The sequence below is a fragment of the Schistocerca gregaria genome, unplaced genomic scaffold (assembly GCF_023897955.1).
Source record: "Schistocerca gregaria isolate iqSchGreg1 unplaced genomic scaffold, iqSchGreg1.2 ptg000178l, whole genome shotgun sequence".
NCBI classification, from domain to species: Eukaryota; Metazoa; Arthropoda; class Insecta; order Orthoptera; family Acrididae; genus Schistocerca; species Schistocerca gregaria.
This window is the reverse complement of record NW_026061728.1, coordinates 6935446-7007534: the sequence shown is the minus strand read 5'-3', so window position 1 is coordinate 7007534 and position 72089 is coordinate 6935446.

Genomic DNA, 72089 nt, shown 5'->3' with positions numbered 1-72089 from the left:
GACTCTTAATCCCAGGGTCGTGGGTTCGAGCCATACGCTGGGCGTAACGGAATTTTGTTCCTCTGCAGATGTAAATTACCGTTTTTCTGATTAACGAGATGTAATGGAAATAGCAACTTTAAACTTTGCCTCCGTCTCTGTCAGTCGCAATGAAACTGTATTTGAAGGTGAAGGAGATTTTGTAGACATGTGTGAAAGACATGTTCTGAAATGCAAGTGTTGTTGTTTGGAGAGCATATCGGTTACGTGTCATATGTGTAGCCAAGCAGTAATGGGTCGCCATATCTGCAAATATTAGAAGCTAATATGAAGTGTTGTCAGCAGAAGTCTGATGATGCAGGCGACCGTAAGGCCGAAGTACGCAAGAGTACCGCTAGGCCGCGCCTCTTTAGCTCAGTGGTAGAGCACTGCTCTAATAAACCAGGTGTCGTAAGTTCCATCCTCACAGGAGAAAGATAAATTTTGGAAATCAGTTGCGCGTCGTGGCCGTATAGCAAACAGTATCTGTGATGACGAACAATTAGCGACAGGCGTTTTTTTAAGAATTACTCTCAGATGTGATTAAGGCGAATGGCGCAGATAAAGCATTTGCCAAAGCGGTACAGCATAAGGTGGGACGAGGCAGTCTGAATTACATTTTATAGATGTATTTCTCACATATCTCAGAGCCTCTCGCGGTCGTCGTCGTCGTCGTCGTCGTCGCCGCCGCTGATTCTGCAGAAGTAGCAAATGGCCATCGTAGCAAATGCGGCGAGGGACGCCCTGCCTTCGATTCCGAATGCACAAAGTGTGTGGTTTTGTTTCTCAGTCTATATTTGGTCGGTCTCGTAAGAGGTTGAATGTAACGAATGAGTGGGAAAGAGCAAGGGGTAGCGGATGTGTAGAACGAAAACACAAATCCTCAGGGGTGTGAGCGTTTCGGGATGAGTCGTATACATGTTATAGTTGGTCGTCATTGACCGTGTGGCCTAATGGATAAGGCGTCGGACTTCGGATCTTAAGATTACAGGTTCGAGTGCTGTCACGCTCTTGTTTTTCCAGTTCTGAAAAAGAAACATACCGTTTTCATGTAGCAATTGAGCAGTACGAAACCGTCTGAATGTTGCTGTTGACTATTTTTTGCTTGGAGATGCTCTTGAGCTTGAAACACACACAACAAGACCGGTGTTAACCAGCGAAATGGTCGGCAGAGTGCCGACACCACGAGTTTTGACTGGCACTTGCACATCTAAAACAACGTAGGAAAGTAACTCGTTCGGCTTTTGAGTCACATAAAGTATGTGTGTTAATTTTGACGCCACTAGCTCTGCATGTTGTCATGCAATTTCTTTACCTCTCAGAAATGATTATGGCATAAAAGTGAAGTACGTGACGAGTGTGACGTTAGGAAAACATTAGGCAGCATGGAGAGATTCTGTATGGGACCACCCAACCCAAACGAGAATTGTGTGACGTGCTACCCGGCAGGTATTCACCAAGGTAGCCGGCTAGCTCAGTCGGTAGAGCGTCAGACTCTTAATCCCAGGGTCGTGGGTTCGAGCCATACGCTGGGCGTAACGGAATTTTGTTCCGCTGCAGATGTAAATTACCGTTTTTCTGATTAACGAGATGTAATGGAAATAGCAACTTTAAACTTTGCCTCCGTCTCTGTCAGTCGCAATGAAACTGTATTTGAAGGTGAAGGAGATTTTGTAGACATGTGTGAAAGACATGTTCTGAAATGCAAGTGTTGTTGTTTGGAGAGCATATCGGTTACGTGTCATATGTGTAGCCAAGCAGTAATGGGTCGCCATATCTGCAAATATTAGAAGCTAATATGAAGTGTTGTCAGCAGAAGTCTGATGATGCAGGCGCCCGTAAGGCCGAAGTACGCAAGAGTACCGCTAGGCCGCGCCTCTTTAGCTCAGTGGTAGAGCACTGCTCTAATAAACCAGGTGTCGTAAGTTCCATCCTCACAGGAGAAAGATAAATTTTGGAAATCAGTTGCGCGTCGTGGCCGTATAGCAAACAGTATCTGTGATGACGAACAATTAGCGACAGGCGTTTTTTTAAGAATTACTCTCAGATGTGATTAAGGCGAATGGCGCAGATAAAGCATTTGCCAAAGCGGTACAGCATAAGGTGGGACGAGGCAGTCTGAATTACATTTTATAGATGTATTTCTCACATATCTCAGAGCCTCTCGCGGTCGTCGTCGTCGTCGCCGCCGCTGCTTCTGCAGAAGTAGCAAATGGCCATCGTAGCAAATGCGGCGAGGGACGCCCTGCCTTCGATTCCGAATGCACAAAGTGTGTGGTTTTGTTTCTCAGTCTATATTTGGTCGGTCTCGTAAGAGGTTGAATGTAACGAATGAGTGGGAAAGAGCAAGGGGTAGCGGATGTGTAGAACGAAAACACAAATCCTCAGGGGTGTGAGCGTTTCGGGATGAGTCGTATACATGTTATAGTTGGTCGTCATTGACCGTGTGGCCTAATGGATAAGGCGTCGGACTTCGGATCTTAAGATTACAGGTTCGAGTGCTGTCACGCTCTTGTTTTTCCAGTTCTGAAAAAGAAACATACCGTTTTCATGTAGCAATTGAGCAGTACGAAACCGTCTGAATGTTGCTGTTGACTATTTTTTGCTTGGAGATGCTCTTGAGCTTGAAACACACACAACAAGACCGGTGTTAACCAGCGAAATGGTCGGCAGAGTGCCGACACCACGAGTTTTGACTGGCACTTGCACATCTAAAACAACGTAGGAAAGTAACTCGTTCGGCTTTTGAGTCACATAAAGTATGTGTGTTAATTTTGACGCCACTAGCTCTGCATGTTGTCATGCAATTTCTTTACCTCTCAGAAATGATTATGGCATAAAAGTGAAGTACGTGACGAGTGTGACGTTAGGAAAACATTAGGCAGCATGGAGAGATTCTGTATGGGACCACCCAACCCAAACGAGAATTGTGTGACGTGCTACCCGGCAGGTATTCACCAAGGTAGCCGGCTAGCTCAGTCGGTAGAGCGTCAGACTCTTAATCCCAGGGTCGTGGGTTCGAGCCATACGCTGGGCGTAACGGAATTTTGTTCCGCTGCAGATGTAAATTACCGTTTTTCTGATTAACGAGATGTAATGGAAATAGCAACTTTAAACTTTGCCTCCGTCTCTGTCAGTCGCAATGAAACTGTATTTGAAGGTGAAGGAGATTTTGTAGACATGTGTGAAAGACATGTTCTGAAATGCAAGTGTTGTTGTTTGGAGAGCATATCGGTTACGTGTCATATGTGTAGCCAAGCAGTAATGGGTCGCCATATCTGCAAATATTAGAAGCTAATATGAAGTGTTGTCAGCAGAAGTCTGATGATGCAGGCGCCCGTAAGGCCGAAGTACGCAAGAGTACCGCTAGGCCGCGCCTCTTTAGCTCAGTGGTAGAGCACTGCTCTAATAAACCAGGTGTCGTAAGTTCCATCCTCACAGGAGAAAGATAAATTTTGGAAATCAGTTGCGCGTCGTGGCCGTATAGCAAACAGTATCTGTGATGACGAACAATTAGCGACAGGCGTTTTTTTAAGAATTACTCTCAGATGTGATTAAGGCGAATGGCGCAGATAAAGCATTTGCCAAAGCGGTACAGCATAAGGTGGGACGAGGCAGTCTGAATTACATTTTATAGATGTATTTCTCACATATCTCAGAGCCTCTCGCGGTCGTCGTCGTCGTCGCCGCCGCTGCTTCTGCAGAAGTAGCAAATGGCCATCGTAGCAAATGCGGCGAGGGACGCCCTGCCTTCGATTCCGAATGCACAAAGTGTGTGGTCTTGTTTCTCAGTCTATATTTGGTCGGTCTCGTAAGAGGTTGAATGTAACGAATGGGTGGGAAAGAGCAAGGGGTAGCGGATGTGTAGAACGAAAACACAAATCCTCAGGGGTGTGAGCGTTTCGGGATGAGTCGTATACATGTTATAGTTGGTCGTCATTGACCGTGTGGCCTAATGGATAAGGCGTCGGACTTCGGATCTGAAGATTACAGGTTCGAATGCTGTCACGCTCTTGTTTTTCCAGTTCTGAAAAAGAAACATACCGTTTTCATGTAGCAATTGAGCAGTACGAAACCGTCTGAATGTTGCTGTTGACCATTTTTTGCTTGGAGATGCTCTTGAGCTTGAAACACACACAACAAGACCGGTGTTAACTAGCGAAATGGTCGGCAGAGTGCCGACACCACGAGTTTTGACTGGCACTTGCACATCTAAAACAACGTAGGAAAGTAACTCGTTCGGCTTTTGAGTCACATAAAGTATGTGTGTTAATTTTGACGCCACTAGCTCTGCATGTTGTCATGCAATTTCTTTACCTCTCAGAAATGATTATGGCATAAAAGTGAAGTACGTGACGAGTGTGACGTTAGGAAAACATTAGGCAGCATGGAGAGACTCTGTATGGGACCACCCAACCCAAACGAGTATTGTGTGACGTGCTAACCGGCAGGTATTCACCGAGGTAGCCGGCTAGCTCAGTCGATAGAGCCTCAGACTCTTAATCCCAGGGTCGTGGGTTCGAGCCACACGCTGGGCGTAACGGAATTTTGTTCCGCTGCAGATGTAAATTACCGTTTTTCTGATTAACGAGATGTAATGGAAATAGCAACTTTAAACTTTGCCTCCGTCTCTGTCAGTCGCAATGAAACTGTATTTGAAGGTGAAGGAGATTTTGTAGACATGTGTGAAAGACATGTTCTGAAATGCAAGTGTTGTTGTTTGGAGAGCATATCGGTTACGTGTCAGATGTGTAGCCAAGCAGTAATGGGTCGCCATATCTGCAAATATTAGAAGCTAATATGAAGTGTTGTCAGCAGAAGTCTGATGATGCAGGTGACCGTAAGGCGGAAGTACGCAAGAGTACCGTTAGGCCGCGCCTCTTTAGCTCAGTGGTAGAGCACTGCTCTAATAAACCAGGTGTCGTAAGTTCCATCCTCACAGGAGAAAGATGAATTTTGGAAATCAGTAGCGCGTCGTGGCCGTATAGCAAACAGTATCTGTGATGACGAACAATTAGCGACAGGCGTTTTTTTAAGAATTACTCTCAGATGTGATTAAGGCGAATGGCGCAGATAAAGCATTTGCCAAAGCGGTACAGCATAAGGTGGGACGAGGCAGTCTGAATTACATTTTATAGATGTATTTCTCACATATCTCAGAGCCTCTCGCGGTCGTCGTCGTCGTCGTCGTCGTCGTCGTCGTCGTCGTCGCCGCCGCTGCTTCTGCAGAAGTAGCAAATGGCCATCGTAGCAAATAAGGCGAGGGACGCACTGCCTTCGATTCCGAATGCACAAAGTGTGTGGTCTTGTTTCTCAGTCTATATTTGGTCGGTCTCGTAAGAGGTTGAATGTAACGAATGGGTGGGAAAGAGCAAGGAGCAGCGGATGTGTAGAACGAAAACACAAATCCTCAGGGGTGTGAGCGTTTCGGGATGAGTCGTATACATGTTATAGTTGGTCGTCATTGACCGTGTGGCCTAATGGATAAGGCGTCGGACTTCGGATCTGAAGATTACATGTTCGAATGCTGTCACGCTCTTGTTTTTCCAGATCTGAAAAAGAAACATACCGTTTTCATGTAGCAATTGAGCAGTACGAAACCGTCTGAATGTTGCTGTTGACCATTTTTTGCTTGGAGATGCTCTTGAGCTTGAAACACACACAACAAGACCGGTGTTAACTAGCGAAATGGTCGGCAGAGTGCCGACACCACGAGTTTTGACTGGCACTTGCACATCTAAAACAACATAGGAAAGTAACTCGTTCGGCTTTTGAGTCACATAAAGTATGTGTGTTAATTTTGACGCCACTAGCTCTGCATGTTGTCATGCAATTTCTTTACCTCTCAGAAATGATTATGGCATAAAAGTGAAGTACGTGACGAGTGTGACGTTAGGAAAACATTAGGCAGCATGGAGAGATTCTGTATGGGACCACCCAACCCAAACGAGTATTGTGTGACGTGCTACCCGGCAGGTATTCACCGAGGTAGCCGGCTAGCTCAGTCGATAGAGCGTCAGACTCTTAATCCCAGGGTCGTGGGTTCGAGCCACACGCTGGGCGTAGCGGAATTTTGTTCCGCTGCAGATGTAAATTACTGTTTTTCTGATTAACGAGATGTAATGGAAATAGCAACTTTAAACTTTGCCTCCGTCTCTGTCAGTCGCAATGAAACTGTATTTGAAGGTGAAGGAGATTTTGTAGACATGTGTGAAAGACATGTTCTGAAATGCAAGTGTTGTTGTTTGGAGAGCATATCGGTTACGTGTCAGATGTGTAGCCAAGCAGTAATGGGTCGCCATATCTGCAAATATTAGAAGCTAATATGAAGTGTTGTCAGCAGAAGTCTGATGATGCAGGCGACCGTAAGGCCGAAGTACGCAAGAGTACCGCTAGGCCGCGCCTCTTTAGCTCAGTGGTAGAGCACTGCTCTAATAAACCAGGTGTCGTAAGTTCCATCCTCACAGGAGAAAGATGAATTTTGGAAATCAGTAGCGCGTCGTGGCCGTATAGCAAACAGTATCTGTGATGACGAACAATTAGCGACAGGCGTTTTTTTAAGAATTACTCTCAGATGTGATTAAGGCGAATGGCGCAGATAAAGCATTTGCCAAAGCGGTACAGCATAAGGTGGGACGAGGCAGTCTGAATTACATTTTATAGATGTATTTCTCACATATCTCAGAGCCTCTCGCGGTCGTCGTCGTCGTCGTCGTCGTCGTCGTCGTCGTCGTCGTCGCCGCCGCCGCTGCTTCTGCAGAAGTAGCAAATGGCCATCGTAGCAAATGCGGCGAGGGACGCCCTGCCTTCGATTCCGAATGCACAAAGTGTGTGGTCTTGTTTCTCAGTCTATATTTGGTCGGTCTCGTAAGAGGTTGAATGTAACGAATGGGTGGGAAAGAGCAAGGGGTAGCGGATGTGTAGAACGAAAACACAAATCCTCAGGGGTGTGAGCGTTTCGGGATGAGTCGTATACATGTTATAGTTGGTCGTCATTGACCGTGTGGCCTAATGGATAAGGCGTCGGACTTCGGATCTGAAGATTACAGGTTCGAATGCTGTCACGCTCTTGTTTTTCCAGTTCTGAAAAAGAAACATACCGTTTTCATGTAGCAATTGAGCAGTACGAAACCGTCTGAATGTTGCTGTTGACTATTTTTTGCTTGGAGATGCTCTTGAGCTTGAAACACACACAACAAGACCGTTGTTAACTAGCGAAATGGTCGGCAGAGTGCCGACACCACGAGTTTTGACTGGCACTTGCACATCTAAAACAACGTAGGAAAGTAACTCGTTCGGCTTTTGAGTCACATAAAGTATGTGTGTTAATTTTGACGCCACTAGCTCTGCATGTTGTCATGCAATTTCTTTACCTCTCAGAAATGATTATGGCATAAAAGTGAAGTACGTGACGAGTGTGACGTTAGGAAAACATTAGGCAGCATGGAGAGATTCTGTATGGGACCACCCAACCCAAACGAGTATTGTGTGACGTGCTACCCGGCAGGTATTCACCGAGGTAGCCGGCTAGCTCAGTCGATAGAGCGTCAGACTCTTAATCCCAGGGTCGTGGGTTCGAGCCACACGCTGGGCGTAACGGAATTTTGTTCCGCTGCAGATGTAAATTACCGTTTTTCTGATTAACGAGATGTAATGGAAATAGCAACTTTAAACTTTGCCTCCGTCTCTGTCAGTCGCAATGAAACTGTATTTGAAGGTGAAGGAGATTTTGTAGACATGTGTGAAAGACATGTTCTGAAATGCAAGTGTTGTTGTTTGGAGAGCATATCGGTTACGTGTCAGATGTGTAGCCAAGCAGTAATGGGTCGCCATATCTGCAAATATTAGAAGCTAATATGAAGTGTTGTCAGCAGAAGTCTGATGATGCAGGTGACCGTAAGGCGGAGCTACGCAAGAGTACCGATAGGCCGCGCCTCTTTAGCTCAGTGGTAGAGCACTGCTCTAATAAACCAGGTGTCGTAAGTTCCATCCTCACAGGAGAAAAATGAATTTTGGAAATCAGTAGCGCGTCGTGGCCGTATAGCAAATAGTATCTGTGATGACGAACAATTAGCGACAGGCGTTTTTTTAAGAATTACTCTCAGATGTGATTAAGGCGAATGGCGCAGATAAAGCATTTGCCAAAGCGGTACAGCATAAGGTGGGACGAGGCAGTCTGAATTACATTTTATAGATGTATTTCTCACATATCTCAGAGCCTCTCGCGGTCGTCGTCGTCGTCGTCGTCGTCGTCGTCGTCGTCGTCGCCGCCGCTGCTTCTGCAGAAGTAGCAAATGGCCATCGTAGCAAATAAGGCGAGGGACGCACTGCCTTCGATTCCGAATGCACAAAGTGTGTGGTCTTGTTTCTCAGTCTATATTTGGTCGGTCTCGTAAGAGGTTGAATGTAACGAATGGGTGGGAAAGAGCAAGGGGCAGCGGATGTGTAGAACGAAAACACAAATCCTCAGGGGTGTGAGCGTTTCGGGATGAGTCGTATACATGTTATAGTTGGTCGTCATTGACCGTGTGGCCTAATGGATAAGGCGTCGGACTTCGGATCTGAAGATTACATGTTCGAATGCTGTCACGCTCTTGTTTTTCCAGATCTGAAAAAGAAACATACCGTTTTCATGTAGCAATTGAGCAGTACGAAACCGTCTGAATGTTGCTGTTGACCATTTTTTGCTTGGAGATGCTCTTGAGCTTGAAACACACACAACAAGACCGTTGTTAACTAGCGAAATGGTCGGCAGAGTGCCGACACCACGAGTTTTGACTGGCACTTGCACATCTAAAACAACGTAGGAAAGTAACTCGTTCGGCTTTTGAGTCACATAAAGTATGTGTGTTAATTTTGACGCCACTAGCTCTGCATGTTGTCATGCAATTTCTTTACCTCTCAGAAATGATTATGGCATAAAAGTGAAGTACGTGACGAGTGTGACGTTAGGAAAACATTAGGCAGCATGGAGAGATTCTGTATGGGACCACCCAACCCAAACGAGTATTGTGTGACGTGCTACCCGGCAGGTATTCACCGAGGTAGCCGGCTAGCTCAGTCGATAGAGCGTCAGACTCTTAATCCCAGGGTCGTGGGTTCGAGCCACACGCTGGGCGTAACGGAATTTTGTTCCGCTGCAGATGTAAATTACCGTTTTTCTGATTAACGAGATGTAATGGAAATAGCAACTTTAAACTTTGCCTCCGTCTCTGTCAGTCGCAATGAAACTGTATTTGAAGGTGAAGGAGATTTTGTAGACATGTGTGAAAGACATGTTCTGAAATGCAAGTGTTGTTGTTTGGAGAGCATATCGGTTACGTGTCAGATGTTTAGCCAAGCAGTAATGGGTCGCCATATCTGCAAATATTAGAAGCTAATATGAAGTGTTGTCAGCAGAAGTCTGATGATGCAGGTGACCGTAAGGCGGAAGTACGCAAGAGTACCGATAGGCCGCGCCTCTTTAGCTCAGTGGTAGAGCACTGCTCTAATAAACCAGGTGTCGTAAGTTCCATCCTCACAGGAGAAAGATGAATTTTGGAAATCAGTAGCGCGTCGTGGCCGTATAGCAAATAGTATCTGTGATGACGAACAATTAGCGACAGGCGTTTTTTTAAGAATTACTCTCAGATGTGATTAAGGCGAATGGCGCAGATAAAGCATTTGCCAAAGCGGTACAGCATAAGGTGGGACGAGGCAGTCTGAATTACATTTTATAGATGTATTTCTCACATATCTCAGAGCCTCTCGCGGTCGTCGTCGTCGTCGTCGTCGTCGTCGTCGTCGTCGTCGTCGCCGCCGCTGCTTCTGCAGAAGTAGCAAATGGCCATCGTAGCAAATAAGGCGAGGGACGCACTGCCTTCGATTCCGAATGCACAAAGTGTGTGGTCTTGTTTCTCAGTCTATATTTGGTCGGTCTCGTAAGAGGTTGAATGTAACGAATGGGTGGGAAAGAGCAAGGGGCAGCGGATGTGTAGAACGAAAACACAAATCCTCAGGGGTGTGAGCGTTTCGGGATGAGTCGTATACATGTTATAGTTGGTCGTCATTGACCGTGTGGCCTAATGGATAAGGCGTCGGACTTCGGATCTGAAGATTACATGTTCGAATGCTGTCACGCTCTTGTTTTTCCAGATCTGAAAAAGAAACATACCGTTTTCATGTAGCAATTGAGCAGTACGAAACCGTCTGAATGTTGCTGTTGACCATTTTTTGCTTGGAGATGCTCTTGAGCTTGAAACACACACAACAAGACCGGTGTTAACTAGCGGAATGGTCGGCAGAGTGCCGACACCACGAGTTTTGACTGGCACTTGCACATCTAAAACAACATAGGAAAGTAACTCGTTCGGCTTTTGAGTCACATAAAGTATGTGTGTTAATTTTGACGCCACTAGCTCTGCATGTTGTCATGCAATTTCTTTACCTCTCAGAAATGATTATGGCATAAGAGTGAAGTACGTGACGAGTGTGACGTTAGGAAAACATTAGGGAGCATGGAGAGATTCTGTATGGGACCACCCAACCCAAACGAGTATTGTGTGACGTGCTACCCGGCAGGTATTCACCGAGGTAGCCGGCTAGCTCAGTCGATAGAGCGTCAGACTCTTAATCCCAGGGTCGTGGGTTCGAGCCACACGCTGGGCGTAACGGAATTTTGTTCCGCTGCAGATGTAAATTACCGTTTTTCTGATTAACGAGATGTAATGGAAATAGCAACTTTAAACTTTGCCTCCGTCTCTGTCAGTCGCAATGAAACTGTATTTGAAGGTGAAGGAGATTTTGTAGACATGTGTGAAAGACATGTTCTGAAATGCAAGTGTTGTTGTTTGGAGAGCATATCGGTTACGTGTCAGATGTGTAGCCAAGCAGTAATGGGTCGCCATATCTGCAAATATTAGAAGCTAATATGAAGTGTTGTCAGCAGAAGTCTGATGATGCAGGTGACCGTAAGGCCGAAGTACGCAAGAGTACCGCTAGGCCGCGCCTCTTTAGCTCAGTGGTAGAGCACTGCTCTAATAAACCAGGTGTCGTAAGTTCCATCCTCACAGGAGAAAGATAAATTTTGGAAATCAGTTGCGCGTCGTGGCCGTATAGCAAACAGTATCTGTGATGACGAACAATTAGCGACAGGCGTTTTTTTAAGAATTACTCTCAGATGTGATTAAGGCGAATGGCGCAGATAAAGCATTTGCCAAAGCGGTACAGCATAAGGTGGGACGAGGCAGTCTGAATTACATTTTATAGATGTATTTCTCACATATCTCAGAGCCTCTCGCGGTCGTCGTCGTCGTCGTCGTCGTCGTCGCCGCCGCTGCTTCTGCAGAAGTAGCAAATGGCCATCGTAGCAAATGCGGCGAGGGACGCACTGCCTTCGATTCCGAATGCACAAAGTGTGTGGTCTTGTTTCTCAGTCTATATTTGGTCGGTCTCGTAAGAGGTTGAATGTAACGAATGTGTGGGAAAGAGCAAGGGGCAGCGGATGTGTAGAACGAAAACACAAATCCTCAGGGGTGTGAGCGTTTCGGGATGAGTCGTATACATGTTATAGTTGGTCGTCATTGACCGTGTGGCCTAATGGATAAGGCGTCGGACTTCGGATCTGAAGATTACATGTTCGAATGCTGTCACGCTCTTGTTTTTCCAGATCTGAAAAAGAAACATACCGCTTTCATGTAGCAATTGAGCAGTACGAAACCGTCTGAATGTTGCTGTTGACCATTTTTTGCTTGGAGATGCTCTTGAGCTTGAAACACACACAACAAGACCGGTGTTAACTAGCGAAATGGTCGGCAGAGTGCCGACACCACGAGTTTTGACTGGCACTTGCACATCTAAAACAACGTAGGAAAGTAACTCGTTCGGCTTTTGAGTCACATAAAGTATGTGTGTTAATTTTGACGCCACTAGCTCTGCATGTTGTCATGCAATTTCTTTACCTCTCAGAAATGATTATGGCATAAAAGTGAAGTACGTGACGAGTGTGACGTTAGGAAAACATTAGGCAGCATGGAGAGATTCTGTATGGGACCACCCAACCCAAACGAGTATTGTGTGACGTGCTACGCGGCAGGTATTCAGCGAGGTAGCCGGCTAGCTCAGTCGGTAGAGGGTCAGACTCTTAATCCCAGGGTCGTGGGTTCGAGCCACACACTGTGCGTAACGGAATTTTGTTCCGCTGCAGATGTAAATTACCGTTTTTCTGAATAACGAGATGTAATGGAAATAGCAACTTTAAACTTTGCCTCCGTCTCTGTCAGTCGCAATGAAACTGTATTTGAAGGTGAAGGAGATTTTGTAGACATGTGTGAAAGACATGTTCTGAAATGCAAGTGTTGTTGTTTGGAGAGCATATCGGTTACGTGTCAGATGTGTAGCCAAGCAGTAATGGGTCGCCATATCTGCAAATATTAGAAGCTAATATGAAGTGTTGTCAGCAGAAGTCTGATGATGCAGGCGACCGTAAGGCCGAAGTACGCAAGAGTACCGCTAGGCCGCGCCTCTTTAGCTCAGTGGTAGAGCACTGCTCTAATAAACCAGGTGTCGTAAGTTCCATCCTCACAGGAGAAAGATGAATTTTGGAAATCAGTAGCGCGTCGTGGCCGTATAGCAAACAGTATCTGTGATGACGAACAATTAGCGACAGGCGTTTTTTTAAGAATTACTCTCAGATGTGATTAAGGCGAATGGCGCAGATAAAGCATTTGCCAAAGCGGTACAGCATAAGGTGGGACGAGGCAGTCTGAATTACATTTTATGGATGTATTTCTCACATATCTCAGAGCCTCTCGCGGTCGTCGTCGTCGTCGTCGTCGCCGCCGCCGCTGCTTCTGCAGAAGTAGCAAATGGCCATCGTAGCAAATGCGGCGAGGGACGCACTGCCTTCGATTCCGAATGCACAAAGTGTGTGGTCTTGTTTCTCAGTCTATATTTGGTCGGTCTCGTAAGAGGTTGAATGTAACGAATGGGTGGGAAAGAGCAAGGTGCAGCGGATGTGTAGAACGAAAACACAAATCCTCAGGGGTGTGAGCGTTTCGGGATGAGTCGTATACATGTTATAGTTGGTCGTCATTGACCGTGTGGCCTAATGAATAAGGCGTCGGACTTCGGATCTGAAGATTACATGTTCGAATGCTGTCACCCTCTTGTTTTTCCAGATCTGAAAAAGAAACATACCGTTTTCATGTAGCAATTGAGCAGTACGAAACCGTCTGAATGTTGCTGTTGACCATTTTTTGCTTGGAGATGCTCTTGAGCTTGAAACACACACAACAAAACCGGTGTTAACTAGCGAAATGGTCGGCAGAGTGCCGACACCACGAGTTTTGACTGGCACTTGCACATCTAAATCAACGTAGGAAAGTAACTCGTTCGGCTTTTGAGTCACATAAAGTATGTGTGTTAATTTTGACGCCACTAGCTCTGCATGTTGTCATGCAATTTCTTTACCTCTCAGAAATGATTATGACATAAAAGTGAAGTACGTGACGAGTGTGACGTTAGGAAAACATTAGGCAGCATGGAGAGATTCTGTATGGGACCACCCAACCCAAACGAGTATTGTGTGACGTGCTACCCGGCAGGTATTCACCGAGGTAGCCGGCTAGCTCAGTCGGTAGAGCGTCAGACTCTTAATCCCAGGGTCGTGGGTTCGAGCCACACGCTGGGCGTAACGGAATTTTGTTCCACTGCAGATGTAAATTACCGTTTTTCTGATTAACGAGATGTAATGGAAATAGCAACTTTAAACTTTGCCTCCGTCTCTGTCAGTCGCAATGAAACTGTATTTGAAGGTGAAGGAGATATTGTAGACATGTGTGAAAGACATGTTCTGAAATGCAAGTGTTGTTGTTTGGAGAGCATATCGGTTACGTGTCAGATGTGTAGCCAAGCAGTAATGGGTCGCCATATCTGCAAATATTAGAAGCTAATATGAAGTGTTGTCAGCAGAAGTCTGATGATGCAGGCGACCGTAAGGCCGAAGTACGCAAGAGTACCGCTAGGCCGCGCCTCTTTAGCTCAGTGGTAGAGCACTGCTCTAATAAACCAGGTGTCGTAAGTTCCATCCTCACAGGAGAAAGATGAATTTTGGAAATCAGTAGCGCGTCGTGGCCGTATAGCAAACAGTATCTGTGATGACGAACAATTAGCGACAGGCGTTTTTTTAAGAATTACTCTCAGATGTGATTAAGGCGAATGGCGCAGATAAAGCATTTGCCAAAGCGGTACAGCATAAGGTGGGACGAGGCAGTCTGAATTACATTTTATGGATGTATTTCTCACATATCTCAGAGCCTCTCGCGGTCGTCGTCGTCGTCGTCGTCGTCGTCGTCGTCGCCGCCGCCGCTGCTTCTGCAGAAGTAGCAAATGGCCATCGTAGCAAATGCGGCGAGGGACGCACTGCCTTCGATTCCGAATGCACAAAGTGTGTGGTCTTGTTTCTCAGTCTATATTTGGTCGGTCTCGTAAGAGGTTGAATGTAACGAATGGGTGGGAAAGAGCAAGGGGCAGCGGATGTGTAGAACGAAAACACAAATCCTCAGGGGTGTGAGCGTTTCGGGATGAGTCGTATACATGTTATAGTTGGTCGTCATTGACCGTGTGGCCTAATGGATAAGGCGTCGGACTTCGGATCTGAAGATTACATGTTCGAATGCTGTCACCCTCTTGTTTTTCCAGATCTGAAAAAGAAACATACCGTTTTCATGTAGCAATTGAGCAGTACGAAACCGTCTGAATGTTGCTGTTGACCATTTTTTGCTTGGAGATGCTCTTGAGCTTGAAACACACACAACAAGACCGGTGTTAACTAGCGAAATGGTCGGCAGAGTGCCGACACCACGAGTTTTGACTGGCACTTGCACATCTAAAACAACGTAGGAAAGTAACTCGTTCGGCTTTTGAGTCACATAAAGTATGTGTGTTAATTTTGACGCCACTAGCTCTGCATGTTGTCATGCAATTTCTTTACCTCTCAGAAATGATTATGACATAAAAGTGAAGTACGTGACGAGTGTGACGTTAGGAAAACATTAGGCAGCATGGAGAGATTCTGTATGGGACCACCCAACCCAAACGAGTATTGTGTGACGTGCTACCCGGCAGGTATTCACCGAGGTAGCCGGCTAGCTCAGTCGGTAGAGCGTCATACTCTTAATCCCAGGGTCGTGGGTTCGAGCCACACGCTGGGCGTAACGGAATTTTGTTCCACTGCAGATGTAAATTACCGTTTTTCTGATTAACGAGATGTAATGGAAATAGCAACTTTAAACTTTGCCTCCGTCTCTGTCAGTCGCAATGAAACTGTATTTGAAGGTGAAGGAGATATTGTAGACATGTGTGAAAGACATGTTCTGAAATGCAAGTGTTGTTGTTTGGAGAGCATATCGGTTACGTGTCAGATGTGTAGCCAAGCAGTAATGGGTCGCCATATCTGCAAATATTAGAAGCTAATATGAAGTGTTGTCAGCAGAAGACTGATGATGCAGGCGACCGTAAGGCCGAAGTACGCAAGAGTACCGCTAGGCCGCGCCTCTTTAGCTCAGTGGTAGAGCACTGCTCTAATAAACCAGGTGTCGTAAGTTCCATCCTCACAGGAGAAAGATGAATTTTGGAAATCAGTAGCGCGTCGTGGCCGTATAGCAAACAGTATCTGTGATGACGAACAATTAGCGACAGGCGTTTTTTTAAGAATTACTCTCAGATGTGATTAAGGCGAATGGCGCAGATAAAGCATTTGCCAAAGCGGTACAGCATAAGGTGGGACGAGGCAGTCTGAATTACATTTTATGGATGTATTTCTCACATATCTCAGAGCCTCTCGCGGTCGTCGTCGTCGTCGTCGTCGTCGTCGTCGTCGTCGTCGCCGCCGCCGCTGCTTCTGCAGAAGTAGCAAATGGCCATCGTAGCAAATGCGGCGAGGGACGCACTGCCTTCGATTCCGAATGCACAAAGTGTGTGGTCTTCTTTCTCAGTCTATATTTGGTCGGTCTCGTAAGAGGTTGAATGTAACGAATGGGTGGGAAAGAGCAAGGGGCAGCGGATGTGTAGAACGAAAACACAAATCCTCAGGGGTGTGAGCGTTTCGGGATGAGTCGTATACATGTTATAGTTGGTCGTCATTGACCGTGTGGCCTAATGGATAAGGCGTCGGACTTCGGATCTGAAGATTACATGTTCGAATGCTGTCACCCTCTTGCTTTTCCAGATCTGAAAAAGAAACATACCGTTTTCATGTAGCAATTGAGCAGTACGAAACCGTCTGAATGTTGCTGTTGACCATTTTTTGCTTGGAGATGCTCTTGAGCTTGAAACACACACAACAAGACCGGTGTTAACTAGCGAAATGGTCGGCAGAGTCCCGACACCACGAGTTTTGACTGGCACTTGCACATCTAAAACAACGTAGGAAAGTAACTCGTTCGGCTTTTGAGTCACATAAAGTATGTGTGTTAATTTTGACGCCACTAGCTCTGCATGTTGTCATGCAATTTCTTTACCTCTCAGAAATGATTATGACATGAAAGTGAAGTACGTGACGAGTGTGACGTTAGGAAAACATTAGGCAGCATGGAGAGATTCTGTATGGGACCACCCAACCCAAACGAGTATTGTGTGACGTGCTACCCGGCAGGTATTCACCGAGGTAGCCGGCTAGCTCAGTCGGTAGAGCGTCAGACTGTTAATCCCAGGTTCGTGGGTTCGAGCCACACGCTGGGCGTAACGGAATTTTGTTCCGCTGCAGATGTAAATTACCGTTTTTCTGATTAACGAGATGTAATGGAAATAGCAACTTTAAACTTTGCCTCCGTCTCTGTCAGTCGCAATGAAACTGTATTTGAAGGTGAAGGAGATTTTGTAGACATGTGTGAAAGACATGTTCTGAAATGCAAGTGTTGTTGTTTGGAGAGCATATCGGTTACGTGTCAGATGTGTAGCCAAGCAGTAATGGGTCGCCATATCTGCAAATATTAGAAGCTAATATGAAGTGTTGTCAGCAGAAGTCTGATGATGCAGGCGACCGTAAGGCCGAAGTACGCAAGAGTACCGCTAGGCCGCGCCTCTTTAGCTCAGTGGTAGAGCACTGCTCTAATAAACCAGGTGTCGTAAGTTCCATCCTCACAGGAGAAAGATGAATTTTGGAAATCAGTAGCGCGTCGTGGCCGTATAGCAAACAGTATCTGTGATGACGAACAATTAGCGACAGGCGTTTTTTTAAGAATTACTCTCAGATGTGATTAAGGCGAATGGCGCAGATAAAGCATTTGCCAAAGCGGTACAGCATAAGGTGGGACGAGGCAGTCTGAATTACATTTTATGGATGTATTTCTCACATATCTCAGAGCCTCTCGCGGTCGTCGTCGTCGTCGTCGTCGCCGCCGCCGCTGCTTCTGCAGAAGTAGCAAATGGCCATCGTAGCAAATGCGGCGAGGGACGCACTGCCTTCGATTCCGAATGCACAAAGTGTGTGGTCTTGTTTCTCAGTCTATATTTGGTCGGTCTCGTAAGAGGTTGAATGTAACGAATGGGTGGGAAAGAGCAAGGGGCAGCGGATGTGTAGAACGAAAACACAAATCCTCAGGGGTGTAAGCGTTTCGGGATGAGTCGTATACATGTTATAGTTGGTCGTCATTGACCGTGTGGCCTAATGGATAAGGCGTCGGACTTCGGATCTGAAGATTACAGGTTCGAATGCTGTCACGCTCTTGTTTTTCCAGTTCTGAAAAAGAAACATACCGTTTTCATTTAGCAATTGAGCAGTACGAAACCGTCTGAATGTTGCTGTTGACTATTTTTTGCTTGGAGATGCTCTTGAGCTTGAAACACACACAACAAGACCGGTGTTAACTAGCGGAATGTTCGGCAGAGTGCCGACACCACGAGTTTTGACTGGCACTTGCACATCTAAAACAACGTAGGAAAGTAACTCGTTCGGCTTTTGAGTCACATAAAGTATGTGTGTTAATTTTGACGCCACTAGCTCTGCATGTTGTCATGCAATTTCTTTACCTCTCAGAAATGATTATGGCATAAAAGTGAAGTACGTGACGAGTGTGACGTTAGGAAAACATTAGGCAGCATGGAGAGATTCTGTATGGGACCACCCAACCCAAACGAGTATTGTGTGACGTGCTACCCGGCAGGTATTCACCGAGATAGCCGGCTAGCTTAGTCGGTAGAGCGTCAGACTGTTAATCCCAGGGTCGTGGGTTCGAGCCACACGCTGGGCGTAACGGAAGTTTGTTTCGCTGCAGATGTAAATTACCGTTTTTCTGAATAACGAGATGTAATGGAAATAGCAACTTTAAACTTTGCCTCCGTCTCTGTCAGTCGCAATGAAACTGTATTTGAAGGTGAAGGAGATTTTGTAGACATGTGTGAAAGACATGTTCTAAAATGCAAGTGTTGTTGTTTGGAGAGCATATCGGTTACGTGTCAGATGTGTATCCAAGCAGTAATGAGTCGCCAAATCTGCAAATATTAGAAGCTAATATGAAGTGTTGTCAGCAGAAGTCTGATGATGCAGGCGACCGTAAGGCCGAAGTACGCAAGAGTACCGGTAGGCCGCGCCTCTTTAGCTCAGTGGTAGAGCACTGCTCTAATAAACCAGGTGTCGTAAGTTCCATCCTCACAGGAGAAAGATGAATTTTGGAAATCAGTTGCGCGTCGTGGCCGTATAGCAAACAGTATCTGTGATGACGAACAATTAGCGACAGGCGTTTTTTTAAGAATTACTCTCAGATGTGATTAAGGCGAATGGCGCAGATAAAGCATTTGCCAAAGCGGTACAGCATAAGGAGGGACGAGGCAGTCGGAATTACATTTTATAGATGTATTTCTCACATATCCCAGAGCCTCTCGCGGTCGTCTTCGTCGTCGTCGTCGTCGTCGTCGTCGTCGCCGCTGCTTCTGCAGAAGTAGCAAATGGCCATCGTAGCAAATGCGGCGAGGGACGCCCTGCCTTCGATTCCGAATGCACAAAGTGTGTGGTCTTGTTTCTCAGTCTATATTTGGTCGGTCTCGTAAGAGGTTGAATGTAACGAATGGGTGGGAAAGAGCAAGGGGCAGCGGATGTGTAGAACGAAAACACAAATCCTCAGGGGTGTGAGCGTTTCGGGATGAGTCGTATACATGTTATAGTTGGTCGTCATTGACCGTGTGGCCTAATGGATAAGGCGTCGGACTTCGGATCTGAAGATTACAGGTTCGAATGCTGTCACGCTCTTGTTTTTCCAGTTCTGAAAAAGATACATACCGTTTTCATGTAGCAATTGAGCAGTACGAAACCGTCTGAATGTTGCTGCTGACTATTTTTTGCTTGGAGATGCTCTTGAGCTTGAAACACACACAACAAGACCGGTGTTAACTAGCGGAATGGTCGGCAGAGTGCCGACACCACGAGTTTTGACTGGCACTTGCACATCTAAAACAACGTAGGAAAGTAACTCGTTCGGCTTTTGAGTCACATAAAGTATGTGTGTTAATTTTGACGCCACTAGCTCTGCATGTTGTCATGCAATTTCTTTACCTCTCAGAAATGATTATGGCATAAAAGTGAAGTACGTGACGAGTGTGACGTTAGGAAAACATTAGGCAGCATGGAGAGATTCTGTATGGGACCACCCAACCCAAACGAGTATTGTGTGACGTGCTAACCGGCAGGTATTCACCGAGGTAGCCGGCTAGCTCAGTCGGTAGAGCGTCAGACTGGTAATCCCAGGGTCGTGGGTTCGAGCCACACGCTGGGCGTAACGGAATTTTGTTCCGCTGCAGATGTAAATTACCGTTTTTCTGATTAACGAGATGTAATGGAAATAGCAACTTTAAACTTTGCCTCCGTCTCTGTCAGTCGCAATGAAACTGTATTTGAAGGTGAAGGAGATTTTGTAGACATGTGTGTAAGACATGTTCTAAAATGCAAGTGTTGTTGTTTGGAGAGCATATCGGTTACGTGTCAGATGTGTATCCAAGCAGTAATGAGTCGCCAAATCTGCAAATATTAGAAGCTAATATGAAGTGTTGTCAGCAGAAGTCTGATGATGCAGGCGACCGTAAGGCCGAAGTACGCAAGAGTACCGGTAGGCCGCGCCTCTTTAGCTCAGTGGTAGAGCACTGCTCTAATAAACCAGGTGTCGTAAGTTCCATCCTCACAGGAGAAAGATGAATTTTGGAAATCAGTTGCGCGTCGTGGCCGTATAGCAAACAGTATCTGTGATGACGAACAATTAGCGACAGGCGTTTTTTTAAGAATTACTCTCAGATGTGATTAAGGCGAATGGCGCAGATAAAGCATTTGCCAAAGCGGTACAGCATAAGGTGGGACGAGGCAGTCTGAATTACATTTTATGGATGTATTTCTCACATATCTCAGAGCCTCTCGCGGTCGTCGTCGTCGTCGTCGTCGTCGTCGTCGTCGTCGCCGCCGCCGCTGCTTCTGCAGAAGTAGCAAATGGCCATCGTAGCAAATGCGGCGAGGGACGCACTGCCTTCGATTCCGAATGCACAAAGTGTGTGGTCTTGTTTCTCAGTCTATATTTGGTCGGTCTCGTAAGAGGTTGAATGTAACGAATGGGTGGGAAAGAGCAAGGGGCAGCGGATGTGTAGAACGAAAACACAAATCCTCAGGGGTGTGAGCGTTTCGGGATGAGTCGTATACATGTTATAGTTGGTCGTCATTGACCGTGTGGCCTAATGGATAAGGCGTCGGACTTCGGATCTGAAGATTACATGTTCGAATGCTGTCACCCTCTTGCTTTTCCAGATCTGAAAAAGAAACATACCGTTTTCATGTAGCAATTGAGCAGTACGAAACCGTCTGAATGTTGCTGTTGACCATTTTTTGCTTGGAGATGCTCTTGAGCTTGAAACACACACAACAAGACCGGTGTTAACTAGCGAAATGGTCGGCAGAGTCCCGACACCACGAGTTTTGACTGGCACTTGCACATCTAAAACAACGTAGGAAAGTAACTCGTTCGGCTTTTGAGTCACATAAAGTATGTGTGTTAATTTTGACGCCACTAGCTCTGCATGTTGTCATGCAATTTCTTTACCTCTCAGAAATGATTATGACATGAAAGTGAAGTACGTGACGAGTGTGACGTTAGGAAAACATTAGGCAGCATGGAGAGATTCTGTATGGGACCACCCAACCCAAACGAGTATTGTGTGACGTGCTACCCGGCAGGTATTCACCGAGGTAGCCGGCTAGCTCAGTCGGTAGAGCGTCAGACTGTTAATCCCAGGTTCGTGGGTTCGAGCCACACGCTGGGCGTAACGGAATTTTGTTCCGCTGCAGATGTAAATTACCGTTTTTCTGATTAACGAGATGTAATGGAAATAGCAACTTTAAACTTTGCCTCCGTCTCTGTCAGTCGCAATGAAACTGTATTTGAAGGTGAAGGAGATTTTGTAGACATGTGTGAAAGACATGTTCTGAAATGCAAGTGTTGTTGTTTGGAGAGCATATCGGTTACGTGTCAGATGTGTAGCCAAGCAGTAATGGGTCGCCATATCTGCAAATATTAGAAGCTAATATGAAGTGTTGTCAGCAGAAGTCTGATGATGCAGGCGACCGTAAGGCCGAAGTACGCAAGAGTACCGCTAGGCCGCGCCTCTTTAGCTCAGTGGTAGAGCACTGCTCTAATAAACCAGGTGTCGTAAGTTCCATCCTCACAGGAGAAAGATGAATTTTGGAAATCAGTAGCGCGTCGTGGCCGTATAGCAAACAGTATCTGTGATGACGAACAATTAGCGACAGGCGTTTTTTTAAGAATTACTCTCAGATGTGATTAAGGCGAATGGCGCAGATAAAGCATTTGCCAAAGCGGTACAGCATAAGGTGGGACGAGGCAGTCTGAATTACATTTTATGGATGTATTTCTCACATATCTCAGAGCCTCTCGCGGTCGTCGTCGTCGTCGTCGCCGCCGCCGCTGCTTCTGCAGAAGTAGCAAATGGCCATCGTAGCAAATGCGGCGAGGGACGCACTGCCTTCGATTCCGAATGCACAAAGTGTGTGGTCTTGTTTCTCAGTCTATATTTGGTCGGTCTCGTAAGAGGTTGAATGTAACGAATGGGTGGGAAAGAGCAAGGGGCAGCGGATGTGTAGAACGAAAACACAAATCCTCAGGGGTGTAAGCGTTTCGGGATGAGTCGTATACATGTTATAGTTGGTCGTCATTGACCGTGTGGCCTAATGGATAAGGCGTCGGACTTCGGATCTGAAGATTACAGGTTCGAATGCTGTCACGCTCTTGTTTTTCCAGTTCTGAAAAAGAAACATACCGTTTTCATTTAGCAATTGAGCAGTACGAAACCGTCTGAATGTTGCTGTTGACTATTTTTTGCTTGGAGATGCTCTTGAGCTTGAAACACACACAAGAAGACCGGTGTTAACTAGCGGAATGTTCGGCAGAGTGCCGACACCACGAGTTTTGACTGGCACTTGCACATCTAAAACAACGTAGGAAAGTAACTCGTTCGGCTTTTGAGTCACATAAAGTATGTGTGTTAATTTTGACGCCACTAGCTCTGCATGTTGTCATGCAATTTCTTTACCTCTCAGAAATGATTATGGCATAAAAGTGAAGTACGTGACGAGTGTGACGTTAGGAAAACATTAGGCAGCATGGAGAGATTCTGTATGGGACCACCCAACCCAAACGAGTATTGTGTGACGTGCTACCCGGCAGGTATTCACCGAGATAGCCGGCTAGCTTAGTCGGTAGAGCGTCAGACTGTTAATCCCAGGGTCGTGGGTTCGAGCCACACGCTGGGCGTAACGGAAGTTTGTTTCGCTGCAGATGTAAATTACCGTTTTTCTGAATAACGAGATGTAATGGAAATAGCAACTTTAAACTTTGCCTCCGTCTCTGTCAGTCGCAATGAAACTGTATTTGAAGGTGAAGGAGATTTTGTAGACATGTGTGAAAGACATGTTCTAAAATGCAAGTGTTGTTGTTTGGAGAGCATATCGGTTACGTGTCAGATGTGTATCCAAGCAGTAATGAGTCGCCAAATCTGCAAATATTAGAAGCTAATATGAAGTGTTGTCAGCAGAAGTCTGATGATGCAGGCGACCGTAAGGCCGAAGTACGCAAGAGTACCGGTAGGCCGCGCCTCTTTAGCTCAGTGGTAGAGCACTGCTCTAATAAACCAGGTGTCGTAAGTTCCATCCTCACAGGAGAAAGATGAATTTTGGAAATCAGTTGCGCGTCGTGGCCGTATAGCAAACAGTATCTGTGATGACGAACAATTAGCGACAGGCGTTTTTTTAAGAATTACTCTCAGATGTGATTAAGGCGAATGGCGCAGATAAAGCATTTGCCAAAGCGGTACAGCATAAGGAGGGACGAGGCAGTCTGAATTACATTTTATAGATGTATTTCTCACATATCCCAGAGCCTCTCGCGGATGTCTTCGTCGTCGTCGTCGTCGTCGTCGTCGTCGCCGCTGCTTCTGCAGAAGTAGCAAATGGCCATCGTAGCAAATGCGGCGAGGGACGCCCTGCCTTCGATTCCGAATGCACAAAGTGTGTGGTCTTGTTTCTCAGTCTATATTTGGTCGGTCTCGTAAGAGGTTGAATGTAACGAATGGGTGGGAAAGAGCAAGGGGCAGCGGATGTGTAGAACGAAAACACAAATCCTCAGGGGTGTGAGCGTTTCGGGATGAGTCGTATACATGTTATAGTTGGTCGTCATTGACCGTGTGGCCTAATGGATAAGGCGTCGGACTTCGGATCTGAAGATTACAGGTTCGAATGCTGTCACGCTCTTGTTTTTCCAGTTCTGAAAAAGATACATACCGTTTTCATGTAGCAATTGAGCAGTACGAAACCGTCTGAATGTTGCTGCTGACTATTTTTTGCTTGGAGATGCTCTTGAGCTTGAAACACACACAACAAGACCGGTGTTAACTAGCGGAATGGTCGGCAGAGTGCCGACACCACGAGTTTTGACTGGCACTTGCACATCTAAAACAACGTAGGAAAGTAACTCGTTCGGCTTTTGAGTCACATAAAGTATGTGTGTTAATTTTGACGCCACTAGCTCTGCATGTTGTCATGCAATTTCTTTACCTCTCAGAAATGATTATGGCATAAAAGTGAAGTACGTGACGAGTGTGACGTTAGGAAAACATTAGGCAGCATGGAGAGATTCTGTATGGGACCACCCAACCCAAACGAGTATTGTGTGACGTGCTACCCGGCAGGTATTCACCGAGGTAGCCGGCTAGCTCAGTCGGTAGAGCGTCAGACTGGTAATCCCAGGGTCGTGGGTTCGAGCCACACGCTGGGCGTAACGGAATTTTGTTCCGCTGCAGATGTAAATTACCGTTTTTCTGATTAACGAGATGTAATGGAAATAGCAACTTTAAACTTTGCCTCCGTCTCTGTCAGTCGCAATGAAACTGTATTTGAAGGTGAAGGAGATTTTGTAGACATGTGTGTAAGACATGTTCTAAAATGCAAGTGTTGTTGTTTGGAGAGCATATCGGTTACGTGTCAGATGTGTATCCAAGCAGTAATGAGTCGCCAAATCTGCAAATATTAGAAGCTAATATGAAGTGTTGTCAGCAGAAGTCTGATGATGCAGGCGACCGTAAGGCCGAAGTACGCAAGAGTACCGGTAGGCCGCGCCTCTTTAGCTCAGTGGTAGAGCACTGCTCTAATAAACCAGGTGTCGTAAGTTCCATCCTCACAGGAGAAAGATGAATTTTGGAAATCAGTTGCGCGTCGTGGCCGTATAGCAAACAGTATCTGTGATGACGAACAATTAGCGACAGGCGTTTTTTTAAGAATTACTCTCAGATGTGATTAAGGCGAATGGCGCAGATAAAGCATTTGCCAAAGCGGTACAGCATAAGGTGGGACGAGGCAGTCTGAATTACATTTTATAGATGTATTTCTCACATATCTCAGAGCCTCTCGCGGTCGTCGTCGTCGTCGTCGTCGTCGTCGTCGTCGTCGTCCTCGTCGTCGTCGTCGCCGCCGCTGCTTCTGCAGAAGTAGCAAATGGCCATCGTAGCAAATGCGGCGAGGGACGCCCTGCCTTCGATTCCGAATGCACAAAGTGTGTGGTCTTGTTTCTCAGTCTATATTTGGTCGGTCTCGTAAGAGGTTGAATGTAACGAATGGGTGGGAAAGAGCAAGGGGCAGCGGATGTGTAGAACGAAAACACAAATCCTCAGGGGTGTGAGCGTTTCGGGATGAGTCGTATACATGTTATAGTTGGTCGTCATTGACCGTGTGGCCTAATGGATAAGGCGTCGGACTTCGGATCTGGAGATTACAGGTTCGAATGCTGTCACGCTCTTGTTTTTCCAGTTCTGAAAAAGAAACATACCGTTCTCATGTACCAATTGAGCAGTACGAAACCTTCTGAATGTTGCTGTTGACTATTTTTTGCTTGGAGATGCTCTTGAGCTTGAAACACACACAACAAGACCGGTGTTAACTAGCGGAATGGTCGGCAGAGTGCCGACACCACGAGTTTTGACTGGCACTTGCACATCTAAAACAACGTAGGAAAGTAACTCGTTCGGCTTTTGAGTCACATAAAGTATGTGTGTTAATTTTGACGCCACTAGCTCTGCATGTTGTCATGCAATTTCTTTACCTCTCAGAAATGATTATGGCATAAAAGTGAAGTACGTGACGAGTGTGACGTTAGGAAAACATTAGGCAGCATGGAGAGATTCTGTATGGGACCACCCAACCCAAACGAGTATTGTGTGACGTGCTACCCGGCAGGTATTCACCGAGGTAGCCGGCTAGCTCAGTCGGTAGAGCGTCAGACTGTTAATCCCAGGGTCGTGGGTTCGAGCCACACGCTGGGCGTAACGGAATTTTGTTCCGCTGCAGATGTAAATTACCGTTTTTCTGATTAACGAGATGTAATGGAAATAGCAACTTTAAACTTTGCCTCCGTCTCTGTCAGTCGCAATGAAACTGTATTTGAAGGTGAAGGAGATTTTGTAGACATGTGTGAAAGACATGTTCTAAAATGCAAGTGTTGTTGTTTGGAGAGCATATCGGTTACGTGTCAGATGTGTAGCCAAGCAGTAATGGGTCGCCAAATCTGCAAATATTAGAAGCTAATATGAAGTGTTGTGAGCAGAAGTCTGATGATGCAGGCGACCGTAAGGCCGAAGTACGCAAGAGTACCGCTAGGCCGCGCCTCTTTAGCTCAGTGGTAGATCACTGCTCTAATAAACCAGGTGTCGTAAGTTCCATCCTCACAGGAGAAAGATGAATTTTGGAAATCAGTAGCGCGTCGTGGCCGTATAGCAAACAGTATCTGTGACGACGAACAATTAGCGACAGGCGTTTTTTTAAGAATTACTCTCAGATGTGATTAAGGCGAATGGCGCAGATAAAGCATTTGCCAAAGCGGTACAGCATAAGGTGGGACGAGGCAGTCTGAATTACATTTTATGGATGTATTTCTCACATATCTCAGAGCCTCTCGCGGTCGTCGTCGTCGTCGTCGTCGTCGTCGCCGCCGCCGCCGCTGCTTCTGCAGAAGTAGCAAATGGCCATCGTAGCAAATGCGGCGAGGGACGCACTGCCTTCGATTCCGAATGCACAAAGTGTGTGGTCTTGTTTCTCAGTCTATATTTGGTCGGTCTCGTAAGAGGTTGAATGTAACGAATGGGTGGGAAAGAGCAAGGGGCAGCGGATGTGTAGAACGAAAACACAAATCCTCAGGGGTGTAAGCGTTTCGGGATGAGTCGTATACATGTTATAGTTGGTCGTCATTGACCGTGTGGCCTAATGGATAATGCGTCGGACTTCGGATCTGAAGATTACAGGTTCGAATGCTGTCACGCTCTTGTTTTTCCAGTTCTGAAAAAGAAACATACCGTTTTCATTTAGCAATTGAGCAGTACGAAACCGTCTGAATGTTGCTGTTGACTATTTTTTGCTTGGAGATGCTCTTGAGCTTGAAACACACACAAGAAGACCGGTGTTAACTAGCGGAATGTTCGGCAGAGTGCCGACACCACGAGTTTTGACTGGCACTTGCACATCTAAAACAACGTAGGAAAGTAACTCGTTCGGCTTTTGAGTCACATAAAGTATGTGTGTTAATTTTGACGCCACTAGCTCTGCATGTTGTCATGCAATTTCTTTACCTCTCAGAAATGATTATGGCATAAAAGTGAAGTACGTGACGAGTGTGACGTTAGGAAAACATTAGGCAGCATGGAGAGATTCTGTATGGGACCACCCAACCCAAACGAGTATTGTGTGACGTGCTACCCGGCAGGTATTCACCGAGATAGCCGGCTAGCTTAGTCGGTAGAGCGTCAGACTGTTAATCCCAGGGTCGTGGGTTCGAGCCACACGCTGGGCGTAACGGAAGTTTGTTTCGCTGCAGATGTAAATTACCGTTTTTCTGAATAACGAGATGTAATGGAAATAGCAACTTTAAACTTTGCCTCCGTCTCTGTCAGTCGCAATGAAACTGTATTTGAAGGTGAAGGAGATTTTGTAGACATGTGTGAAAGACATGTTCTAAAATGCAAGTGTTGTTGTTTGGAGAGCATATCGGTTACGTGTCAGATGTGTATCCAAGCAGTAATGAGTCGCCAAATCTGCAAATATTAGAAGCTAATATGAAGTGTTGTCAGCAGAAGTCTGATGATGCAGGCGACCGTAAGGCCGAAGTACGCAAGAGTACCGGTAGGCCGCGCCTCTTTAGCTCAGTGGTAGAGCACTGCTCTAATAAACCAGGTGTCGTAAGTTCCATCCTCACAGGAGAAAGATGAATTTTGGAAATCAGTTGCGCGTCGTGGCCGTATAGCAAACAGTATCTGTGATGACGAACAATTAGCGACAGGCGTTTTTTTAAGAATTACTCTCAGATGTGATTAAGGCGAATGGCGCAGATAAAGCATTTGCCAAAGCGGTACAGCATAAGGAGGGACGAGGCAGTCTGAATTACATTTTATAGATGTATTTCTCACATATCCCAGAGCCTCTCGCGGTCGTCTTCGTCGTCGTCGTCGTCGTCGTCGTCGTCGCCGCTGCTTCTGCAGAAGTAGCAAATGGCCATCGTAGCAAATGCGGCGAGGGACGCCCTGCCTTCGATTCCGAATGCACAAAGTGTGTGGTCTTGTTTCTCAGTCTATATTTGGTCGGTCTCGTAAGAGGTTGAATGTAACGAATGGGTGGGAAAGAGCAAGGGGCAGCGGATGTGTAGAACGAAAACACAAATCCTCAGGGGTGTGAGCGTTTCGGGATGAGTCGTATACATGTTATAGTTGGTCGTCATTGACCGTGTGGCCTAATGGATAAGGCGTCGGACTTCGGATCTGAAGATTACAGGTTCGAATGCTGTCACGCTCTTGTTTTTCCAGTTCTGAAAAAGATACATACCGTTTTCATGTAGCAATTGAGCAGTACGAAACCGTCTGAATGTTGCTGCTGACTATTTTTTGCTTGGAGATGCTCTTGAGCTTGAAACACACACAACAAGACCGGTGTTAACTAGCGGAATGGTCGGCAGAGTGCCGACACCACGAGTTTTGACTGGCACTTGCACATCTAAAACAACGTAGGAAAGTAACTCGTTCGGCTTTTGAGTCACATAAAGTATGTGTGTTAATTTTGACGCCACTAGCTCTGCATGTTGTCATGCAATTTCTTTACCTCTCAGAAATGATTATGGCATAAAAGTGAAGTACGTGACGAGTGTGACGTTAGGAAAACATTAGGCAGCATGGAGAGATTCTGTATGGGACCACCCAACCCAAACGAGTATTGTGTGACGTGCTACCCGGCAGGTATTCACCGAGGTAGCCGGCTAGCTCAGTCGGTAGAGCGTCAGACTGGTAATCCCAGGGTCGTGGGTTCGAGCCACACGCTGGGCGTAACGGAATTTTGTTCCGCTGCAGATGTAAATTACCGTTTTTCTGATTAACGAGATGTAATGGAAATAGCAACTTTAAACTTTGCCTCCGTCTCTGTCAGTCGCAATGAAACTGTATTTGAAGGTGAAGGAGATTTTGTAGACATGTGTGTAAGACATGTTCTAAAATGCAAGTGTTGTTGTTTGGAGAGCATATCGGTTACGTGTCAGATGTGTATCCAAGCAGTAATGAGTCGCCAAATCTGCAAATATTAGAAGCTAATATGAAGTGTTGTCAGCAGAAGTCTGATGATGCAGGCGACCGTAAGGCCGAAGTACGCAAGAGTACCGGTAGGCCGCGCCTCTTTAGCTCAGTGGTAGAGCACTGCTCTAATAAACCAGGTGTCGTAAGTTCCATCCTCACAGGAGAAAGATGAATTTTGGAAATCAGTTGCGCGTCGTGGCCGTATAGCAAACAGTATCTGTGATGACGAACAATTAGCGACAGGCGTTTTTTTAAGAATTACTCTCAGATGTGATTAAGGCGAATGGCGCAGATAAAGCATTTGCCAAAGCGGTACAGCATAAGGTGGGACGAGGCAGTCTGAATTACATTTTATAGATGTATTTCTCACATATCTCAGAGCCTCTCGCGGTCGTCGTCGTCGTCGTCGTCGTCGTCGTCGTCGTCGTCGTCGTCGCCGCCGCTGCTTCTGCAGAAGTAGCAAATGGCCATCGTAGCAAATGTGGCGAGGGACGCCCTGCCTTCGATTCCGAATGCACAAAGTGTGTGGTCTTATTTCTCAGTCTATATTTGGTCGGTCTCGTAAGAGGTTGAATGTAACGAATGGGTGGGAAAGAGCAAGGGGTAGCGGATGTGTAGAACGAAAACACAAATCCTCAGGGGTGTGAGCGTTTCGGGATGAGTCGTATACATGTTATAGTTGGTCGTCATTGACCGTGTAGCCTAATGGATAAGGCGTCGGACTTCGGATCTGAAGATTACAGGTTCGAATGCTGTCACGCTCTTGTTTTTCCAGTTCTGAAAAAGATACATACCGTTTTCATTTAGCAATTGAGCAGTACGAAACCGTCTGAATGTTGCTGCTGACTATTTTTTGCTTGGAGATGCTCTTGAGCTTGAAACACACACAACAAGACCGGTGTTAACTAGCGGAATGGTCGGCAGAGTGCCGACACCACGAGTTTTGACTGGCGCTTGCACATCTAAAACAACGTAGGAAAGTAACTCGTTCGGCTTTTGAGTCACATAAAGTATGTGTGTTAATTTTGACGCCACTAGCTCTGCATGTTGTCATGCAATTTCTTTACCTCTCAGAAATGATTATGGCATAAAAGTGAAGTACGTGACGAGTGTGACGTTAGGAAAACATTAGGCAGCATGGAGAGATTCTGTATGGGACCACCCAACCCAAACGAGTATTGTGTGACGTGCTACCCGGCAGGTATTCACCGAGGTAGCCGGCTAGCTCAGTCGGTAGAGCGTCAGACTGGTAATCCCAGGGTCGTGGGTTCGAGCCACACGCTGGGCGTAACGGAATTTTGTTCCGCTGCAGATGTAAATTACCGTTTTTCTGATTAACGAGATGTAATGGAAATAGCAACTTTAAACTTTGCCTCCGTCTCTGTCAGTCGCAATGAAACTGTATTTGAAGGTGAAGGAGATTTTGTAGACATGTGTGTAAGACATGTTCTAAAATGCAAGTGTTGTTGTTTGGAGAGCATATCGGTTACGTGTCAGATGTGTAGCCAAGCAGTAATGGGTCGCCAAATCTGCAAATATTAGAAGCTAATATGAAGTGTTGTCAGCAGAAGTCTGATGATGCAGGCGACCGTAAGGCCGAAGTACGCAAGAGTACCGCTAGGCCGCGCCTCTTTAGCTCAGTGGTAGAGCACTGCTCTAATAAACCAGGTGTCGTAAGTTCCATCCTCACAGGAGAAAGATGAATTTTGGAAATCAGTTGCGCGTCGTGGCCGTATAGCAAACAGTATCTGTGATGACGAACAATTAGCGACAGCCGTTTTTTTAAGAATTACTCTCAGATGTGATTAAGGCGAATGGCGCAGATAAAGCATTTGCCAAAGCGGTACAGCATAAGGTGGGACGAGGCAGTCTGAATTACATTTTATAGATGTATTTCTCACATATCTCAGAGCCTCTCGCGGTCGCTGTCGTCGTCGTCGTTGTCGTCGTCGTCGCCGCCGCCGCTGCTTCTGCAGAAGTAGCAAATGGCCATCGTAGCAAATGCGGCGAGGGACGCCCTGCCTTCGATTCCGAATGCACAAAGTGTGTGGTCTTGTTTCTCAGTCTATATTTGGTCGGTCTCGTAAGAGGTTGAATGTAACGAATGGGTGGGAAAGAGCAAGGGGCAGCGGATGTGTAGAACGAAAACACAAATCCTCAGGGGTGTGAGCGTTTCGGGATGAGTCGTATACATGTTATAGTTGGTCGTCATTGACCGTGTGGCCTAATGGATAAGGCGTCGGACTTCGGATCTGGAGATTACAGGTTCGAATGCTGTCACGCTCTTGTTTTTCCAGTTCTGAAAAAGAAACATACCGTTCTCATGTACCAATTGAGCAGTACGAAACCTTCTGAATGTTGCTGTTGACTATTTTTTGCTTGGAGATGCTCTTGAGCTTGAAACACACACAAGAAGACCGGTGTTAACTAGCGGAATGGTCGGCAGAGTGCCGACACCACGAGTTTTGACTGGCACTTGCACATCTAAAACAACGTAGGAAAGTAACTCGTTCGGCTTTTGAGTCACATAAAGTATGTGTGTTAATTTTGACGCCACTAGCTCTGCATGTTGTCATGCAATTTCTTTACCTCTCAGAAATGATTATGGCATAAAAGTGAAGTACGTGACGAGTGTGACGTTAGGAAAACATTAGGCAGCATGGAGAGATTCTGTATGGGACCACCCAACCCAAACGAGTATTGTGTGACGTGCTACCCGGCAGGTATTCACCGAGGTAGCCGGCTAGCTCAGTCGGTAGAGCGTCAGACTGTTAATCCCAGGGTCGTGGGTTCGAGCCACACGCTGGGCGTAACGGAATTTTGTTCCGCTGCAGATGTAAATTACCGTTTTTCTGATTAACGAGATGTAATGGAAATAGCAACTTTAAACTTTGCCTCCGTCTCTGTCAGTCGCAATGAAACTGTATTTGAAGGTGAAGGAGATTTTGTAGACATGTGTGAAAGACATGTTCTAAAATGCAAGTGTTGTTGTTTGGAGAGCATATCGGTTACGTGTCAGATGTGTAGCCAAGCAGTAATGGGTCGCCAAATCTGCAAATATTAGAAGCTAATATGAAGTGTTGTGAGCAGAAGTCTGATGATGCAGGCGACCGTAAGGCCGAAGTACGCAAGAGTACCGCTAGGCCGCGCCTCTTTAGCTCAGTGGTAGATCACTGCTCTAATAAACCAGGTGTCGTAAGTTCCATCCTCACAGGAGAAAGATGAATTTTGGAAATCAGTAGCGCGTCGTGGCCGTATAGCAAACAGTATCTGTGACGACGAACAATTAGCGACAGGCGTTTTTTTAAGAATTACTCTCAGATGTGATTAAGGCGAATGGCGCAGATAAAGCATTTGCCAAAGCGGTACAGCATAAGGTGGGACGAGGCAGTCTGAATTACATTATATAGATGTATTTCTCACATATCTCTGAGCCTCTCGCGGTCGTCGTCGTCGTCGTGGTCGTCGTCGTCGTCGTCGTCGTCATCGTCGTCGTCGCCGCCGCTGCTTCTGCAGAAGTAGCAAATGGCCATCGTAGCAAATGCGGCGAGGGACGCCCTGCCTTCGATTCCGAATGCACAAAGTGTGTGGTCGTGTTTCTCAGTCTATATTTGGTCGGTCTCGTAAGAGGTTGAATGTGACGAATGGGTGGGAAAGAGCAAGGGGCAGCGGATGTGTAGAACGAAAACACAAATCCTCAGGGGTGTGAGCGTTTCGGGATGAGTCGTATACATGTTATAGTTGGTCGTCATTGACCGTGTGGCCTAATGGATAAGGCGTCGGACTTCGGATCTGAAGATTACAGGTTCGAATGCTGTCACGCTCTTGTTTTTCCAGTTCTGAAAAAGAAACATACCGTTTTCATTTAGCAATTGAGCAGTACGAAACCGTCTGAATGTTGCTGTTGACTATTTTTTGCTTGGAGATGCTCTTGAGCTTGAAACACACACAAGAAGACCGGTGTTAACTAGCGGAATGGTCGGCAGAGTGCCGACACCACGAGTTTTGACTGGCACTTGCACATCTAAAACAACGTAGGAAAGTAACTCGTTCGGCTTTTGAGTCACATAAAGTATGTGTGTTAATTTTGACGCCACTAGCTCTGCATGTTGTCATGCAATTTCTTTACCTCTCAGAAATGATTATGGCATAAAAGTGAAGTACGTGACGAGTGTGACGTTAGGAAAACATTAGGCAGCATGGAGAGATTCTGTATGGGACCACCCAACCCAAACGAGTATTGTGTGACGTGCTACCCGGCAGGTATTCACCGAGGTAGCCGGCTAGCTCAGTCTTAGAGCGTCAGACTGTTGATCCCAGGGTCGTGGGTTCGAGCCACACGCTGGGCGTAACAGAATTTTGTTCCGCTGCAGATGTAAATTACCGTTTTTCTGATTAACGAGATGTAATGGAAATAGCAACTTTAAACTTTGCCTCCGTCTCTGTCAGTCGCAATGAAACTGTATTTGAAGGTGAAGGAGATTTTGTAGACATGTGTGAAAGACATGTTCTAAAATGCAAGTGTTGTTGTTTGGAGAGCATATCGGTTACGTGTCAGATGTGTAGCCAAGCAGTAATGGGTCGCCAAATCTGCAAATATTAGAAGCTAATATGAAGTGTTGTCAGCAGAAGTCTGATGATGCAGGCGACCGTAAGGCCGAAGTACGCAAGAGTACCGCTAGGCCCCGCCTCTTTAGCTCAGTGGTAGAGCACTGCTCTAATAAACCAGGTGTCGTAAGTTCCATCCTCACAGCAGAAGGATGAATTTTGGAAATCAGTAGCGCGTCGTGGCCGTATAGCAAACAGTATCTGTGACGACGAACAATTAGCGACAGGCGTTTTTTTAAGAATTACTCTCAGATGTGATTAAGGCGAATGGCGCAGATAAAGCATTTGCCAAAGCGGTACAGCATAAGGTGGGACGAGGCAGTCTGAATTACATTTTATAGATGTATTTCTCACATATCTCAGAGCCTCTCGCGGTCGTCGTCGTCGTCGTCGCCGTCGTCGTCGCCGCCGCCGCTGCTTCTGCAGAAGTAGCAAATGGCCATCGTAGCAAATGCGGCGAGGGACGCCCTGCCTTCGATTCCGAATGCACAAAGTGTGTGGTCTTGTTTCTCAGTCTGTATTTGGTCGGTCTCGTAAGAGGTTGAATGTAACGAATGGGTGGGAAAGAGCAAGGGGCAGCGGATGTGTAGAACGAAAACACAAATCCTCAGGGGTGTGAGCGTTTCGGGATGAGTTGTATACATGTTATAGTTGGTCGTCATTGACCGTGTGGCCTAATGGATAAGGCGTCGGACTTCGGATCTGAAGATTACAGGTTCGAATGCTGTCACGCTCTTGTTTTTCCAGTTCTGAAAAAGAAACATACCGTTTTCATGTAGCAATTGAGCAGTACGAAACCGTCTGAATGTTGCTGTTGACCATTTTTTGCTTGGAGATGCTCTTGAGCTTGAAACACACACAACAAGACCGGTGTTAACTAGCGAAATGGTCGGCAGAGTGCCGACACCACGAGTTTTGACTGGCACTTGCACATCTAAAACAACGTAGGAAAGTAACTCGTTCGGCTTTTGAGTCACATAAAGTATGTGTGTTAATTTTGACGCCACTAGCTCTGCATGTTGTCATGCAATTTCTTTACCTCTCAGAAATGATTATGGCATAAAAGTGAAGTACGTGACGAGTGTGACGTTAGGAAAACATTAGGCAGCATGGAGAGATTCTGTATGGGACCACCCAACCCAAACGAGTATTGTGTGACGTGCTACCCGGCAGGTATTCACCGAGGTAGCCGGCTAGCTCAGTTGGTAGAGCGTCAGACTCTTAATCCCAGGGTCGTGGGTTCGAGCCACACGCTGGGCGTAACGGAATTTTGTTCCGCTGCAGATGTAAATTACCGTTTTTCTGATTAACGAGATGTAATGGAAATAGCAACTTTAAACTTTGCCTCCGTCTCTGTCAGTCGCAATGAAACTGTATTTGAAGGTGAAGGAGATTTTGTAGACATGTGTGAAAGACATGTTCTGAAATGCAAGTGTTGTTGTTTGGAGAGCATATCGGTTACGTGTCAGATGTGTAGCCAAGCAGTAATGGGTCGCCATATCTGCAAATATTAGAAGCTAATATGAAGTGTTGTCAGCAGAAGTCTGATGATGCAGGCGACCGTAAGGCCGAAGTACGCAAGAGTACCGCTAGGCCGCGCCTCTTTAGCTCAGTGGTAGAGCACTGCTCTAATAAACCAGGTGTCGTAAGTTCCATCCTCACAGGAGAAAGATGAATTATGGAAATCAGTAGCGCGTCGTGGCCGTATAGCAAACAGTATCTGTGATGACGAACAATTAGCGACAGGCGTTTTTTTAAGAATTACTCTCAGATGTGATTAAGGCGAATGGCGCAGATAAAGCATTTGCCAAAGCGGTACAGCATAAGGTGGGACGAGGCAGTCTGAATTACATTTTATAGATGTATTTCTCACATATCTCAGAGCCTCTCGCGGTCGTCGTCGTCGTCGTCGTCGTCCTCGTCGTCGTCGTCGCCGCCGCTGCTTCTGCAGAAGTAGCAAATGGCCATCGTAGCAAATGCGGCGAGGGACGCCCTGCCTTCGATTCCGAATGCACAAAGTGTGTGGTCTTGTTTCTCAGTCTATATTTGGTCGGTCTCGTAAGAGGTTGAATGTAACGAATGGGTGGGAAAGAGCAAGGGGCAGCGGATGTGTAGAACGAAAACACAAATCCTCAGGGGTGTGAGCGTTTCGGGATGAGTCGTATACATGTTATAGTTGGTCGTCATTGACCGTGTGGCCTAATGGATAAGGCGTCGGACTTCGGATCTGAAGATTACAGGTTCGAATGCTGTCACGCTCTTGTTATTCCAGTTCTGAAAAAGAAACATACCGTTTTCATGTACCAATTGAGCAGTACGAAACCGTCTGAATGTTGCTGTTGACCATTTTTTGCTTGGAGATGCTCTTGAGCTTGAAACACACACAACAAGACCGGTGTTAACTAGCGAAATGGTCGGCAGAGTGCCGACACCACGAGTTTTGACTGGCACTTGCACATCTAAAACAACGTAGGAAAGTAACTCGTTCGGCTTTTGAGTCACATAAAGTATGTGTGTTAATTTTGACGCCACTAGCTCTGCATGTTGTCATGCAATTTCTTTACCTCTCAGAAATGATTATGGCATAAAAGTGAAGTACGTGACGAGTGTGACGTTAGGAAAACATTAGGCAGCATGGAGAGATTCTGTATGGGACCACCCAACCCAAACGAGTATTGTGTGACGTGCTACCCGGCAGGTATTCACCGAGGTAGCCGGCTAGCTCAGTCGGTAGAGCGTCAGACTCTTAATCCCAGGGTCGTGGGTTCGAGCCACACGCTGGGCGTAACGGAATTTTGTTCCGCTGCAGATGTAAATTACCGTTTTTCTGATTAACGAGATGTAATGGAAATAGCAACTTTAAACTTTGCCTCCGTCTCTGTCAGTCGCAATGAAACTGTATTTGAAGGTGAAGGAGATTTTGTAGACATGTGTGAAAGACATGTTCTGAAATGCAAGTGTTGTTGTTTGGAGAGCATATCGGTTACGTGTCAGATGTGTAGCCAAGCAGTAATGGGTCGCCATATCTGCAAATATTAGAAGCTAATATGAAGTGTTGTCAGCAGAAGTCTGATGATGCAGGCGACCGTAAGGCCGAAGTACGCAAGAGTACCGCTAGGCCGCGCCTCTTTAGCTCAGTGGTAGAGCACTGCTCTAATAAACCAGGTGTCGTGAGTTCCATCCTCACAGGAGAAAGATGAATTATGGAAATCAGTAGCGCGTCGTGGCCGTATAGCAAACAGTATCTGTGATGACGAACAATTAGCGACAGGCGTTTTTTTAAGAATTACTCTCAGATGTGATTAAGGCGAATGGCGCAGATAAAGCATTTGCCAAAGCGGTACAGCGTAAGGTGGGACGAGGCAGTCTGAATTACATTTTATAGATGTATTTCTCACATATCTCAGAGCCTCTCGCGGTCGTCGTCGTCGTCGTCGTCGTCGTCGTCGCCGCCGCTGCTTCTGCAGAAGTAGCAAATGGCCATCGTAGCAAATGCGGCGAGGGACGCCCTGCCTTCGATTCTGAATGCACAAAGTGTGTGGTCTTGTTTCTCAGTCTATATTTGGTCGGTCTCGTAAGAGGTTGAATGTAACGAATGGGTGGGAAAGAGCAAGGGGCAGCGGATGTGTAGAACGAAAACACAAATCCTCAGGGGTGTGAGCGTTTCGGGATGAGTCGTATACATGTTATAGTTGGTCGTCATTGACCGTGTGGCCTAATGGATAAGGCGTCGGACTTCGGATCTGAAGATTACAGGTTCGAATGCTGTCACGCTCTTGTTTTTCCAGATCTGAAAAAGAAACATACCGTTTTCATGTACCAATTGCGCAGCACGAAACCGTCTGAATGTTGCTGTTGACCATTTTTTGCTTGGAGATGCTCTTGAGCTTGAAAAAAACACAACAAGACCGGTGTTAACTAGCGAAATGGTCGGCAGAGTGCCGACACCACGAGTTTTGACTGGCACTTGCACATCTAAAACAACGTAGGAAAGTAACTCGTTCGGCTTTTGAGTCACATAAAGTATGTGTATTTATTTTGACGCTACTAGCTCTGCATGTTGTCATGCAATTTCTTTACCTCTCAGAAATGATTATGACATAAAAGTGAAGTATGTGACGAGTGTGACGTAAGGAAAACATTAGGCAGCATGGAGAGATTCTGTATGGGACCACCCAACCCAAACGTGTATTGTGTGACGTGCTACCCGGCAGGTATTCACCGAGGTAGCCGGCTAGCTCAGTCGGTAGAGCGTCAGACTCTTAATCCCAGGGTCGTGGGTTCGAGCCACACGCTGGGCGTAACGGAATTTTGTTCCGCTGCAGATGTAAATTACCGTTTTTCTGATTAACGAGATGTAATGGAAATTGCAACTTTAAACTTTGCCTTCGTCTCTGTCAGTTGCAATGAAACTGTATTTGAAGGTGAAGGAGATTTTGTAGACATGTGTGAAAGACATGTTCTGAAATGCAAGTGTTGTTGTTTGGAGAGCATATCGGTTACGTGTCAGATGTGTAGCCAAGCAGTAATGGGTCGCCATATCTGCAAATATTAGAAGCTAATATGAAGTGTTGTCAGCAGAAGTCTGATGATGCAGGCGACCGTAAGGCCGAAGTACGCAAGAGTACCGCTAGGCCGCGCCTATTTAGCTCAGTGGTAGAGCACTGCTCTAATAAACCAGATGTCGTAAGTTCCATCCTCACAGGAGAAAGATGAATTTTGGAAATCAGTAGCGCGTCGTGGCCGTATAGCAAACAGTATCTGTGATGACGAACAATTAGCGACAGGCGTTTTTTTAAGAATTACTCTCAGATGTGATTAAGGCGAATGGCGCAGATAAAGCATTTTCCAAAGCGGTACAGCATAAGGTGGTACGAGGCAGTCTGAATTACATTTTATAGATGTATTTCTCACATATCTCAGAGCCTCTCGCGGTCGTCGTCGTCGTCGTCGTCGACGCCGCTGCTTCTGCAGAAGTAGCAAATGGCCATCGTAGCAAATGCGGCGAGGGACGCCCTGCCTTCGATTCCGAATGCACAAAGTGTGTGGTCTTGTTTCTCAGTCTATATTTGGTCGGTCTCGTAAGAGGTTGAATGTAACGAATGGGTGGGAAAGAGCAAGGGGCAGCGGATGTGTAGAACGAAAACACAAATCCTCAGGGGTGTGAGCGTTTCGGGATGAGTCGTATACATGTTATAGTTGGTCGTCATTGACCGTGTGGCCTAATGGATAAGGCGTCGGACTTCGGATCTGAAGATTACAGGTTCGAATGCTGTCACGCTCGTTTTTTTCCAGTTCTGAAAAAGAAACATACCGTTTTAATGTAGCAATTGAGCAGTACGAAACCGTCTGAATGTTGCTGTTGACTATTTTTTGCTTGGAGATGCTCTTGAGCTTGAAACACACACAACAAGACCGGTGTTAACTAGCGAAATGGTCCGCAGAGTGCCGACACCACGAGTTTTGACTGGCACTTGCACATCTAAAACAACGTAGGAAAGTAACTCGTTCGGCTTTTGAGTCACATAAAGTATGTGTGTTAATTTTGACGCCACTAGCTCTGCATGTTGTCATGCAATTTCTTTACCTCTCAGAAATTATTATGGCATAAAAGTGAAGTACGTGACGAGTGTGACGTTAGGAAAACATTAGGCAGCATGGAGAGATTCTGTATGGGACCACCCAACCCAAACGAGTATTGTGCGACGTGCTACCCGGCAGGTATTCACCGATGTAGCCGGCTAGCTCAGTCGGTAGAGCGTCAGACTGTTAATCCCAGGGTCGTGGGTTCGAGCCACACGCTGGGCGTAACGGAATTTTGTTCCGCTGCAGATGTAAATTACCGTTTTTCTGATTAACGAGATGTAATGGAAATAGCAAGTTTAAACTTTGCCTCCGTCTCTGTCAGTCGCAATGAAACTGTATTTGAAGGTGAAGGAGATTTTGTAGACATGTGTGAAAGACATGTTCTGAAATGCAAGTGTTGTTGTTTGGAGAGCATATCGGTTACGTGTCAGATGTGTAGCCAAGCAGTAATGGGTCGCCATATCTGCAAATATTAGAAGCTAATATGAAGTGTTGTCAGCAGAAGTCTGATGATGCAGGCGACCGTAAGGCCGAAGTACGCAAGAGTACCGCTAGGCCCCGCCTCTTTAGCTCAGTGGTAGAGCACTGCTCTAATAAACCAGGTGTCGTAAGTTCCATCCTCACAGGAGAAAGATGAATTTTGGAAATCAGTAGCGCGTCGTGGCCGTATAGCAAACAGTATCTGTGATGACGAACAATTAGCGACAGGCGTTTTTTTAAGAATTACTCTCAGATGTGATTAAGGCGAATGGCGCAGATAAAGCATTTGCCAAAGCGGTACAGCATAAGGTGGGACGAGGCAGTCTGAATTACATTTTATAGATGTATTTCTCACATATCTCAGAGCCTCTCGCGGTCGTCGTCGTCGTCGTCGTCGCCGCCGCTGCTTCTGCAGAAGTAGCAAATGGCCATCGTAGCAAATGCGGCGAGGGACGCCCTGCCTTCGATTCCGAATGCACAAAGTGTGTGGTCTTGTTTCTCAGTCTATATTTGGTCGGTCTCGTAAGAGGTTGAATGTAACGAATGGGTGGGAAAGAGCAAGGGGCAGCGGATGTGTAGAACGAAAACACAAATCCTCAGGGGTGTGAGCGTTTCGGGATGAGTCGTATAAATGTTATAGTTGGTCGTCATTGACCGTGTGGCCTAATGGATAAGGCGTCGGACTTCGGATCTGAAGATTACAGGTTCGAATGCTGTCACGCTCTTGTTTTTCCAGATCTGAAAAAGAAACATACCGTTTTCATGTACCAATTGAGCAGCACGAAACCGTCTGAATGTTGCTGTTGACCATTTTTTGCTTGGAGATGCTCTTGAGCTTGAAAAAAACACAACAAGACCGGTGTTAACTAGCGAAATGGTCGGCAGAGTGCCGACACCACGAGTTTTGACTGGCACTTGCACATCTAAAACAACGTAGGAAAGTAACTCGTTCGGCTTTTGAGTCACATAAAGTATGTGTATTTATTTTGACGCCACTAGCTCTGCATGTTGTCATGCAATTTCTTTACCTCTCAGAAATGATTATGACATAAAAGTGAAGTACGTGACGAGTGTGACGTAAGGAAAACATTAGGCAGCATGGAGAGATTCTGTATGGGACCACCCAACCCAAACGTGTATTGTGTGACGTGCTACCCGGCAGGTATTCACCGAGGTAGCCGGCTAGCTCAGTCGGTAGAGCGTCAGACTCTTAATCCCAGGGTCGTGGGTTCGAGCCACACGCTGGGCGTAACGGAATTTTGTTCCGCTGCAGATGTAAATTACCGTTTTTCTGATTAACGAGATGTAATGGAAATAGCAACTTTAAACTTTGCCTTCGTCTCTGTCAGTTGCAATGAAACTGTATTTGAAGGTGAAGGAGATTTTGTAGACATGTGTGAAAGACATGTTCTGAAATGCAAGTGTTGTTGTTTGGAGAGCATATCGGTTACGTGTCAGATGTGTAGCCAAGCAGTAATGGGTCGCCATATCTGCAAATATTAGAAGCTAATATGAAGTGTTGTCAGCAGAAGTCTGATGATGCAGGCGAAAGTAAGGCCGAAGTACGCAAGAGTACCGCTAGGCCGCGCCTATTTAGCTCAGTGGTAGAGCACTGCTCTAATAAACCAGATGTCGTAAGTTCCATCCTCACAGGAAAAAGATGAATTTTGGAAATCAGTAGCGCGTCGTGGCCGTATAGCAAACAGTATCTGTGATGACGAACAATTAGCGACAGGCGTTTTTTTAAGAATTACTCCCAGATGTGATTAAGGCGAATGGCGCAGATAAAGCATTTGCCAAAGCGGTACAGCATAAGGTGGGACGAGGCAGTCTGAATTACATTTTATAGATGTATTTCTCACATATCTCAGAGCCTCTCGCGGTCGTCGTCGTCGTCGTCGTCGCCGCCGCTGCTTCTGCAGAAGTAGCAAATGGCCATCGTAGCAAATGCGGCGAGGGACGCCCTGCCTTCGATTCCGAATGCACAAAGTGTGTGGTCTTGTTTCTCAGTCTATATTTGGTCGGTCTCGTAAGAGGTTGAATGTAACGAATGGGTGGGAAAGAGCAAGGGGCAGCGGATGTGTAGAACGAAAACACAAATCCTCAGGGGTGTGAGCGTTTCGGGATGAGTCGTATACATGTTATAGTTGGTCGTCATTGACCGTGTGGCCTAATGGATAAGGCGTCGGACTTCGGATCTGAAGATTACAGGTTCGAATGCTGTCACGCTCTTGTTTTTCCAGATCTGAAAAAGAAACATACCGTTTTCATGTACCAATTGAGCAGCACGAAACCGTCTGAATGTTGCTGTTGACCATTTTTTGCTTGGAGATGCTCTTGAGCTTGAAACACACATAACAAGACCGGTGTTAACTAGCGAAATGGTCGGCAGAGTGCCGACACCACGAGTTTTGACTGGCACTTGCACATCTAAAACAACGTAGGAAAGTAACTCGTTCGGCTTTTGAGTCACATAAAGTATGTGTATTTATTTTGACGCCACTAGCTCTGCATGTTGTCATGCAATTTCTTTACCTCTCAGAAATGATTATGGCATAAAAGTGAAGTACGTGACGAGTGTGACGTTAGGAAAACATTAGGCAGCATGGAGAGATTCTGTATGGGACCACCCAACCCAAACGAGTATTGTGTGACGTGCTACCCGGCAGGTATTCACCGAGGTAGCCGGCTAGCTCAGTCGGTAGAGCGTCAGACTCTTAATCCCAGGGTCGTGGGTTCGAGCCACACGCTGGGCGTAACGGAATTTTGTTCCGCTGCAGATGTAAATTACCGTTTTTCTGATTAACGAGATGTAATGGAAATAGCAACTTTAAACTTTGCCTTCGTCTCTGTCAGTTGCAATGAAACTGTATTTGAAGGTGAAGGAGATTTTGTAGACATGTGTGAAAGACATGTTCTGAAATGCAAGTGTTGTTGTTTGGAGAGCATATCGTTTACGTGTCAGATGTGTAGCCAAGCAGTAATGGGTCGCCATATCTGCAAATATTAGAAGCTAATATGAAGTGTTGTCAGCAGAAGTCTGATGATGCAGGCGACCGTAAGGCCGAAGTACGCAAGAGTACCGCTAGGCCGCGCCTATTTAGCTCAGTGGTAGAGCACTGCTCTAATAAACCAGATGTCGTAAGTTCCATCCTCACAGGAGAAAGATGAATTTTGGAAATCAGTAGCGCGTCGTGGCCGTATAGCAAACAGTATCTGTGATGACGAACAATTAGCGACAGGCGTTTTTTTAAGAATTACTCTCAGATGTGATTAAGGCGAATGGCGCAGATAAAGCATTTTCCAAAGCGGTACAGCATAAGGTGGGACGAGGCAGTCTGAATTACATTTTATAGATGTATTTCTCACATATCTCAGAGCCTCTCGCGGTCGTCGTCGTCGTCGTCGTCGTCGCCGCCGCTGCTTCTGCAGAAGTAGCAAATGGCCATCGTAGCAAATGCGGCGAGGGACGCCCTGCCTTCGATTCCGAATGCACAAAGTGTGTGGTCTTGTTTCTCAGTCTATATTTGGTCGGTCTCGTAAGAGGTTGAATGTAACGAATGGGTGGGAAAGAGCAAGGGGCAGCGGATGTGTAGAACGAAAACACAAATCCTCAGGGGTGTGAGCGTTTCGGGATGAGTCGTATACATGTTATAGTTGGTCGTCATTGACCGTGTGGCCTAATGGATAAGGCGTCGGACTTCGGATCTGAAGATTACAGGTTCGAATGCTGTCACGCTCGTTTTTTTCCAGTTCTGAAAAAGAAACATACCGTTTTAATGTAGCAATTGAGTAGTACGAAACCGTCTGAATGTTGCTGTTGACTATTTTTTGCTTGGAGATGCTCTTGAGCTTGAAACACACACAACAAGACCGGTGTTAACTAGCGAAATGGTCCGCAGAGTGCCGACACCACGAGTTTTGACTGGCACTTGCACATCTAAAACAACGTAGGAAAGTAACTCGTTCGGCTTTTGAGTCACATAAAGTATGTGTGTTAATTTTGACGCCACTAGCTCTGCATGTTGTCATGCAATTTCTTTACCTCTCAGAAATGATTATGGCATAAAAGTGAAGTACGTGACGAGTGTGACGTTAGGAAAACATTAGGCAGCATGGAGAGATTCTGTATGGGACCACCCAACCCAAACGAGTATTGTGAGACGTGCTACCCGGCAGGTATTCACCGATGTAGCCGGCTAGCTCAGTCGGTAGAGCGTCAGACTGTTAATCCCAGGGTCGTGGGTTCGAGCCACACGCTGGGCGTAACGGAATTTTGTTCCGCTGCAGATGTAAATTACCGTTTTTCTGATTAACGAGATGTAATGGAAATAGCAACTTTAAACTTTGCCTCCGTCTCTGTCAGTCGCAATGAAACTGTATTTGAAGGTGAAGGAGATTTTGTAGACATGTGTGAAAGACATGTTCTGAAATGCAAGTGTTGTTGTTTGGAGAGCATATCGGTTACGTGTCAGATGTGTAGCCAAGCAGTAATGGGTCGCCATATCTGCAAATATTAGAAGCTAATATGAAGTGTTGTCAGCAGAAGTCTGATGATGCAGGCGACCGTAAGGCCGAAGTACGCAAGAGTACCGCTAGGCCGCGCCTCTTTAGCTCAGTGGTAGAGCACTGCTCTAATAAACCAGGTGTCGTAAGTTTCATCCTCACAGGAGAAAGATGAATTTTGGAAATCAGTAGCGCGTCGTGGCCGTATAGCAAACAGTATCTGTGATGACGAACAATTAGCGACAGGCGTTTTTTTAAGAATTACTCTCAGATGTGATTAAGGCGAATGGCGCAGATAAAGCATTTGCCAAAGCGGTACAGCATAAGGTGGGACGAGGCAGTCTGAATTACATTTTATAGATGTATTTCTCACATATCTCAGAGCCTCTCGCGGTCGTCGTCGTCGTCGTCGTCGCCGCCGCTGCTTCTGCAGAAGTAGCAAATGGCCATCGTAGCAAATGCGGCGAGGGACGCCCTGCCTTCGATTCCGAATGCACAAAGTGTGTGGTCTTGTTTCTCAGTCTATATTTGGTCGGTCTCGTAAGAGGTTGAATGTAACGAATGGGTGGGAAAGAGCAAGGGGCAGCGGATGTGTAGAACGAAAACACAAATCCTCAGGGGTGTGAGCGTTTTGGGATGAGTCGTATACATGTTATAGTTGGTCGTCATTGACCGTGTGGCCTAATGGATAAGGCGTCGGACTTCGGATCTGAAGATTACAGGTTCGAATGCTGTCACGCTCTTGTTTTTCCAGATCTGAAAAAGAAACATACCGTTTTCATGTACCAATTGCGCAGCACGAAACCGTCTGAATGTTGCTGTTGACCATTTTTTGCTTGGAGATGCTCTTGAGCTTGAAACACACACAACAAGACCGGTGTTAACTAGCGAAATGGTCGGCAGAGTGCCGACACCACGAGTTTTGACTGGCACTTGCACATCTAAAACAACGTAGGAAAGTAACTCGTTCGGCTTTTGAGTCACATAAAGTATGTGTATTTATTTTGACGCTACTAGCTCTGCATGTTGTCATGCAATTTCTTTACCTCTCAGAAATGATTATGACATAAAAGTGAAGTACGTGACGAGTGTGACGTAAGGAAAACATTAGGCAGCATGGAGAGATTCTGTATGGGACCACCCAACCCAAACGTGTATTGTGTGACGTGCTACCCGGCAGGTATTCACCGAGGTAGCCGGCTAGCTCAGTCGGTAGAGCGTCAGACTCTTAATCCCAGGGTCGTGGGTTCGAGCCACACGCTGGGCGTAACGGAATTTTGTTCCGCTGCAGATGTAAATTACCGTTTTTCTGATTAACGAGATGTAATGGAAATAGCAACTTTAAACTTTGCCTTCGTCTCTGTCAGTTGCAATGAAACTGTATTTGAAGGTGAAGGAGATTTTGTAGACATGTGTGAAAGACATGTTCTGAAATGCAAGTGTTGTTGTTTGGAGAGCATATCGGTTACGTGTCAGATGTGTAGCCAAGCAGTAATGGGTCGCCATATCTGCAAATATTAGAAGCTAATATGAAGTGTTGTCAGCAGAAGTCTGATGATGCAGGCGACCGTAAGGCCGAAGTACGCAAGAGTACCGCTAGGCCGCGCCTATTTAGCTCAGTGGTAGAGCACTGCTCTAATAAACCAGATGTCGTAAGTTCCATCCTCACAGGAGAAAGATGAATTTTGGAAATCAGTAGCGCGTCGTGGCCGTATAGCAAACAGTATCTGTGATGACGAACAATTAGCGACAGGCGTTTTTTTAAGAATTACTCTCAGATGTGATTAAGGCGAATGGCGCAGATAAAGCATTTTCCAAAGCGGTACAGCATAAGGTGGGACGAGGCAGTCTGAATTACATTTTATAGATGTATTTCTCACATATCTCAGAGCCTCTCGCGGTCGTCGTCGTCGTCGTCGTCGTCGTCGCCGCCGCTGCTTCTGCAGAAGTAGCAAATGGCCATCGTAGCAAATGCGGCGAGGGACGCCCTGCCTTCGATTCCGAATGCACAAAGTGTGTGGTCTTGTTTCTCAGTCTATATTTGGTCGGTCTCGTAAGAGGTTGAATGTAACGAATGGGTGGGAAAGAGCAAGGGGCAGCGGATGTGTAGAACGAAAACACAAATCCTCAGGGGTGTGAGCGTTTCGGGATGAGTCGTATACATGTTATAGTTGGTCGTCATTGACCGTGTGGCCTAATGGATAAGGCGTCGGACTTCGGATCTGAAGATTACAGGTTCGAATGCTGTCACGCTCTTGTTTTTCCAGATCTGAAAAAGAAACATACCGTTTTCATGTACCAATTGCGCAGCACGAAACCGTCTGAATGTTGCTGTTGACCATTTTTTGCTTGGAGATGCTCTTGAGCTTGAAAAAAACACAACAAGACCGGTGTTAACTAGCGAAATGGTCGGCAGAGTGCCGACACCACGAGTTTTGACTGGCACTTGCACATCTAAAACAACGTAGGAAAGTAACTCGTTCGGCTTTTGAGTCACATAAAGTATGTGTATTTATTTTGACGCTACTAGCTCTGCATGTTGTCATGCAATTTCTTTACCTCTCAGAAATGATTATGACATAAAAGTGAAGTACGTGACGAGTGTGACGTAAGGAAAACATTAGGCAGCATGGAGAGATTCTGTATGGGACCACCCAACCCAAACGTGTATTGTGTGACGTGCTACCCGGCAGGTATTCACCGAGGTAGCCGGCTAGCTCAGTCGGTAGAGCGTCAGACTCTTAATCCCAGGGTCGTGGGTTCGAGCCACACGCTGGGCATAACGGAATTTTGTTCCGCTGCAGATGTAAATTACCGTTTTTCTGATTAACGAGATGTAATGGAAATAGCAACTTTAAACTTTGCCTTCGTCTCTGTCAGTTGCAATGAAACTGTATTTGAAGGTGAAGGAGATTTTGTAGACATGTGTGAAAGACATGTTCTGAAATGCAAGTGTTGTTGTTTGGAGAGCATATCGGTTACGTGTCAGATGTGTAGCCAAGCAGTAATGGGTCGCCATATCTGCAAATATTAGAAGCTAATATGAAGTGTTGTCAGCAGAAGTCTGATGATGCAGGCGACCGTAAGGCCGAAGTACGCAAGAGTACCGCTAGGCCGCGCCTATTTAGCTCAGTGGTAGAGCACTGCTCTAATAAACCAGATGTCGTAAGTTCCATCCTCACAGGAGAAAGATGAATTTTGGAAATCAGTAGCGCGTCGTGGCCGTATAGCAAACAGTATCTGTGATGACGAACAATTAGCGACAGGCGTTTTTTTAAGAATTACTCTCAGATGTGATTAAGGCGAATGGCGCAGATAAAGCATTTTCCAAAGCGGTACAGCATAAGGTGGGACGAGGCAGTCTGAATTACATTTTATAGATGTATTTCTCACATATCTCAGAGCCTCTCGCGGTCGTCGTCGTCGTCGTCGTCGACGCCGCTGCTTCTGCAGAAGTAGCAAATGGCCATCGTAGCAAATGCGGCGAGGGACGCCCTGCCTTCGATTCCGAATGCACAAAGTGTGTGGTCTTGTTTCTCAGTCTATATTTGGTCGGTCTCGTAAGAGGTTGAATGTAACGAATGGGTGGGAAAGAGCAAGGGGCAGCGGATGTGTAGAACGAAAACACAAATCCTCAGGGGTGTGAGCGTTTCGGGATGAGTCGTATACATGTTATAGTTGGTCGTCATTGACCGTGTGGCCTAATGGATAAGGCGTCGGACTTCGGATCTGAAGATTACAGGTTCGAATGCTGTCACGCTCGTTTTTTTCCAGTTCTGAAAAAGAAACATACCGTTTTAATGTAGCAATTGAGCAGTACGAAACCGTCTGAATGTTGCTGTTGACTATTTTTTGCTTGGAGATGCTCTTGAGCTTGAAACACACACAACAAGACCGGTGTTAACTAGCGAAATGGTCCGCAGAGTGCCGACACCACGAGTTTTGACTGGCACTTGCACATCTAAAACAACGTAGGAAAGTAACTCGTTCGGCTTTTGAGTCACATAAAGTATGTGTGTTAATTTTGACGCCACTAGCTCTGCATGTTGTCATGCAATTTCTTTACCTCTCAGAAATTATTATGGCATAAAAGTGAAGTACGTGACGAGTGTGACGTTAGGAAAACATTAGGCAGCATGGAGAGATTCTGTATGGGACCACCCAACCCAAACGAGTATTGTGCGACGTGCTACCCGGCAGGTATTCACCGATGTAGCCGGCTAGCTCAGTCGGTAGAGCGTCAGACTGTTAATCCCAGGGTCGTGGGTTCGAGCCACACGCTGGGCGTAACGGAATTTTGTTCCGCTGCAGATGTAAATTACCGTTTTTCTGATTAACGAGATGTAATGGAAATAGCAAGTTTAAACTTTGCCTCCGTCTCTGTCAGTCGCAATGAAACTGTATTTGAAGGTGAAGGAGATTTTGTAGACATGTGTGAAAGACATGTTCTGAAATGCAAGTGTTGTTGTTTGGAGAGCATATCGGTTACGTGTCAGATGTGTAGCCAAGCAGTAATGGGTCGCCATATCTGCAAATATTAGAAGCTAATATGAAGTGTTGTCAGCAGAAGTCTGATGATGCAGGCGACCGTAAGGCCGAAGTACGCAAGAGTACCGCTAGGCCCCGCCTCTTTAGCTCAGTGGTAGAGCACTGCTCTAATAAACCAGGTGTCGTAAGTTCCATCCTCACAGGAGAAAGATGAATTTTGGAAATCAGTAGCGCGTCGTGGCCGTATAGCAAACAGTATCTGTGATGACGAACAATTAGCGACAGGCGTTTTTTTAAGAATTACTCTCAGATGTGATTAAGGCGAATGGCGCAGATAAAGCATTTGCCAAAGCGGTACAGCATAAGGTGGGACGAGGCAGTCTGAATTACATTTTATAGATGTATTTCTCACATATCTCAGAGCCTCTCGCGGTCGTCGTCGTCGTCGTCGTCGCCGCCGCTGCTTCTGCAGAAGTAGCAAATGGCCATCGTAGCAAATGCGGCGAGGGACGCCCTGCCTTCGATTCCGAATGCACAAAGTGTGTGGTCTTGTTTCTCAGTCTATATTTGGTCGGTCTCGTAAGAGGTTGAATGTAACGAATGGGTGGGAAAGAGCAAGGAGCAGCGGATGTGTAGAACGAAAACACAAATCCTCAGGGGTGTGAGCGTTTCGGGATGAGTCGTATACATGTTATAGTTGGTCGTCATTGACCGTGTGGCCTAATGGATAAGGCGTCGGACTTCGGATCTGAAGATTACAGGTTCGAATGCTGTCACGCTCTTGTTTTTCCAGATCTGAAAAAGAAACATACCGTTTTCATGTACCAATTGAGCAGCACGAAACCGTCTGAATGTTGCTGTTGACCATTTTTTGCTTGGAGATGCTCTTGAGCTTGAAAAAAACACAACAAGACCGGTGTTAACTAGCGAAATGGTCGGCAGAGTGCCGACACCACGAGTTTTGACTGGCACTTGCACATCTAAAACAACGTAGGAAAGTAACTCGTTCGGCTTTTGAGTCACATAAAGTATGTGTATTTATTTTGACGCCACTAGCTCTGCATGTTGTCATGCAATTTCTTTACCTCTCAGAAATGATTATGGCATAAAAGTGAAGTACGTGACGAGTGTGACGTTAGGAAAACATTAGGCAGCATGGAGAGATTCTGTATGGGACCACCCAACCCAAACGAGTATTGTGTGACGTGCTACCCGGCAGGTATTCACTGAGGTAGCCGGCTAGCTCAGTCGGTAGAGCGTCAGACTCTTAATCCCAGGGTCGTGGGTTCGAGCCACACGCTGGGCGTAACGGAATTTTGTTCCGCTGCAGATGTAAATTACCGTTTTTCTGATTAACGAGATGTAATGGAAATAGCAACTTTAAACTTTGCCTTCGTCTCTGTCAGTTGCAATGAAACTGTATTTGAAGGTGAAGGAGATTTTGTAGACATGTGTGAAAGACATGTTCTGAAATGCAAGTGTTGTTGTTTGGAGAGCATATCGGTTACGTGTCAGATGTGTAGCCAAGCAGTAATGGGTCGCCATATCTGCAAATATTAGAAGCTAATATGAAGTGTTGTCAGCAGAAGTCTGATGATGCAGGCGACCGTAAGGCCGAAGTACGCAAGAGTACCGCTAGGCCGCGCCTATTTAGCTCAGTGGTAGAGCACTGCTCTAATAAACCAGATGTCGTAAGTTCCATCCTCACAGGAGAAAGATGAATTTTGGAAATCAGTAGCGCGTCGTGGCCGTATAGCAAACAGTATCTGTGATGACGAACAATTAGCGACAGGCGTTTTTTTAAGAATTACTCTCAGATGTGATTAAGGCGAATGGCGCAGATAAAGCATTTTCCAAAGCGGTACAGCATAAGGTGGGACGAGGCAGTCTGAATTACATTTTATAGATGTATTTCTCACATATCTCAGAGCCTCTCGCGGTCGTCGTCGTCGTCGTCGTCGTCGCCGCCGCTGCTTCTGCAGAAGTAGCAAATGGCCATCGTAGCAAATGCGGCGAGGGACGCCCTGCCTTCGATTCCGAATGCACAAAGTGTGTGGTCTTGTTTCTCAGTCTATATTTGGTCGGTCTCGTAAGAGGTTGAATGTAACGAATGGGTGGGAAAGAGCAAGGGGCAGCGGATGTGTAGAACGAAAACACAAATCCTCAGGGGTGTGAGCGTTTCGGGATGAGTCGTATACATGTTATAGTTGGTCGTCATCGACCGTGTGGCCTAATGGATAAGGCGTCGGACTTCGGATCTGAAGATTACAGGTTCGAATGCTGTCATGCTCTTGTTTTTCCAGTTCTGAAAAAGAAACATACCGTTCTCATGTAGCAATTGAGCAGTACGAAACCGTCTGAATGTTGCTGTTGACCATTTTTTGCTTGGAGATGCTCTTGAGCTTGAAACACACACAACAAGACCGGTGTTAACTAGCGAAATGGTCGGCAGAGTGCCGACACCACGAGTTTTGACTGGCACTTGCACATCTAAAACAACGTAGGAAAGTAACTCGTTCGGCTTTTGAGTCACATAAAGTATGTGTGTTAATTTTGACGCCACTAGCTCTGCATGTTGTCATGCAATTTCTTTACCTCTCAGAAATGATTATGGCATAAAAGTGAAGTACGTGACGAGTGTGACGTTAGGAAAACATTAGGCAGCATGGAGAGATTCTGTATGGGACCACCCAACCCAAACGAGTATTGTGTGACGTGCTACCCGGCAGGTATTCACCGAGGTAGCCGGCTAGCTCAGTCGGTAGAGCGTCAGACTCTTAGTCCCAGGGTCGTGGGTTCGAGCCACACGCTGGGCGTAACGGAATTTTGTTCCGCTGCAGATGTAAATTACCGTTTTTCTGATTAACGAGATGTAATGGAAATAGCAACTTTAAACTTTGCCTCCGTCTCTGTCGGTCGCAATGAAACTGTATTTGAAGGTGAAGGAGATTTTGTAGACTTGTGTGAAAGACATGTTCTGAAATGCAAGTGTTGTTGTTTGGAGAGCATATCGGTTACGTGTCAGATGTGTAGCCAAGCAGTAATGGGTCGCCATATCTGCAAATATTAGAAGCTAATATGAAGTGTTGTCAGCAGAAGTCTGATGATGCAGGCGACCGTAAGGCCGAAGTACGCAAGAGTACCGCTCGGCCGCGCCTATTTAGCTCAGTGGTAGAGCACTGCTCTAATAAACCAAATGTCATAAGTTCCATCCTCACAGGAGAAAGATGAATTTTGGAAATCAGTAGCGCGTCGTGGCCGTATAGCAAACAGTATCTGTGATGACGAACAATTAGCGACAGGCGTTTTTTTAAGAATTACTCTCAGATGTGATTAAGGCGAATGGCGCAGATAAAGCATTTGCCAAAGCGGTACAGCATAAGGTGGGACGAGGCAGTCTGAATTACATTTTATAGATGTATTTCTCACATATCTCAGAGCCTCTCGCGGTCGTCGTCGTCGTCGTCGTCGTCGTCGTCGTCGTCGTCGTCGTCGTCGCCGCCGCTGCTTCTGCAGAAGTAGCAAATGGCCATCGTAGCAAATGCGGCGAGGGACGCCCTGCCTTCGATTCCGAATGCACAAAGTGTGTGGTCTTGTTTCTCAGTCTATATTTGGTCGGTCTCGTAAGAGGTTGAATGTAACGAATGGGTGGGAAAGAGCAAGGGGCAGCGGATGTGTAGAACGAAAACACAAATCCTCAGGGGTGTGAGCGTTTCGGGATGAGTCGTATACATGTTATAGTTGGTCGTCATTGACCGTGTGGCCTAATGGATAAGGCGTCGGACTTCGCATCTGAAGATTACAGGTTCGAATGCTGTCACGCTCTTGTTCTTCCAGATCTGAAAAAGAAACATACCGTTTTCATGTAGCAATTGAGCAGTACGAAACCGTCTGAATGTTGCTGTTGACCATTTTTTGCTTGGAGATGCTCTTGAGCTTGAAACACACACAACAAGACCGGTGTTAACTAGCGAAATGGTCGGCAGAGTGCCGACACCACGAGTTTTGACTGGCACTTGCACATCTAAAACAACGTAGGAAAGTAACTCGTTCGGCTTTTGAGTCACATAAAGTATGTGTGTTAATTTTGACGCCACTAGCTCTGCATGTTGTCATGCAATTTCTTTACCTCTCAGAAATGATTATGACATAAAAGTGAAGTACGTGACGAGTGTGACGTTAGGAAAACATTAGGCAGCATGGAGAGATTCTGTATGGGACCACCCAACCCAAACGGGTATTGTGTGACGTGCTACCCGGCAGGTATTCACCGAGGTAGCCGGCTAGCTCAGTCGGTAGAGCGTCAGATTCTTAATCCCAGGGTCGTGGGTTCAAGCCACACGCTGGGCGTAACGGAATTTTGTTCCGCTGCAGATGTAAATTACCGTTTTTCTGATTAACGAGATGTAATGGAAATAGCAACATTAAACTTTGCCTTCGTCTCTGTCAGTTGCAATGAAACAGTATTTGAAGGTGAAGGAGATTTTGTAGACATGTGTGAAAGACATGTTCTGAAATGCAAGTGTTGTTGTTTGGAGAGCATATCGGTTACGTGTCAGATGTGTAGCCAAGCAGTAATGGGTCGCCATATCTGCAAATATTAGAAGCTAATATGAAGTGTTGTCAGCAGAAGTCTGATGATGCAGGCGACCGTAAGGCCGAAGTACGCAAGAGTACCGCTAGGCCGCGCCTATTTAGCTCAGTGGTAGAGCACTGCTCTAATAAACCAGATGTCGTAAGTTCCATCCTCAAAGGAGAAAGATGAATTTTGGAAATCAGTAGCGCGTCGTGGCCGTATAGCAAACAGTATCTGTGATGACGAACAATTAGCGTCAGGCGTTTTTTTTAAGAATTACTCTCAGATGTGATTAAGGCGAATGGCGCAGATAAAGCATTTTCCAAAGCGGTACAGCATAAGGTGGGACGAGGCAGTCTGAATTACATTTTATAGATGTATTTCTCACATATCTCAGAGCCTCTCGCGGTCGTCGTCGTCTTCGTCGTCGCCGAAGCTGCTTCTGCAGAAGTAGCAAATGGCCATCGTAGCAAATGCGGCGAGGGACGCCCTGCCTTCGATTCCGAATGCACAAAGTGTGTGGTCTTGTTTCTCAGTCTATATTTGGTCGGTCTCGTAAGAGGTTGAATGTAACGAATGGGTGGGAAAGAGCAAGGGGCAGCGGATGTGTAGAACGAAAACACAAATCCTCAGGGGTGTGAGCGTTTCGGGATGAGTCGTATACATGTTATAGTTGGTCGTCATTGACCGTGTGGCCTAATGGATAAGGCGTCGGACTTCGGATCTGAAGATTACAGGTTCGAATGCTGTCATGCTCTTGTTTTTCCAGTTCTGAAAAAGAAACATACCGTTCTCATGTAGCAATTGAGCAGTACGAAACCGTCTGAATGTTGCTGTTGACCATTTTTTGCTTGGAGATGCTCTTGAGCTTGAAACACACACAACAAGACCGGTGTTAACTAGCGAAATGGTCGGCAGAGTGCCGACACCACGAGTTTTGACTGGCACTTGCACATCTAAAACAACGTAGGAAAGTAACTCGTTCGGCTTTTGAGTCACATAAAGTATGTGTGTTAATTTTGACGCCACTAGCTCTGCATGTTGTCATGCAATTTCTTTACCTCTCAGAAATGATTATGACATAAAAGTGAAGTATGTGACGAGTGTGACGTTAGGAAAACATTAGGCAGCATGGAGAGATTCTGTATGGGACCACCCAACCCAAACGAGTATTGTGTGACGTGCTACCCGGCAGGTATTCACCGAGGTAGCCGGCTAGCTCAGTCGGTAGAGCGTCAGATTCTTAGGCCCAGGGTCGTGGGTTCGAGCCACACGCTGGGCGTAACGGAATTTTGTTCCGCTGCAGATGTAAATTACCGTTTTTCTGATTAACGAGATGTAATGGAAATAGCAACTTTAAACTTTTCCTCCGTCTCTGTCGGTCGCAATGAAACTGTATTTGAAGGTGAAGGAGATTTTGTAGACATGTGTGAAAGACATGTTCTGAAAAGCAAGTGTTGTTGTTTGGAGAGCATATCGGTTACGTGTCAGATGTGTAGCCAAGCAGTAATGGGTCGCCATATCTGCAAATATTAGAAGCTAATATGAAGTGTTGTCAGCAGAAGTCTGATGATGCAGGCGACCGTAAGGCCGAAGTACGCAAGAGTACCGCTAGGCCCCGCCTCTTTAGTTCAGTGGTAGAGCACTGCTCTAATAAACCAGGTGTAGTAAGTTCCATCCTCACAGGAGAAAGATGAATTTTGGAAATCAGTAGCGCGTCGTGGCCGTATAGCAAACAGTATCTGTGATGACGAACAATTAGCGACAGGCGTTTTTTTAAGAATTTCTCTCAGATGTGATTAAGGCGAATGGCGCAGATAAAGCATTTGCCAAAGCGGTACAGCATAAGGTGGGACGAGGCAGTCTGAATTACATTTTATAGATGTATTTCTCACATATCTCAGAGCCTCTCGCGGTCGTCGTCGTCTTCGTCGTCGCCGCCGCTGCTTCTGCAGAAGTAGCAAATGGCCATCGTAGCAAATGCGGCGAGGGACGCCCTGCCTTCGATTCCGAATGCACAAAGTGTGTGGTCTTGTTTCTCAGTCTATATTTGGTCGGTCTCGTAAGAGGTTGAATGTAACGAATGGGTGGGAAAGAGCAAGGGGCAGCGGATGTGTAGAACGAAAACACAAATCCTCAGGGGTGTGAGCGTTTCGGGATGAGTCGTATACATGTTGTAGTTGGTCGTCATTGACCGTGTGGCCTAATGGATAAGGCGTCGGACTTCGGATCTGAAGATTACAGGTTCGAATGCTGTCACGCTCGTTTTTTTCCAGTTCTGAAAAAGAAACATACCGTTTTAATGTAGCAATTGAGCAGTACGAAACCGTCTGAATGTTGCTGTTGACTATTTTTTGCTTGGAGATGCTCTTGAGCTTGAAACACACACAACAAGACCGGTGTTAACTAGCGAAATGGTCGGCAGAGTGCCGACACCACGAGTTTTGACTGGCAGTTGCACATCTAAAACAACGTAGGAAAGTAACTCGTTCGGCTTTTGAGTCACATAAAGTATGTGTGTTAATTTTGACGCCACTAGCTCTGCATGTTGTCATGCAATTTCTTTACCTCTCAGAAATGATTATGGCATAAAAGTGAAGTACGTGACGAGTGTGACGTTAGGAAAACATTAGGCAGCATGGAGAGATTCTGTATGGGACCACCCAACCCAAACGAGTATTGTGTGACGTGCTACCCGGCAGGTATTCACCGATATAGCCGGCTAGCTCAGTCGGTAGAGCGTCAGACTGTTAATCCCAGGGTCGTGGGTTCGAGCCACACGCTGGGCGTAACGGAATTTTGTTCCGCTGCAGATGTAAATTACCGTTTTTCTGATTAACGAGATGTAATGGAAATAGCAACTTTAAACTTTGCCTCCGTCTCTGTCAGTCGCAATGAAACTGTATTTGAAGGTGAAGGAGATTTTGTAGACATGTGTGAAAGACATGTTCTGAAATGCAAGTGTTGTTGTTTGGAGAGCATATCGGTTACGTGTCAGATGTGTAGCCAAGCAGTAATGGGTCGCCATATCTGCAAATATTAGAAGCTAATATGAAGTGTTGTCAGCAGAAGTCTGATGATGCAGGCGACCGTAAGGCCGAAGTACGCAAGAGTACCGCTAGGCCCCGCCTCTTTAGCTCAGTGGTAGAGCACTGCTCTAATAAACCAGGTGTCGTAAGTTTCATCCTCACAGGAGAAAGATGAATTTTGGAAATCAGTAGCGCGTCGTGGCCGTATAGCAAACAGTATCTGTGATGACGAACAATTAGCGACAGGCGTTTTTTTAAGAATTACTCTCAGATGTGATTAAGGCGAATGGCGCAGATAAAGCATTTGCCAAAGCGGTACAGCATAAGGTGGGACGAGGCAGTCTGAATTACATTTTATAGATGTATTTCTCACATATCTCAGAGCCTCTCGCGGTCGTCGTCGTCGTCGTCGTCGTCGTCGTCGCCGCCGCTGCTTCTGCAGAAGTAGCAAATGGCCATCGTAGCAAATGCGGCGAGGGACGCCCTGCCTTCGATTCCGAATGCACAAAGTGTGTGGTCTTGTTTCTCAGTCTATATTTGGTCGGTCTCGTAAGAGGTTGAATGTAACGAATGGGTGGGAAAGAGCAAGGGGCAGCGGATGTGTAGAACGAAAACACAAATCCTCAGGGGTGTGAGCGTTTCGGGATGAGTCGTATACATGTTATAGTTGGTCGTCATCGACCGTGTGGCCTAATGGATAAGGCGTCGGACTTCGGATCTGAAGATTACAGGTTCGAATGCTGTCATGCTCTTGTTTTTCCAGTTCTGAAAAAGAAACATACCGTTCTCATGTAGCAATTGAGCAGTACGAAACCGTCTGAATGTTGCTGTTGACCATTTTTTGCTTGGAGATGCTCTTGAGCTTGAAACACACACAACAAGACCGGTGTTAACTAGCGAAATGGTCGGCAGAGTGCCGACACCACGAGTTTTGACTGGCACTTGCACATCTAAAACAACGTAGGAAAGTAACTCGTTCGGCTTTTGAGTCACATAAAGTATGTGTGTTAATTTTGACGCCACTAGCTCTGCATGTTGTCATGCAATTTCTTTACCTCTCAGAAATGATTATGGCATAAAAGTGAAGTACGTGACGAGTGTGACGTTAGGAAAACATTAGGCAGCATGGAGAGATTCTGTATGGGACCACCCAACCCAAACGAGTATTGTGTGACGTGCTACCCGGCAAGTATTCACCGAGGTAGCCGGCTAGCTCAGTCGGTAGAGCGTCAGACTCTTAGTCCCAGGGTCGTGGGTTCGAGCCACACGCTGGGCGTAACGGAATTTTGTTCCGCTGCAGATGTAAATTACCGTTTTTCTGATTAACGAGATGTAATGGAAATAGCAACTTTAAACTTTGCCTCCGTCTCTGTCGGTCGCAATGAAACTGTATTTGAAGGTGAAGGAGATTTTGTAGACATGTGTGAAAGACATGTTCTGAAATGCAAGTGTTGTTGTTTGGAGAGCATATCGGTTACGTGTCAGATGTGTAGCCAAGCAGTAATGGGTCGCCATATCTGCAAATATTAGAAGCTAATATGAAGTGTTGTCAGCAGAAGTCTGATGATGCAGGCGACCGTAAGGCCGAAGTACGCAAGAGTACCGCTCGGCCGCGCCTATTTAGCTCAGTGGTAGAGCACTGCTCTAATAAACCAAATGTCATAAGTTCCATGCTCACAGGAGAAAGATGAATTTTGGAAATCAGTAGCGCGTCGTGGCCGTATAGCAAACAGTATCTGTGATGACGAACAATTAGCGACAGGCGTTTTTTTAAGAATTACTCTCAGATGTGATTAAGGCGAATGGCGCAGATAAAGCATTTGCCAAAGCGGTACAGCATAAGGTGGGACGAGGCAGTCTGAATTACATTTTATAGATGTATTTCTCACATATCTCAGAGCCTCTCGCGGTCGTCGTCGTCGTCGTCGTCGTCGTCGTCGTCGTCGTCGCCGCCGCTGCTTCTGCAGAAGTAGCAAATGGCCATCGTAGCAAATGCGGCGAGGGACGCCCTGCCTTCGATTCCGAATGCACAAAGTGTGTGGTCTTGTTTCTCAGTCTATATTTGGTCGGTCTCGTAAGAGGTTGAATGTAACGAATGGGTGGGAAAGAGCAAGGGGCAGCGGATGTGTAGAACGAAAACACAAATCCTCAGGGGTGTGAGCGTTTCGGGATGAGTCGTATACATGTTATAGTTGGTCGTCATTGACCGTGTGGCCTAATGGATAAGGCGTCGGACTTCGGATCTGAAGATTACAGGTTCGAATGCTGTCACGCTCTTGTTTTTCCAGATCTGAAAAAGAAACATACCGTTTTCATGTAGCAATTGAGCAGTACGAAACCGTCTGAATGTTGCTGTTGACCATTTTTTGCTTGGAGATGCTCTTGAGCTTGAAACACACACAACAAGACCGGTGTTAACTAGCGAAATGGTCGGCAGAGTGCCGACACCACGAGTTTTGACTGGCACTTGCACATCTAAAACAACGTAGGAAAGTAACTCGTTCGGCTTTTGAGTCACATAAAGTATGTGTGTTAATTTTGACGCCACTAGCTCTGCATGTTGTCATGCAATTTCTTTACCTCTCAGAAATGATTATGACATAAAAGTGAAGTACGTGACGAGTGTGACGTTAGGAAAACATTAGGCAGCATGGAGAGATTCTGTATGGGACCACCCAACCCAAACGAGTATTGTGTGACGTGCTACCCGGCAGGTATTCACCGAGGTAGCCGGCTAGCTCAGTCGGTAGAGCGTCAGATTCTTAATCCCAGGGTCGTGGGTTCAAGCCACACGCTGGGCGTAACGGAATTTTGTTCCGCTGCAGATGTAAATTACCGTTTTTCTGATTAACGAGATGTAATGGAAATAGCAACATTAAACTTTGCCTTCGTCTCTGTCAGTTGCAATGAAACTGTATTTGAAGGTGAAGGAGATTTTGTAGACATGTGTGAAAGACATGTTCTGAAATGCAAGTGTTGTTGTTTGGAGAGCATATCGGTTACGTGTCAGATGTGTAGCCAAGCAGTAATGGGTCGCCATATCTGCAAATATTAGAAGCTAATATGAAGTGTTGTCAGCAGAAGTCTGATGATGCAGGCGACCGTAAGGCCGAAGTACGCAAGAGTACCGCTAGGCCGCGCCTATTTAGCTCAGTGGTAGAGCACTGCTCTAATAAATTAGATGTCGTAAGTTCCATCCTCAAAGGAGAAAGATGAATTTTGGAAATCAGTAGCGCGTCGTGGCCGTATAGCAAACAGTATCTGTGATGACGAACAATTAGCGTCAGGCGTTTTTTTTAAGAATTACTCTCAGATGTGATTAAGGCGAATGGCGCAGATAAAGCATTTGCCAAAGCGGTACAGCATAAGGTGGGACGAGGCAGTCTGAATTACATTTTATAGATGTATTTCTCACATATCTCAGAGCCTCTCGCGGTCGTCGTCGTCTTCGTCGTCGCCGAAGCTGCTTCTGCAGAAGTAGCAAATGGCCATCGTAGCAAATGCGGCGAGGGACGCCCTGCCTTCGATTCCGAATGCACAAAGTGTGTGGTCTTGTTTCTCAGTCTATATTTGGTCGGTCTCGTAAGAGGTTGAATGTAACGAATGGGTGGGAAAGAGCAAGGGGCAGCGGATGTGTAGAACGAAAACACAAATCCTCAGGGGTGTGAGCGTTTCGGGATGAGTCGTATACATGTTATAGTTGGTCGTCATTGACCGTGTGGCCTAATGGATAAGGCGTCGGACTTCGGATCTGAAGATTACAGGTTCGAATGCTGTCATGCTCTTGTTTTTCCAGTTCTGAAAAAGAAACATACCGTTCTCATGTAGCAATTGAGCAGTACGAAACCGTCTGAATGTTGCTGTTGACCATTTTTTGCTTGGAGATGCTCTTGAGCTTGAAACACACACAACAAGACCGGTGTTAACTAGCGAAATGGTCGGCAGAGTGCCGACACCACGAGTTTTGACTGGCACTTGCACATCTAAAACAACGTAGGAAAGTAACTCGTTCGGCTTTTGAGTCACATAAAGTATGTGTGTTAATTTTGACGCCACTAGCTCTGCATGTTGTCATGCAATTTCTTTACCTCTCAGAAATGATTATGACATAAAAGTGAAGTATGTGACGAGTGTGACGTTAGGAAAACATTAGGCAGCATGGAGAGATTCTGTATGGGACCACCCAACCCAAACGAGTATTGTGTGACGTGCTACCCGGCAGGTATTCACCGAGGTAGCCGGCTAGCTCAGTCGGTAGAGCGTCAGACTCTTAGGCCCAGGGTCGTGGGTTCGAGCCACACGCTGGGCGTAACGGAATTTTGTTCCGCTGCAGATGTAAATTACCGTTTTTCTGATTAACGAGATGTAATGGAAATAGCAACTTTAAACTTTTCCTCCGTCTCTGTCGGTCGCAATGAAACTGTATTTGAAGGTGAAGGAGATTTTGTAGACATGTGTGAAAGACATGTTCTGAAAAGCAAGTGTTGTTGTTTGGAGAGCATATCGGTTACGTGTCAGATGTGTAGCCAAGCAGTAATGGGTCGCCATATCTGCAAATATTAGAAGCTAATATGAAGTGTTGTCAGCAGAAGTCTGATGATGCAGGCGACCGTAAGGCCGAAGTACGCAAGAGTACCGCTAGGCCCCGCCTCTTTAGTTCAGTGGTAGAGCACTGCTCTAATAAACCAGGTGTAGTAAGTTCCATCCTCACAGGAGAAAGATGAATTTTGGAAATCAGTAGCGCGTCGTGGCCGTATAGCAAACAGTATCTGTGATGACGAACAATTAGCGACAGGCGTTTTTTTAAGAATTTCTCTCAGATGTGATTAAGGCGAATGGCGCAGATACAGCATTTTTTTTTTTTTTTTAAAAAAAAAAAAACCTTTATTAATAATACAACAACATTAATTTAATTATACAACATCTTAATATATAACTAAGTATGATACAAAATGTCAAATACAAGAAACTATTCCCATACTATTAACCCACCACCTCAAATAATTAGTGGGTCCTTATTACAAACTACTAATTGGCAGTGTATTACTTGTGTGGCACTAACTACGGGCATGATTAATAAGTTACTTGTTAGACTACCTTACATGACTATTCTAGTGTGATCTGCAGTGTTACAGTATGTGCCAGAAGTTATGCATACAAACCTACTGTTATTTAGCCTGCCCACCGAGCTAACCCCAGTGGGCGTGCCCCTGGCACTGGGCTGGCTACGACTTTAACTTCACTGCAGTCCCTACCTTGTTAGTATGTTAGTATTTCTAGTTCTTACTTAAACTACTTTCTACTCAAAAAATAGTTGTGCGATAATTCCAATTCCGGGTAGTGCACCTGCCATCCTTGTCCGAAGACGCGGCGGATTCCAGCCATGAAATGGCTGGCCAGATCCGCGCCTGGCGGTAGTGCAGGTGCAACTCGGTCAAGTTCGGTTTGGTACTTGATTAGTTCCTTGCCCTAATAAAGTCCCTCATGACTTTCATCGAGATCTCATTTGCCAGACTGTTGAGGACTCTGAAAGTGTCGGCACGCCGCAGCAAGGTATATGTATCTTGGCTAGGAAGTTGCGCTCTAAGTTCACTTGCCACTCCATCATACAACGTGCAGTTGTAGATGACGTGTTCGGGAGTTCCTTCCGGAGCACCACAGTCACACGCTGGTGTCGCCTGTTTACCAAATCGGCAAAGGTATGCCGGATATGGCCCATGTCCTGTCAGGAAGTGCAGCAGACCCCTACTTGGCTGAAAGTATCCCATTTTTAATCTTTCTGCAACATCTGGAAGTAGCTCAAAAACTCGTCTCCCAGTTCCTTCCCCTTCCCACTGACTCTGCCATAGTTCCTCCCCCCTTCTCTTGATTGCGTATTTGTCCCCTACTTGCACACCCATGATTTCCCTAGTCTTTTCAACTTTCCCCTTTGTTACCCAATACCACGCTGCCTGCTCCCTAATTTTTATATCAAGGGGACATAATCCCATAATAACTAGCAACGCCCCCCCAGGAGTAGTTCTGTATGCCCCAGCAGATCTTAGTAGCATACTTTGCTGCACCCTCCTCACGGCCATGGCAGGCGCCACCCTCGTGAGCCTGTGTGGCCAGACCCCGCTGGCATACCCTACTAAGGAAGTCAGAATACTATTATGATATAATTTTATTAGGTGGGGGGGTAAGTGAAATCTTTTATGTCCTATGTTTATTAAGTTATTAAGGATTTCTATCGCGCGCTGTGCAATCATTTCTATGTGCGTCGCGTAATTCCATTTTTCGTCTATTATTACTCCAAGATACCTAGCTTCGCGTCGCCGGAGAACTGGGGCTCCCGCAATCCTGACAGTTGGATTTCTTATCAGACTGCCTTTTAGTAGAAGATATGTTGATTTGTGTGGTGCAATTCTCATTTTTGCCTCTCGGCACCATTCCTGGAGAATTTGCATTGACCTTTCCACTTTTGGCTCTAAGTCTTCTCGGCTACGGCCACCTACCAGCAGGAGGAGGTCGTCAGCGTAGGCTATCACGTCTAGCACATCTCTACATTGTTGTAACCTGACTAACAGGGGCTCTATGTTTACGTCCCAAAAGAGTGGCCCCAGGACCGATCCCTGGGGGCACCCCTTCGTACAGGTCTTACTTACTCTCTCGCTAGGCGATGATAGCCAGACCTCCCTGTCCATGCAATAGCTCCTCAGACAGCCATACAGGGGCCCTGGACACTCCATCTCACGCAAACGTGAGAAGAGCGAGGGCCACCAGAGGTTGTCAAAGGCGCCACTGATGTCCACCATGATGCCTACGACATACTTGTGCGTGGATGAGCCACAGACCTCAGCCGCCAGGGCGATTGCGTCAGACGCTGATCGCCCCGGCCTAAAGCCGAACTGCCTGTCACTCATTCCACGCAGCATCCTATGTGCGGTCAGTCTGTCCGCCAGCAGCCTCTCCAGCAGCTTCCCCATGGTGTCTAACAGGCATATAGGTCTATAGGATTTGGGATCCATAGGGTCCTTGTCCTTTCCTTTTTGTATGATTACTACATTTGCAGTCTTCCATACTCTCGGAAATTTCCCAGCTGTGAGACACTCATTGAAGAGCCGCGTTAGAGGAGCCACCAGCTGTGGGGCGAGGAACTGTACCACCTCTGCTACAATGCCGTCCGGTCCTGGCGCCTTCCCCTTCTTTAATGATTTGATATGTGCCGCGACTTCTGCTTCAGAGAAAGGGTACACTCTAGTATTATTGGTATATTCTAGAGAAACCTCCCTGCGGATTTGCCTTTGAGAGTCATCATCATCATGTTCATCATCGTCCGGTAGCAGAGTGCGCAGGAGAACTTCAGCAGTTTCCTTCCACGACTCTGTCACTCGGTCTCCATCTCGGATGGTCGAGAGAACCGCGGGGGATTTAACCTTTTCCCTTACGAGTTTGTAGGGTATTCCCCAGGGATCGGTATCGAGCTGATTTAGCACATACTTCTCCCAACTCCTTGTTCTTACTTCCTTTAATTCCCTTTGAAAATTTTCTTTCTCATCTCTGTAGCGCTGCAGCCAGTATTGCTTCTCTTGCCAGACGGCACTTCGCTGGTAGTACCTCCTCGCCCGTCTAACAGACCGACGCATACCTTCCAGTTCGGCAGTCCATGGTGATGGTGAGGCCGCCACGGCCCTCCTCCTGGTTGGCACGGCGACCTTTACCGCCCTAACGATGGAGCCTACCAGTTCTTCGGCGTACCTGTCGACATCCAGGCCACCCTCAGGCAACGGAGGAACGTCACACTCCTGAGCCAGGCATTCCCAATTTGTCTTGTGATAGTTATATTGAATCTCCCACCCCAGGTCCCAGCGGCACTCTTCATCTCCTATGCAAAAAGTAATCAGGTTGTGATCGCTTGTGGTAGCGTGCTCTATCACATTCCAGCTGTGGATGAGGTTTATAGCATTCGGTGATGCTAACGTCACATCGATGTTGGTGCCTTGTCCCCCTCCTCCTGCATAGGTGGGGGGGTTCCCTGCTTTATTTACTACCACCAGCTGTGACGCCATTATTGCTTCCTCTGCCCTTTCACCATTTTCGTCCCTAGTGCCGCTGTGCCATAGGGGGGATTTCGCGTTCATGTCTGCTGTGACTATTACCTTACGCCCACGTAACGCCATCATTACCCTGGAGAGATGTTCTATGAAATGTTCGAAATTTCCCCCGTACTGAAAGTACATATTGACAATATATAATATCCCAGCGGGTGACTGCAACTCGATGACGTTACAGTGGCAATCAGAGAGTTGCGCTATTTTTGTGGCTCTGAGGGCCTTATTTGTTATTACTATTAACGCCCTTGGCTCCTCTCCTGTAAAGATGGTTTGCCATGTTTTCGACATGAATGATATTTGCCCGGCCCAGTAGTATGGCTCCTGTAGACAGAGTACATCTAGTCTCCTCTCCTCCACTACTTTTCGGAGTTCCTGCATGACCAACCGACTATTATGAGTGTTTAGCTGCCCTACCGTGATTGAATTTAGGGTTGTCATTAAGGAAAATAAGTGTGAAAGTAACATTCAGGCCATGATTTGTTAAAGTCGAATGCTACTCTACCATTAGCTAGGACAGCCTGTGCATAAATTTCGTCCAGCTTGAATTCTTCACCTCTTCTCTCAAATACTTTCTTCACCAGGTCACGCAGGGCTCCGAAATCAGTGGGAAGATTCACTGACTTCAGCTGTATTCTATCTACAGCCTCCATCGCCGTGAAGGTGACCATTCTGCCATGTTCATGACCTACGCGTACGACGTGCCTCAAAGCTGTAGTGAGGATCGCTGGTTGCTCCAGACGCGATAGCTGCATCGCGAACTCCAAGTTGGGATAGATCCGTCTTGGGTCCGCTCCTACAGCCGGTTTATCGTCTTGCAGCTGTGCCATACTTGTGCTCGTAGTGGTGCTTGTGACTGTGCTGTCTTGCAGGGTAAAAGTTGGAAGACTCCCTGGGACAGGAGCAGAGCTGTTCCTTCTGGGTAAAGATTGAGGCTGTGAGCCTGGGTTAACTGCTTTTCCGTCATGCTCCTCATTTTCTTCTTCAGGTTCTGTTTGAATACAAAGATCAACCATTTTTACTTCCTGTGTCCCTTTTAATTCAAGCTTTGAGACGAAAGTTTCAGCTTCAGGGTTTAATTTTGAGTGAGGAGCTGGAGATGTTGAGGGTGGAGACTCACTAGCAGCCCAGAAGTCGTCTACAATTACCTCAATTTCTTTTATTTCGTGCATTATTTCTCTTATCTCTTCGAATCTCGGATCAGAGTCAGTTTGTGTACTGAAGTCAATCATCGTTGCTTTTCGTTCCTGCATTTGTTTTAGAGACTTCAAAAATTTATTAAACCTTTCTGCCCTTCCAGCGTCCCTTTTTCTTTTGCTGGGAGACTTCCTTTTGATGTTCGTCCTTCTTATGTTGCCAGCATCAGCCATAGTCAATTCGGGATATGAGTCTCTGCTCTAGCAGTTTGTAGGTCGGGCAGTTTCTTCCTGCCATACCACAGGTTTTCTTTCCTCTCCGTGTGCAGGGAATGCACACCACGGACTTCTTACATTCCTTCCTCATATGTTCCTCCTCTCCGCATCTGGAGCAAGCAGGTTTCCTACTACAGTATTTGTGTATGTGATCGATATCCCCACAGTTCTGACACCGGGGGACAACAAGGTAGTCCTTGACATTAACAGAGTGAAAACCTATGTATACCCTGCCCATAGCTGTCAATTTCCTCCATAGGGATCCTGTGACTTCTGCTACGTGGTGGACTGTATCTTTATCCTTAGGCCCAGTTTTAAACCTAAGTTTAAAGTCTTTTAGGAAAGTTTCCATGTTGCTTTCTGAGTCAAAGTTTTGCTCATAGATCGTCTTACACAGGTCCTCGTCCGTTATGGACTTTGGCACATCATAGAGAATGACCAAGGGGTTCTTCTTACGGGGGGGTTCACATCTGACTGCCTTACATAGCTGTTGATTCGCCAAAAGCTTGTTCTTGTCCTCCTCAGTGGCAACGTCGACAATCACTACATTCTTTGTAGCCTTAATCCTGTTAATTTTAATTTTGTCCTTAACTGGGTTGACTGAAGTCGCGAAGACTTCTTGGACCTTCTTTATGTTCTGGCCAGGCATTGGTCTCAAAAAGACCGCTGTTTCCGGCCGCTTGGACACTTTGACAATAGTTTCTCTAGTTGTGGGAGCCTTGGGTGCAGCTTGCGCCGCGACCCCGGCCCATGTCCTAGCAGGCTGTTTCCGGAGCCTTTCATTCTCTCTTTCGAGCTCCTCTAGTCGTCCTTCGAGTTTGGCGTTGGCTATTGCCCATGCCGCCAACTCGTTTTTCAATGCCTGTACCGCGGTTTGACTAATTTTACCGTTCTTTACGTTATGGTCCAGGAACTGGCTTAATCTGAGATGCCTTTCCATGCTGCATTCTACCATTGCCTGACCCAGGCCTTCCTGTGGCGAGGGATCAGCTAGCGTCGAAAGCCTCGCAGGCGCACTCAAATCGCTTGTCTCGTTTGTAGCCATCATTATTTGACAAGCGAAAAAAAGGGGTTGGGAACCCGTCTCTTTCCCCGGACCGGTTCCTCTGGCATGGGGGGGGACTAAGACTGCAGCTCGCTCACCAACCTCGCCCCTAGGTCAAGAGCATTCCTGAGCTGTCAGGTTCAGCGCACCGTTTCCAACGCACTGGTCCTCTTCAGCGGCCTCCTCATCGACGATTTCACCCAGCGATCACCGGCAAGTGCACCCCGCACTCCGGAGAAGCGGATGCACTTCTCGCCCTTCGCCGCCTACTCGCCCGAGCTTCCACCTTTCGGCCAAGGACCCGCTCCTACTCAGGTGGCGGGCCGGTCACCCAGTCTTTCGGCGGTCTGGACCCAGCTAACCTGGCCCAGACGATGTCACCACCATCTGGGTTTGGCGGACCACGCCTCGGTTACCCAGAGGCGCGGCGAAGCACCCTTGCCGAATCGCGCCGAGGTCCCACGCCGACAAAAGAGGTCGCCAGCATGCGGGGCACCTGATGGTCTGTGCCCTGCGTAAAAATAGGGGAGGGGAGGAGAGCAGAAGCTACCCAGTGGTGGGGAGTTGCCAAGGCGCCATCACCCACCCCCGAGCAGCCCCACTCGACCCTCCCCTCCCCAGGGACAGATGTTGTGTCCCTCTTGCGCAGCTTCCCCTGCGCCATGCACCCTTTGCTTTCGCCTTGGGTTGGGAGACATTTAACGTCGTCCAGGACGTGAGGAACGTCGGCAGCCGGACTGCAGGGCCCCAGGAAAGCCGTGAGGCTCACCCTCATACCCTCGCCCGACCACCGGGCTCAACTCAAGGGAGACAGGTGGAGTGTCTCCCGTAACGCAGCTACCCCTGCGCCATGCACCCTTTGCTTTCGCCTGGGTTGGGGGCGTTTTACGTCCTGCCATGACGGGAGTTTAACGTCCTTCCTTGACACACGACAACCCTCACGAATCCACAGCCCAGAGATAGACATGACTGGGTCTTATATTGTGGAGTTCGACATCATCGAGACGGTGCGGCACTCAAGCCCGAGTTACGTTCCCCATGGGGGTCTCCACACGTACCGGGGGATCATGACCGACCACGTCTCACCCACCGCTTTTGCTAGTTCACGGTGGGCCAGTGCAGACCGTGAGGATTGCACCCAGTTAAGGGCTAGCCTTTTAACGTCATGCATGGACGGCCCTTCCCGTGTTAGCTTCACTCCTTTTGACGGAGCTACTGAGCGCCAGGGCCACGTCAAGGCCACGGGATAGGACATTGCGGTCCCCGCCCCACTCAGGTTCCTCTGAGCCAAGAGCACTTCAGACGTGTCTGAGGATTTCCAGGAATCAGAGGGTCTCCTGGCGGTTTTAACCCAGTTTCGGAAGGCAACACACCTCCCCCAGGTGACGCCACGCAGACCGCTTTCCCAGCGAGATAAAGCATTTGCCAAAGCGGTACAGCATAAGGTGGGACGAGGCAGTCTGAATTACATTTTATAGATGTATTTCTCACATATCTCAGAGCCTCTCGCGGTCGTCGTCGTCGTCGTCGTCGTCGTCGTCGTCGTCGTCGTCGTCGTCGCCGCCGCTGCTTCTGCAGAAGTAGCAAATGGCCACCGTAGCAAATGCGGCGAGGGACGCCCTGCCTTCGATTCCGAATGCACAAAGTGTGTGGTCTTGTTTCTCAGTCTATATTTGGTCGGTCTCGTAAGAGGTTGAATGTAACGAATGGGTGGGAAAGAGCAAGGGGCAGCGGATGTGTAGAACGAAAACACAAATCCTCAGGGGTGTGAGCGTTTCGGGATGAGTCGTATACATGTTATAGTTGGTCGTCATCGACCGTGTGGCCTAATGGATAAGGCGTCGGACTTCGGATCTGAAGATTACAGGTTCGAATGCTGTCATGCTCTTGTTTTTCCAGTTCTGAAAAAGAAACATACCGTTCTCATGTAGCAATTGAGCAGTACGAAACCGTCTGAATGTTGCTGTTGACCATTTTTTGCTTGGAGATGCTCTTGAGCTTGAAACACACACAACAAGACCGGTGTTAACTAGCGAAATGGTCGGCAGAGTGCCGACACCACGAGTTTTGACTGGCACTTGCACATCTAAAACAACGTAGGAAAGTAACTCGTTCGGCTTTTGAGTCACATAAAGTATGTGTGTTAATTTTGACGCCACTAGCTCTGCATGTTGTCATGCAATTTCTTTACCTCTCAGAAATGATTATGACATAAAAGTGAAGTACGTGACGAGTGTGACGTTAGGAAAACATTAGGCAGCATGGAGAGATTCTGTATGGGACCACCCAACCCAAACGAGTATTGTGTGACGTGCTACCCGGCAGGTATTCACCGAGGTAGCCGGCTAGCTCAGTCGGTAGAGCGTCAGACTCTTAGGCCCAGGGTCGTGGGTTCGAGCCACACGCTGGGCGTAACGGAATTTTGTTCCGCTGCAGATGTAAATTACCGTTTTTCTGATTAACGAGATGTAATGGAAATAGCAACTTTAAACTTTTCCTCCGTCTCTGTCGGTCGCAATGAAACTGTATTTGAAGGTGAAGGAGATTTTGTAGACATGTGTGAAAGACATGTTCTGAAAAGCAAGTGTTGTTGTTTGGAGAGCATATCGGTTACGTGTCAGATGTGTAGCCAAGCAGTAATGGGTCGCCATATCTGCAAATATTAGAAGCTAATATGAAGTGTTGTCAGCAGAAGTCTGATGATGCAGGCGACCGTAAGGCCGAAGTACGCAAGAGTACCGTTAGGCCCCGCCTCTTTAGTTCAGTGGTAGAGCACTGCTCTAATAAACCAGGTGTAGTAAGTTCCATCCTCACAGGAGAAAGATGAATTTTGGAAATCAGTAGCGCGTCGTGGCCGTATAGCAAACAGTATCTGTGATGACGAACAATTAGCGACAGGCGTTTTTTTAAGAATTTCTCTCAGATGTGATTAAGGCGAATGGCGCAGATAAAGCATTTGCCAAAGCGGTACAGCATAAGGTGGGACGAGGCAGTCTGAATTACATTTTATAGATGTATTTCTCACATATCTCAGAGCCTCTCGCGGTCGTCGTCGTCGTCGTCGTCGTCGTCGTCGTCGCCGCCGCTGCTTCTGCATAAGTAGCAAATGGCCACCGTAGCAAATGCGGCGAGGGACGCCCTGCCTTCGATTCCGAATGCACAAAGTGTCTGGTCTTGTTTCTCAGTCTATATTTGGTCGGTCTCGTAAGAGGTTGAATGTAACGAATGGGTGGGAAAGAGCAAGGGGCAGCGGATGTGTAGAACGAAAACACAAATCCTCAGGGGTGTGAGCGTTTCGGGATGAGTCGTATACATGTTATAGTTGGTCGTCATCGACCGTGTGGCCTAATGGATAAGGCGTCGGACTTCGGATCTGAAGATTACAGGTTCGAATGCTGTCATGCTCTTGTTTTTCCAGTTCTGAAAAAGAAACATACCGTTCTCATGTAGCAATTGAGCAGTACGAAACCGTCTGAATGTTGCTGTTGACCATTTTTTGCTTGGAGATGCTCTTGAGCTTGAAACACACACAACAAGACCGGTGTTAACTAGCGAAATGGTCGGCAGAGTGCCGACACCACGAGTTTTGACTGGCACTTGCACATCTAAAACAACGTAGGAAAGTAACTCGTTCGGCTTTTGAGTCACATAAAGTATGTGTGTTAATTTTGACGCCACTAGCTCTGCATGTTGTCATGCAATTTCTTTACCTCTCAGAAATGATTATGACATAAAAGTGAAGTACGTGACGAGTGTGACGTTAGGAAAACATTAGGCAGCATGGAGAGATTCTGTATGGGACCAACCAACCCAAACGGGTATTGTGTGACGTGCTACCCGGCAGGTATTCACCGAGGTAGCCGGCTAGCTCAGTCGGTAGAGCGTCAGATTCTTAATCCCAGGGTCGTGGGTTCAAGCCACACGCTGGGCGTAACGGAATTTTGTTCCGCTGCAGATGTAAATTACCGTTTTTCTGATTAACGAGATGTAATGGAAATAGCAACTTTAAACTTTGCCTCCGTCTCTGTCGGTCGCAATGAAACTGTATTTGAAGGTGAAGGAGATTTTGTAGACATGTGTGAAAGACATGTTCTGAAATGCAAGTGTTGTTGTTTGGAGAGCATATCGGTTACGTGTCAGATGTGTAGCCAAGCAGTAATGGGTCGCCATATCTGCAAATATTAGAAGCTAATATGAAGTGTTGTCAGCAGAAGTCTGATGATGCAGGCGACCGTAAGGCCGAAGTACGCAAGAGTACCGCTAGGCCCCGCCTCTTTAGTTCAGTGGTAGAGCACTGCTCTAATAAACCAGGTGTAGTAAGTTCCATCCTCACAGGAGAAAGATGAATTTTGGAAATCAGTAGCGCGTCGTGGCCGTATAGCAAACAGTATCTGTGATGACGAACAATTAGCGACAGGCGTTTTTTTAAGAATTACTCTCAGATGTGATTAAGGCGAATGGCGCAGATAAAGCATTTGCCAAAGCGGTACAGCATAAGGTGGGACGAGGCAGTCTGAATTACATTTTATAGATGTATTTCTCACATATCTCAGAGCCTCTCGCGGTCGTCGTCGTCGTCGTCATCGTCGTCGTCGTCGTCGTCGCCGCTGCTTCTGCAGAAGTAGCAAATGGCCATCGTAGCAAATGCGGCGAGGGACGCCCTGCCTTCGATTCCGAATGCACAAAGTGTGTGGTCTTGTTTCTCAGTCTATATTTGGTCGGTCTCGTAAGAGGTTGAATGTAACGAATGGGTGGGAAAGAGCAAGGGGCAGCGGATGTGTAGAACGAAAACACAAATCCTCAGGGCTGTGAGCGTTTCGGGATGAGTCGTATACATGTTATAGTTGGTCGTCATTGACCGTGTGGCCTAATGGATAAGGCGTCGGACTTCGGATCTGAAGATTACAGGTTCGAATGCCGTCATGCTCTTGTTTTTCCAGTTCTGAAAAGGAAACATACCGTTCTCATGTAGCAATTGAGCAGTACGAAACCGTCTGAATGTTGCTGTTGACCATTTTTTGCTTGGAGATGCTCTTGAGCTTGAAACACACACAACAAGACCGGTGTTAACTAGCGAAATGGTCGGCAGAGTGCCGACACCACGAGTTTTGACTGGCAGTTGCACATCTA